At 37.9% G+C, this 66,828-nt stretch overlaps 1 protein-coding gene across 1 annotated transcript; it reads right to left on the bottom strand.

The window, feature by feature from the left end:
- Window positions 1-6,136: 6,136 nt before the first annotated feature.
- Window positions 6,137-40,126, bottom strand: Ccdc80 (coiled-coil domain containing 80). The gene is given in 13 exon segments (XM_047563759.1): window positions 6,137-6,778; window positions 6,780-6,799; window positions 7,814-7,894; window position 9,655; window positions 10,617-10,720; window positions 16,482-16,626; window positions 18,167-18,220; window positions 18,222-18,281; window positions 18,283-18,305; window positions 29,480-29,636; window positions 37,228-37,295; window positions 37,298-39,124; window positions 39,531-40,126. Coding segments are annotated over 12 exon segments (2,856 nt in total). The 5' UTR covers window positions 39,114-39,124; window positions 39,531-40,126; the 3' UTR covers window positions 6,137-6,451.
- Window positions 40,127-66,828: the final 26,702 nt, after the last annotated feature.

Raw genomic sequence — 66,828 nt, 5'->3', positions numbered from 1 at the left:
ATATCAATAGACTTAAAATCAAGAATCACATGATTATTTTGATAGATGCAGAAAAAGCATTTGATAAAATACAGCACCCCTTCATGCTCAAAACACTAGAAAAAATAGGGATAGTGGGAACATTCCTTAACATTGTAAAGGCCATCTACGCTAAACCCATGGCTAATATCATTCTAAATGGTGAAAAACTGAAAGCATTCCCTCTAAAAACTGGAACAAGGCAGGGATGCCCTCTTTCACCACTTCTATTCAATATCATCCTTGAAACTCTAGCCAGAGCAATTAGACAGACCAAAGAAATTAAAGGGATACGAATAGGAAAGAAGAACTCAAACTATCCCGATTTGCTGATGATATGATGGTATACTTAGAGGAACCAGGAAATTCCACCAGAAAACTTTTAGATCTCATAAGTGAATTCAGTAAAGTAGCAGGATATAAGATCAATGCACATAAATCTAAGGCATTTTTATACATAAGCGATGAATCTTCAGAAAGAGAAATTAGGAAAACTACCCCATTCACAATAGCTTCGAAAAAAATAAAGTATTTGGGAATCAATCTCACAAAAGAGGTGAAAGACCTCTACAATGAGAACTACAGAACACTAAAGAAAGAAATTAAAGAAAACCTTAGAAGATGGAAAGATCTCCCATGTTCTTGGATAGGAAGAATTAATATTGTCAAAATGGCCATACTACCAAAAGTGCTATACAGATTCAATGCAATTCCAATTAAAATCCCAATGATGTACCTTACAGAAATAGAGCAAGAAATTATGAAATTCATCTGGAAGAATAAAAAACCCAGAATATCTAAAGCAATCCTTGGCAGAAAGAGTGAAGCAGGGGGTATCACAATACCAGATCTTCAACTCTACTACAAAGCCATAGTAACAAAAACAGCATGGTATTGGTACCAAAATAGAAAGGTGGATCAATGGTACAGAATAGAGGACACGGACACAAACCCAAATAAATACAATTTTTTCATACTAGACAAAGGGGCCAAAAATATGCAATGGAGAAAAGATAGCCTCTTCAACAAATGGTGCTGGGAGAATTGGAAATCCATATGCAACAGAATGAAACTAAACCCATATCTCTCACCATGCACGAAACTAAACTCAAATGGATTAAGGATCTCGGAATCAGACCAGAGACCTTGCATCTTATAGAAGAAAAAGTAGGTCCAGATCTTCAACATGTCGGCTTAGGACCAGACTTCCTCAACAGGACTCCCATAGCACAAGAAATAAAAGCAAGAATTAATAACTGGGATAGATTCAAACTAAAAAGCTTTCTCTCAGCAAAGGAAACTATCAGCAATGCGAAGAAAGAGCCTACAGAGTGGGAGAAAATCTTTGCCAATCATACTTCAGATAGAGCGCTAATCTCCAGAATGTATAAAGAACTCAAAAAACTCTACACCAAGAATGTAAATAATCCAATTGACAAATGGGCTAAGGAAATGAATAGACACTTCACAGAAGAAGACCTACAAGCAATCAACAAACATATGAAAAAATGTTCAACATCTCTAGTAATAAGAGAAATGCAAATCAAAACCACCCTAAGATTCCATCTCACCCCAATTAGAATGGCGATTATCAAGAATACAAGCAACAACAGGTGTTGGCGAGGATGTGGGGAGAAAGGTACACTCTTACATTGCTGGTGGGGCTGCAAATTAGTGCAGCCACTCTGGAAAGCAGTGTGGAGACTCCTTAGAAAACTTGGAATGGAACCACCATTTGACCCAGCTATCCCACTCCTTGGCCTATACCCAAAGGACTTAAAATCAGCATATTACAGAGATATAGCCACATCAATGTTCATAGCTGCTCAGTTCACAATAGCCAGATTGTGGAACCAACCTAGATGTCCTTCAATTGATGAATGGATAAAGAAAATGTGGTATATATATACAATAGAATATTACTCAGCCATAAAGAATGATAAAATTATGGCATTTGCAGGCAAATGGATGAAACTGGAGAATATCATGCTAAGTGAGATAAGCCAATCTCAAAAAACCAAAGGAAGAATGATATTGCTAATAAGTGGATGATGACACATAATGGGGGGTGGGAAGGGTTAGTGTTGGGGTTGGAGTTGGGTTTAGGGAGGGGGGCAGGAATGGAGGAAGGAAGGACTGTATAGATGGAGGGGAAGGGTGGGAGGGGAGGGGGGGAAGGGAAAAATGGCAGAATGAATCAAACAGCATTACCCTATGTAAATTTATGATTACACAAATGGTATGCCTTTACGCCATGTACAGACAGAGAAACAACATGTATCCCATTTGTTTACAATAAAAAAAAAATAGAATTAATACTAGTGCCATCATCGTTCATGGACATCCAACTTCTTAAAGTTGAGAAAGGTAAGAAATTCCCAGGAGAATCTGTGCCTGCACTCTGAGTATTCAAAAACCATTGACCATGGTGATTTCATGGTGTAGCCAATATGAGGTTCTTGCTCAAGTCATGTGGAGGCTAAGGGAAGAAAATTTAATAATTCTAGTCTCCAAATGATTACAGAACTATCGTTACTCATCATCCCTCCCTGTCTCTTCCTCCTACCTTCCTCTACCTCGTAGAGAGACCCATAATTGAATATACATATGGTCTTATAATTAACTCTGTATACCAGGCACAGTGGCATATGCCTGTAGTCCCATCAACTTGGAATGCTAAGGCAGGAGAATCTCAAGTTAGAGGCCATCGTAGACAATTTATGGAGACCCTGCCTCAAAAATAAAAGAGATTTGGGGTGTAGCTCAAAATAAAGCATCCCTGGATTCAATCCCCAGTACCCAGGGAAAAACAACAACAACAACAAAAAACCTATGTACATGACTATTTTCTACTAGTCTGAGCTTCTGTGTAGGAAAGGTCTTTTCCAGTTTTATATTCCTGGTCTCTAATGGAGCACATGGAAATAGTATAAATACAATTAATGTTTGATTCATCACATAACTTGAGTCTAAACTTCAAGTTTGTATTCTGGGTTAAGACCTGGACTAACCAGATGGTTTTTCATAGACCACGGCTTCTAGCTATTCCTAACTGGGTCTTCCCAAATTTGAGCATATTTCTAGAACAGGGCCTACCCTTGTTCTAATGTGCCTCTCTAGGGACAATTGTGAGAAGAAGCAAGCCGAAGATTAAAATGAGGGCTGAAGGAGACAAGTTGAATGGTGGAGAAACTTATAAGAGAAATTTATACTTTCTCTATTCTGGGGGGCCAGGGAGGCAGAAGAAAGACTTGCTTTCATCAGGGATGGACAATCTCCCAGAAATCAATTGCCAAGTTATTCCTTACCCCCTCCTCTTCATGAATCTCCTTTTGTATTACAGATATCCTTGGAAAGGTGACACCTTTAGCATATTAGTTACATCAAATCAACTGTAGCTCTCTGAGAGCCAGATGAATCATGGAAAGAGGAAAAGGGCTGAGAGAGAGGAAGAGGGGAGGAGGAAAGCCAAAGAGTTTTCAGTCTCACTTATCTAAAATCACCCCATTCCTTTGCCTAGCTCCCTTGGCCCACGCATTGGGAGATAGAATACTCTTCCTTTGCTTTGTAGAAGTGCTACTACTTAAGTTCTCTACAGTAGGTTCAGGAGGCTGTACAGTTGTCTAAACTTTAGGATGTCAGAAGGGTGATGCATTTGCATACGCAAATCAGGAAACTCTTAAAGAACAAGTATGTGCCTTATAAGGAGGACTCTCAATGTTCAGGATGCTCACAGTCCTTACCAACCTGAATGCCTTAGAATCTCCTGTCTGGCAGTGAAGAGATGAGGGGTTATGTGTGTAGAGGTAGTGACCCCATTGGGCTTCAACCATAGCAGTATACTATGCTGGAAAGAATTCAGTGAAGTCATTTAATACTTTTCTTCATTCCCATAAAAATAAGAACTAGATTCTGAGCTATCAAATCTGGGTTTTCTGAGAATTTGAACATAGATTCAATCGCTGGAGTCTCTGAACTTAGCACTGTACCCCCTAACTGCCAAAAAGATCCATAAGTGTCAAAGAGACCAGAACTTAAATATCTATTCTCACTCTCTCAAGGACCTGACTTAGTATTCAACTCAGATCCCTGGGAGATCTCTGATAAAGAACAGTTCTTGAAGATTTGTAACAGGAAATGGTGACAACCAATGATTTTGGCAAGGTCTTGTCCTCAGATTTCCTCAATTCTACTGAGCGCTTTTCTTTCTAAATACCATAATTCCATAATCTTTCTTAAACCTGTATTTTGTTTTTTCTTAGTTTTTTTTTTTTATTTTTATCTCTTTTTTTTTCCTGCTTAAAAGGAAATGCTTTTACAGAAAAGTGATACCTTGATTTTAAACTACCTAATTTGTACCACCAGAAGACAAAGATACAGGTCACCAAGTTCTTTAATCTTCCCCTTTTCTGAAATATACTTTGTATCTTCCAGATTATATAATTTAAGGACATTGACCAATAGCATCTTCCTCTCTATGTTAGTCCCTTTGCTAAGTTGTGGCTTATTCTACAGCATTCCAAATGATGACCCATGAGTTTTCAACATGTTTAGAAGAAGGAAAGTTCAAATGCATTGCTTATTAGTACCAGTGATACCAGAGGAAATCTCTTTAAAAAAAGAAATCTCAAGTTATGAAAAAGTGGTGTCTTTCTTTGGTTGAAGGAGTGAGAACTTTATCAATATGATTTTGTAAGTAAAGTTTTAAATATTCCTCTCTAACTCATCTCCTTAGGAGATGAAACTCCATCATTATTATATTTCCTGAAGTTCAGAGTATTTGGGTTCCTTACTTAGTCCCTACACAATTTCCCAAGAAATGGTAAAGAAATCCATTTTATTGGCAATTTTGAACTGTGTTTCGCCTTGAGAGCAAATTTGAGAGCAAAGCCCATCAACCCGCTTTCCACCTGTGCCCCTCAAGCAGCTGGTACAGATTGTCTGAGAAAAAGCAGAGGACAGCTCTCCACCATGGGAGAGGCATGAGGTGAGATCATAATTTACACACTGAAAGAACTGTTTCTAATGACACTTAAACTTTCTGGGCCTCTATTGCCTGTAAAACAAGTCAGAATTAATGGTCTTTATGGAGAATTGAGGAATAGAACAAGTGATTTATCAAGTTCATTGAGCTACAAATTCCACTATTACTATCATTTATTTATAACAAAGTACAGATGATATAAAGATAAATTTGTGTATGTAATATATTGGCACATGTAAGCAAATAGCAAATATTCACGTGTGGCTTGAATACATCTATTAATATATGTGATCATTATAGTTAAAAACCAATACCAGATGATTGGGAAATTAGTTCTTAGTAACAGAGTCAAACAATAAGCATCCCCGTAATTAACAGAGGATGGTGCCATCAGAATGCTAGATGCCTGGGAATCTGACTGCCTGACGGAGGGCAAGCTCATAAATATTGCCAGGTAATAATACTTGGTAAATATTTATTGAAATAAAGAAAAGTAGAAAAAAAGCAAGGAAAGAAGGAAAAGAGGGAGGAGAGGAGAGAGAAAATTTACTTTGGCATGCTATATGTAAAAAAAAAAAAAAAAATGTTCTTTTCAGAGAAAGAATTAGACCCTTTTTGCAGTCCCTCTGCACTTTTGTCCACTATAACTTGGTAATAATTACTTTTAAAAATAAAAGAACACTAGGATACAATATCCTTCCTTTAAGTTTTCTTTAAAGATCCAGTATGGTAATAGAACCATTAGCAAGTTAAGTACAAGGTACCTAGATATTCCATGTTCTAAATTCCATGGCAACCTGCTAAGAACTCTTAGTATCATCTTTGGCCAGATTCTGGTGAGGATTCTCCTGTTCCCTGATATCTCTCTGAAAAGACACAAAAAATATCAGAAACAAGGCAGGAAGTAGCTATGATAACAAAGGTAGGTTTGGTTCTTTTCTAGCCTTTGGTATCAAGCTTCATGAAACTCACATAGAGCCTAACCTATTATATTTTTAGGCTGACATTTCAAAAAATACTATCTGTTCTTTGTTCTGTCCAAATGTTTCCTGAAAACATTTGTGCTGTGATGTTTACTTTTCTTTAACAATCATGGTTTTCACTTAATTAATAGGAAAAATAAAGGAGACAGGGTATAAACACTTATTTTATAGACTTTTGCATAGCAAATAATTTTCATTATGTGAGAAGAGGGAAATAATATCCTCTTGCATTATTTAGCACCACATGCCCTCCAGTTACAGAAACAAACAATTCTTTTAAATTTCTCTTATTTAAAGCTTCATAACAACTCATGAGTAGGTGAAAGTTTTGCTATTTATTTAGTCTTGGAAGAACACTGAAAGAAAAAGACAAGGAATGTGACAGTGTGGAAGAATTCCTTAGGTTGCTGACCATGTGTGTCTTATCAACTTTAGGGGAACTAGGGCTAATGTTACACATTTCTGTTCAGTAAGGGTATCCATGGTGGTAACTTTCATGATGACGGTAGTCATCCTGGTAACCATCCTGGTACCCTTGGTGGTAACTATGGTAACCATAGCCTGCATACTCATCTTCTGGACACCGCATTCCCAGTGACTGCTGAATGGCCATCTCCTGTCTCCGAAGTTGCATTGAATCAATTAAATCATACACGATGACCATAGACCACATTGGAGAAGGGTACCAGGATTTGACATTTCCATCTTTTCCAACTAGAAGCATGGAGAAATACTCTGGGCTCACTTGAAAATAGTTACGTATGTCTTTCACCAAATGGGCAGGGACGTCTTCCTCGCTCAACAACAGAGCTCCCTAGAACAGCATTGGAATAGTTGTTAGTGCATTAAAGAGTCAGAGCTCATAAAAACATCAAAGTGATTGGAAATCACTGTGAGAATAGAGAGAGAGCCCAATAGCCTATTCCCTTTAGCTCAAAATCCAAATAAGTTCTCTGGGGATTTTTCCCCACTACTAGAAATTAAGTATTCCTAATGTTCTGCCACATTGTTAATGTCAAACTTTGGGGCATGTGACACCTCTTGTAGGAATGTCTAAAAGTATCTCTTATTTCAACTTCTCAAGATCCAACTTTTTAAAAATTTGTCACTAACAAAGATACTGTGTTTGTTTCTAAGTCTACTTCCAATTAGTGACTTCTTTGCAATACCATTTTTCTTTTGATGTTTATCTTTATAATAAATAGCTTACTTCATTGAAAAATACCCATTATGTTATGATCTGGATGAATTTAGTTAAACTATTGTGATGAGTGAAAAGAGTAAAGGACTAATATTTTCTAGGGATCTGCTCTATGTGGCACTGTGCGAGGTGTATACACATATCTCATTTAAAGACTTGTTGGTCTTTAAAAGAAGGATTAGAAGGATTGGATTTGCTTTCTGAAACCTTCAGTCAGTCAGTCATTTTCTTTCAGCTTCTGTGAGCCTTTCATTTCCTTTTCTGTTGAAAGGGAAGCAAGGAAATATGACCTATGTGCCTCATAAAACTATTTGAGAAATAAGTAACACAAAAAGAAAATGCTTTGTAAACCATAAAGCCCTATACAGGCCAAAAAAATGTTGTTTTAGTTGAGAAATGGGTATTTTTACTTTTAATCTGAAGAATTTATATTAGAAATAATATTTGTCCTTGCATTCCACCCCCTTTCCCTACACACATCCTGTGCATACACCGATGCTTGCACACGTGCACGCACACGCACAAGAAACTTTGTTCATCTTTGAGGTATATCTACTGCTTGCATTTAACTTAATATTATTAACTGAACTTAACATTCATTCATACTATTTTAAAATACCATATTACCATTAATCGGGAATAGTTCTAAAACTCCACCAACTTCCTCTCCAACACCCAGAAGCTTTAGAATAGTTATGTGGCGCAGACCTGAGAGAAAAAAGAAAGACACAAAATTAGAGGAAAGAATTCTAAGACATCTTTACTTCCAAGGACTTGATAGCTAACAACAGAAAATCTCTTAAATTAAAAGAATATAAAAATACAACCAAGTGGAATAATCTATTTTAATTTTATCCATAAGAAAGGAGTATTTTAAAACCTTGAAAAAATACCAACTGCAGATTTTAGGAGTAAGAAGAATCAGATTGGGGTGTGTAGATTGAAATAGAAGAATCTACTCTATAACTGTCATTCTCACTATTAAATGAAAAAAAAATGAACAGTGAAACATTGAAGTATCTGAAATGATCTAAGTTGACTGATCTTCTGAAAAAAGTTGAACCTAAAGTGATAAAATAGCTTTATAGATAACTTTCTCTGGGAAAAGACTGCAGATTTCATATATCAGAATGGTTAAAAAACTAGTCCTGCTTCATCCCACAATAGCTTAACTTGCAAGCTTAACTTGTAAGTTCTTATCACTTATTTGAAAGATGCAAAGGGAGCTTTCACATCCTTAGGTGAAGTTTCAGAGACAGAGGGAAGGTCAGGTTTTGGTAGCTTATTGGAATACTTTTGAAGACGAAGTGCACGTGAAGGGATTCAGAGGAAAGAAAATGGGAAGATGAGCCAGGCATGGTGGTGCATACCTGTAATCCCAGTGACTCGGAGGCTGAGGCAAGAGGATTGCAAGTTCAAAGCCAGCCTCAGCAACTTAAGGCCCTGAGCAACCTAGGAAGATCCTGTCTCAAAATAAGGGTCCTAGGGTTCAATCCTTGGTACAATTTAAAAAAAGGGTGGGGGGCAAAAAAAGAAAATGGGAAGACGAAAAGGCTATCAAGTTCTCATGTCAAGATTTAGGGTTTTAGACAAAATCACAGCCTAGTCAGGGTGATACCTTGGAGCTAATAATAAGATTATTGATGGTGTTTATTGTTGGGGGGAGAAAATGCAAAGCTACCCTGGGAGGGCTTTTTCAAGGAGGAGCTAAAATCAAGGCAAAATGCTATTATTCACATTTTTTTGTTTTTCTTTTCACCTTTACCCTTTCCCCAGAGAAGTAAAGCATTCTACTCCAAATATTGGTGAGTCATATTGCAAAAGGGAAGATCATGAATTTAATTATTTCTGGAAAACATGACTTGTTCATATTTCTTGGATATTACAAAGGGTTTGATATGGGACAGGCTTTGTGCACAGAGATTAAAAATAAAATAAATACCACCTAAAAGCATCTTTAGAAAGTTAGCAAACCATGATTTTATTTATATGCTTACTGTGGTGGGTCATTAACTATTCTAAGAACTTCTGTCTTACCTAGCACCATTAAAGATTATAATTTTAAATATACTTAAGAATACTGGCACAACCAAATTTCTATATGCTGATGTAAAGTTTTAAATTATGAAACTGGATAATAGGATCATAAATAAAAATTCATGAATTTTTCTTACCATTTGAGCTAGTTTTCTGTTTTCTTTTGAGTTAATTCACATCTTAAAGTTGAAAGGTACTTATAATTTTAGGTACAAGGTTATACCAAGGAACCAGGTCCTGATAATGCTTCACAAAAACACACCCTTTTTAAAAAGTAAGTAATTTTATGTGAACTAAGGATTCTTCATCCTAATAGAAGCACCAAAATAAAGCCAAGAATGACAGCACATGGCTGTGATCCCAGCTACTGGGGAGGTTGAGGCAGGGGGATTGTGAATTTTGAGGTCAGTTTCAGAAATTTAGCAAGATACCCTGTCTCAAAATAAAACTTAAAGGGCTGAGGATGTGACTTAGTGGCAGAGTACTTGCCTGGCAGCCACAAGGCCCTAGATTTGATCCCCAGTACTGCAAAAAATAGAAGTACCAAATAATGCCGATTCATATATGTTCTAGTTAGGAACTTTTTGATCTGTGACCCATAACTACTTCCCTTTTTCCCCTATGTCCTTGGTAACTCCAAATTTCCCCTCTGCAGATGCATAGCTCATATGTGACTTCCATTTTTGAAATTGCTATTATCTTCTAAGTTCACCACTGAAACTTAATACTAAACTATATGTGTTGTGCTTTTTACTATCTATATGACTATATTCAGCCCACTAGAATACTAATGTTTGGTAAATAATGTTCTCTTTGTTTTCAAAATACCGAGCCAATTTACTACAAATGAACCATAAACTATGTTTCTCTCTGACCTGCTTGGTTTATATAACAGATCTTCTTGCTGCCCAGGTATAGATCAAAATTCTTTTTAAGGGAAAGGTAATATAGTCTGCTTCAATTAATATATATATATTCACAAAGTCATTCCTATCTTACAACAGATGTTAATTTGTGAAAAAGCATTCAATAATGGTGCCTAAGTAAATACCCAAATATTTCCAAAGTAAGTGATGACACCTAAGTTTTACCATCTAGACATGTTTAAAAAAAATAATCAGAAGACAAGTACGGAGATTATCAAAAGTAAAGAAATAGATATTTTCAAACACTTCAATGAAGAACATAAAAGAGAAGAATATTGAAAAAATCTATAGTTGACTAAAGTGTCAGTCTGAAAGCAACTTTATATTCAATATATAGAGCATGTGTCTGGGAATCTGCAGTCTGGACTGAGGAATATTTGGATGATCTAAGTGTCTGTGTTCCTTTTCAGAATTGACCAGAAAGAGAGTGGTAAGGGAAAGCAGAAATGAGGTGACTCCCCACTCACCAAATTGCATGCCTGACCACTGAGGGCAGAGAGCTGCTGTGAATAGGCCCAGTCTTCATCATTGGGAGCAGAGATCACCAGCAAACGCCTCCTCCATCGGAAACCTGGAAAAGAAGCACAAGGCCAGGGCCACCGCTTAAAACAATAGAGACCAGTGTAAGAATGCAACGTAACACTAGCTGTTAGTTTTTTCCATGCCCAGAATAGAAATCATTGACTGGCAAAACTGTCCCAGGAATTCTCAAATTAAGTGCATTACCACATTCTTGTACTTTTTCTGTCATATCTCCACAGTCTGCCAACTTTGATGTTTGTAAGATGTGTCACACATGAATCAGTGGTCACCTTGTCTGATGAAGTCACTTGGGGACAATGAAGCTCTCAGATGCAATGAAAAACTGGCCAAAACTGTATGTTAAACTGTAGCCTCAGAAGTAAGGAACATTGAAGAGCACTCAAGTCCTGGCCCAGTTCCTTCAAAGGCTTGGAAGGGGTTAAGAAATAAAATACATGGACAAGAAATAGAGTTCAGAAGGACAACTGAATTTAAGGAGATGATAGTGACAGAAAACAGTGAAATGGAAGTCACTCAAAGGGTCAAAGAGGGTCCTAGAAAAACAAAACACCAAGTACCTTACTCAGTAGCCAGTGGTTCTTCAGGGGCAAATGCAGGTCTAGAATTTACTTTCTTATCATTAGTAAGAGCCAACACAGAGTAATTCTATGAAATGGAAAGGTACTAAGCCTTGAGCCAGAAGATTTAGGATATATGATAGTAAACTTGACTTCTACACTTACAGCTCTAATGTGGTAGGAGAGGAAAAAGAGTTTTTGTCTTGAAGCTGGGAAACCTGAGTTCAAGTTTTGGCACTACTATTTTTGGTTTTCCTTAAGTATGTCACACAATTCACTTAGGTCTCCATTTTCCTTATCCATAGAATTTAAAATATCAGTGTCTACTTCAAAGGGATGTTATGGGAATTAAACCTCTGAAACCTACCAGTGTGACTTACCTACATGATGACATGGTTGTAGAAGATCATATCATAATTTGCAGGCTTCTGATTATAGAATTTTGTCTACTGACAGACCCTGGGTCATTATCTATTGCAAAGCCATGTGAAAACTATTCAATTCTTATGTTTGTAAAGCATTTGATAGCTCACTTTCACCACACAGTAAGTTCTTCACCAGGACTCCAAGACAGCACAGTTTATTTTCTTCATTTTACAGAGGACAAAATGAGGCTTAATGAACTGAGTAACTTTCCCAACTAGTAAATTCTAAGGTGGTACCAAAAACACAGACTTCTCTGCTGCCTGGTCCAGTGGTTTCCCTAGTCTGCCACCCACCAAGATGGTGATGGTTGACAAGCACTGTCAAGGTCCCCAGTGAGGTATGAAAATGGACAGTGCCTTCTGCCTTCAGTGCAAGTGACCACAGGGTGTTAGGCATTTCACCAAGCTGGAGGCCAGATGATTTTATTCACAGCTTCTCTCCCTGCCCTTCTAGTTTCAGAGTGAACATGAGAATTTTCAACCCTGAAGAAAATGGCCTCTTGGGGGAACAGTGGTTTGGGAGAATGAGAGAAAATGATAGTCTGACGAAATACAACCTCTGAATGGACGGCTATGGAAAGGCTCGCCAAGAATTGCTTGCTGTGACATTACATTTGCTTCCTCTGCTTGTTTTTCTTCAAAGGGAAAGAAAACTAAAATCTCCGCTGAGGATAAAGAGATGAATGTTTTTGCACAGAGGAAAGGAAAGGAGTATCTGAGACTGTCCCAAGTTTCCTGGAAAGGGAACAGTGATGACTGTCGGGTCACAAACACGGTCTCCTGTACTTCCCTGCTTCCTTAGGAGTCATGCCAGACCAGCACTGGTCCCCAGCCAGAATCCCAACCAGGCCAGCCTTCCTGGCCTCACGCAGTGCTGTAGGGTGTCCTGGAGGGAGCTATTTTGGGTGAAGTCTATTTTGCTTGTTTACCTGTGTGCACCACTGAGTGCAGTCCTGATGGAGAGGAATGGGAGCTGAGATTCCCTGTCCCAGACACAACTGACAAAAGTCATTTCCCCTAGGTAATGATTCTCTTCCCACAGACCTTCACATTAGGATACAAGGCCCCACACATAACACTGAAGGAACTAACTTCAACACATGCAACCAGAGACATGAACAGGATCCAAATCCTTATTTTGGACAAATTGTTTTTCTGTCACTTTAGCTTCTTGGTAAAATAAAAATCCTACAAGCTATGCATGTATTCATTTCTCTTAACTGGCATTCCCAATTTAGTGTGCATATGCCCACTCTTGGGGCTTCTGTCTCAGGAAAAGGTAATTATATCCTGAACCAAATGGAGGATTGCTAAGACCAGACTGGCTTCAGGGTCTGGTCAGCTGAAACCAGGCTGTGCAGACCCACCAACAACTCAGCACATTTGAAGGAAAATTCCCATTTGGATACTGGTTTATTCACAGAACCACTTTGTTTGTTTCATTTCTCGTGGCCTGATTCAATTCTCAAGTACGTACTGAATCTCTCTCACTTTCCTTTAATGACAAAGTTCTCTAATAGGAGCCGAATTAGCCAACCCTAGTACCACTACGAGCTAGCACTTATTGAATGCTTACTTTGTGCTGGGTCCTAGGCCATCATTACCTTTAACATTGAATTGACCCATCACAAAAATCTTAAGAATAGTTTAAACTTTTGCAAAAGCCCAGAATATTTAATTAGCCCAAGGTCACACACAGTGAATGAGTGGAAAAAACAGGATTCCAATTCAGAGATGTCTTGCTCACATCTTTAGTAATATGCTATCCCATTTAATTTTTAAGATCAATGATAATTATCAGAATAATTTCATGAGTTGTGACCACCAATCAGGCACAGCCATGGGACATCTAAATTGTAATCAAATGCCACCTTGAATATCCATAGTAGGCAAATGTTCCTGAAACAGTAATGGCAATAGGAGTCCTTAAGGCTCTTATATTAGATGGAAAATACATTGACATATCTTAGGACTGCATCTATGTTAAAAGACTTTAGATGTAAATATTTGTACATGTCTTAAGAATCGAAGAAAGGCCAAATTCAAGCCAATGATCAATCTGTATAGTACTGCAAGCATGTGTAAGTAAACAAAATTAAGATAATGTTAGCATTCCTTTAAATTTTGAAATCCATGACATAGTGATTATTAAAAAAAAAAAAAGAGAGACTATCCTTGAGAAGGGTGAAAAGAATCCCATAAGATGCCTGTAGGTGCAGGTCTTAAAACTGGCCCAAATCTCTGATTTTAAGTAATATCAATGAATTAGATGGTAGGTGTCTTTTTTAGAGTGTAAGCAACCTGAGTTACTGGAAGGTTTGCGTTTCAATAGGCTTGTTTTACTCCTAGGAAATTCAAAATTAAAAGAAAAAGTTGCAAAGAATCAAAATCATAGTAATCATATATTATATGATATTGGAGATATGTATTTACATATATAGATACACTTTATCAATATATATTTAAGAAGGGCTTTTTTACATATACAATTTAGGTTCTTGTAAAACTTAAACAAAATTTGACCTAATAAAATGATCCTTAAAACTCAAATTAGAAAGTGTATCTGAATAATTGATTGAGAAGTGTAGGTAATTTGAAATTTACTAACTATATATAGTTTTGGAACATCTGAGAAAACTTTAGATTATAAGATTAATTTATTAAAGTTAAATATCATTTAATACTCAGAGGTTGGTTTAGTTCAAATAAAAGGAAATATATAATGGTTGTGTGAAACGAAGTTGTACTGGGTTTATAAGCAACAACAAACATTATTCAAAGTCCTCTTAATGTGTTAGCCAACATGTACGGGGTTATAAATAAAAATAAATTTTATCAGCCTGATTTTAAAAGTTAAAGCAAGAACTAAGGTCTTTAATTTATAACGTGGATATATTTAACACTTATTGTTAAAGTCAAATGCAAACCTTTAAAAATCTTTTCTACCTTAAATAAAGAAAAAAGACACATACCTCAAGGGTACAAAAAATGTCTTATCAATCTTCTGTGTCATTGTCATCTGTAAGAATAACCCTGGATCAGAAGTTTGTGTTTCAGTGCCCAGAACTTAATGAAGAGTCATCTGTCCAATGGAACCCAGAACACTTTCTCAGCGTTCTCTAGGGTGTATGAAGGTTGGGTTGGACTTAAGTCTTTATGAGGCACACACCTTCCATTTCCCTGCACTGAGCATATGGATTAAGGAAATCTCAGGTTCCTTTCAGTTCTGAAATCCTATGATTTTAGAAGTGTCTTCCTTCAACTCTGGGCCTCTGGATTCAGAACTAAAAATAATTCACGTTATATTTTCAAAAGGAGCATAAGATAAGAAGGTAGACTTTGGGAATCAGATTGTCCTGGAGCAACTAACTCCTGTAACTCACGCTAGCTCTGGGATTAGAGAAAGTTATTTATCTTCACTAACTTCAGTTGCAACATAAGGATTGTTATGGATCATGGGGATTATCCTGAGGATTAAACTAGGAAATGAAAAGTGAAATGCTTGGCACAGAGATGAGCACCCAAAAAATGAGCACAGGGAGAAATGCTGGGAGCAATTCTGGCCAAATTATATTGTTACATTGTGTGCATGTACAGATATATAATAAAAAATTCCACCATTATATACAACTATAATGCACCATAAAAAATGCGGAGGGACAAATGATCAAAGCGATCCTGGGATGGAGACAACTATTGCAACCATTATTTCATCTTATGAATTAGAGATTGTTAAAGTAGCTTAATTGAGAAGCACAGAGTCAACATAGCTAATAAGTTACAGACCCAAAACTTGGATGAATGATAAATCCTATGTTCTTTATATATCATGATGTTAAGTCTTAAGAGACCAAGTCTCCTGAACCTCTAGGAATTTAGATTATCCACTAATCATCTAATTCTTGATTATCTGACTCACATGGGAAAATGTGCTTTTAGACTTGAGTAAAGATTCTGCCTAAGTGATACACATTCAACATGAACCTCTTGGCAAAGCTGGCTTCATTTCTGGAACCCCCAGCCACATAGTACAGTTGGGTGGTGTTTATTAGTGAGGTCTCTGGGAGCTTATTATTGTTGGTGGATTTTGGCAGTTTGCACTTTCTAGGACCAAAGTTCCTGTAGAATTTTCATCCAGCATTGGGAAGAAATTGAGAAAGAAGGAAATTGGGAATTTTTTTAACACTTTTTCTGGGTATGCTCTTCCCACTGATACGGGGGTTGCTGTAAAGAGTTTTTTCATAACAACATTCCCGGAGAGTCGGGATCTGGGGTCAAGGAGATTTCTCCTTCTGAGTCTTAGTGAGGCTTTTGTTGGTTGCTGGGCATTGTAAGGAAGCAGAAAATCAAGCACAGTTTGCCAAATCCTATTTGGAACCAGAAGGGCCTAACAAATAAATATAAAATTTTTTAAAAAATATATGAAATATAAAATTAAAATGCTATATACAGAGCTCTCTAATTAACTGCTGAATAAAATTAATCTTCACAGTTCAGAATTCATATTCTGTACCGAAAAGGAACAGAAAAGAGAAGAACCTATCCGAAACTGCGAAAATCGATGTTCACGCTTGGAGCTGAACCCAGCCAGCCTTGCAACCAGAGCCACTTCTAACAGGAATACTAAGCCCAACAGCCATCCCACTGTAGGACAGACAGACCTCTCTCCAAGGAGGAAACTTGGAGACTCCAGAGTGGAGTCTCTCCACTCTGGAAACACGAGTGGCCCTGTGTTTCTTTGGCATTTTCATTAGTTCATTTAGAACAATCTGTGCCTGCCTTTTCCAAGACTTGGAAGGTGATTTACCTGGATAGAAGTTCTCCAGAGACTGCTTCTTGTCCTCCTTGCAAACAATGCCTCCTTCTTCTGCTTCTCCAATCTTTGATTCGGGACTGGAAAGTGCGATCAGATCAAACACAGACTTCATTGCTATCGGCACCTCATAGTATTGCTGTTTAGAAGAACAGAGTGCATGGAATGTGTATGTGCTTTTCTTCCCTCTGTTCAATTGATAGAGAAGTGGAGTATTCAGGGGAGTCCTATGGAATCCTTTAAATTAGACCTGGAGGGCTCAATGATCTGTAAATGTTCTCTTGCAATGTACCCTCTGCTGATGTTTTGAGATTCAGAGTCCATGAAACAACAGTCACTTTACAAGGAATCTTAACTGCATTCCTCCCTCCCCACACAAATCCTGGGTTTGCTTTCCTGCTCCTGGGACCAAGCTGGTTCCTATTCAATAGACAAGTAGGAAAGTGAGAAGCACTGCACTACACCTAACACAGGAAACCAAATGGAATGATATGTTGGGAGTATGTGTACTTGTTCCCACCAAGGCCTGTCCTGTGATCCCAGGGGTTGTTTTAATTGGTTGAGCAACACTTAATATTAGGCCATGGGTGCTTATGTATTCTCAAAAATGAGATGTGATCCAATTTAAAGACAATGAAATTCAGTTTCCTGGATCACAGCTGTCCTGACTTACAAAAGCAACCTGAGATGGATTCAGGACCTGGCTAAGCATCACCAGCTTAAACTGGAGAGTAGTCTGGATGTGGTTTGGAGCCATACCCCCAGTGGGAATTCACCATGAAGACCACCTCATTCAACCTCTCATTTTAGAGATGGGGCAACATGTATACAGAATGAATTGATAAAGTGATTTCTCTCTCCACATTCAGAAAAATCCCACAAATCTAATCAGTAATTCTGATAGCCTAGACAACTATTTTTCTCTAAAAGCATACTATACTGTCAATCTACTAGAGTGATTAAGATGGTGGGCTCTGGAACTAGCCTCTGGCATCAGGTCCAACACTGAGTACAACTGGCAGGTTATTTATCCATCCTGGGCCTGTTTGTTTCTTTGTGAAACAATGCTAGTATTTATCTTAGAAGTTTGAGATGAGGATTGCAAAGCATTGAGCATACTGCCTGCCATAAGAACAGTACTTGAAAAAGTTAGCAATGTTGTTGTTATTATTATGGCTACATAGCACAGGTTTTCATGGTTCTGAAACTTTGTCCCTCAGCTCAGAAGAAAGTAGGTGTGAAATCCTACAGTCTTGTCCAAGTTGGATCAAGAGGCAAACTTCCAGATCCTTCCAAAAGAAGTCTATGTTAAAATAGGGTTTGTTGAAGGCAGAAACCACTTTTCACCTTTTATCCCCAGGGCTTGGAACACCACAGCTGTTCAACAAGTGTCTGATGAATGCACAACATTGATGCTAGAGAAGAATTTAGTCTGAGTCAACTAGTTGAGCCTTTGGAGGTCACTTCAACCAGTCTTTCCAGAAGGAACATTTCTGAATGCAAATTCATGGGGCAACAAAATAATTGGGGCATTTCAAAACTTTTCCATCTAAGAAATAATTTGTGCTTACTCATACATCAAATGGACTCATTGACCAAAAATAAGGAAAAAAAAAAAAAAAACCCTCCTTGTTATTCTAAGGAGTGGAATCAACATCATACACAACGAGAACCTGTACCTTGACTCTCAGATCTACATCTGTCAGCACCATGAAGAAGTCATTGTAGGTCAGTTCCATATTCTTTCCTCAGCTCACCAATGAGATGTTGATCTACCAGGTCTTCATCGTCCACCCACACGCATGGGTTTCTCATTATCTTAAAGCAATGAAATGTGAATAAATGTGGGTGTGGTCAGGCAGGAAGAGAATGGTGGAGCCTCTGGGCCTCCATCCAGCTCTCATCAGACCAGCAGTGGTTCGTTTTAGATCTTCAACTCACATTGTATATGAATGAAGGTTCCAGGGTGAAAATAATACATAGAAAAAAGCAAATGAGTAAATAAACTAGTTTGGAAGCCACTCCTCAAAGAGGGTAAAGCCTTGTCTCTGTCCACCCTGTTCACAGGGAATCACAAGGGGAAAGCAAGAGAGAAGCCCGCAGAGTCAGCTCCCCCAAGGAATAAGTGTTCACCCTAGATCACCAGGGAACTAGATCCACGCACTTCTGATAGTTTTATTCCATTAAACATAATTCTGAGTCTGGAATCCATGTGCATGTCCCTCTTTTTCAGTACAGAATTAACTCTAGGACTCAGTAAACATATCATAGCTTTAGGAGAAAATAAAAATGTTATTTTCAAACTCAGTCACAAGTTCATCTTGGCTCCAAAAGAAGTCAAGTTACTCATAATACGAATTGTGTAAGTTAATATAATTTTAAGCAAAATATAACTGACTTTATGAAGTCTTTAATCATTCTGTATTTTCTTAATCATCAACCTTAGGAATAAATCATTATAATTCAGAATGGATCCTGAAGGTGTCACTGGGCTAATGGAAATCATGGCAATCGGAGTACTCATAATTTATGTGGAAATTCTTTGTCTGGAAGGCATTTTAACATTTCTAAGTACAGGGTGACTTTACAGACGTTCCCAATTTACAATGATTTGACTTAATGACTTTTCAACTTTATGATGGTGTTAAAAGGGGAATGCATTCAGTAGAAAACATACTTTGAAGTTTGAATTTTGATATCTTTTTCCAATACTCGTTCATGATACTGGGCAGCAGAGCAAGCCACAGCTCCCAGTCAGCCATGCAATTATGAGGGAAAACGACAGACACTGCAGCATACTATGTTGTTGAGCTATATGCCATAGCTTAGATTTTTGGTAGTTAGGTTTATGAAATGCATTTCTGACTCAGAATATTTTCAACTTACAATGGGTGTATCAGGATGGAACTCCATCATAAGTTGAAGAGCATCTGTATTTACTTCTTCCCTCTCAAAGAAGTCACAGTGTTTCCCTTAATCCTACCTAAATTTTTATCTGAAAAATAATTCTCTATTATTAAAAGCAAATGTGAAAAAAATCAGCAAACATGTGATAACAGGAATATTAACAAAGACAGTCTGTTACCAACACTGATATCCAGTGAACAGTATTACAGTACTGTACTACAGCAGAAACAAACACAATTTAGCAGACAGGAGGTTGTGTCAACTGTATGAAGGCTTATTTCTTATTGTGCTCAACATACATTATACATTACTCTTTCTGATAAAAAGAAGTCAATTACAATTTGACTATTACTTTGATTTGTTTGATTAGGAAAGTTGAAAGAATATAATAAATAAGAACCTGGATTTCTCCAACAAAATATCAAAATGAGGGGGAAAAGAATCTGTTTTCCTCCCCAAAGTTATGAGAGTGCTTCCTGGAGGGAATCCACAGGGATAGGAACTGAGAGCCCATACCAGCATCCAGCACTGACTGCAACATGCAAAATGACATGCCTCAGCCATATAAACTATTTTCCAATTGTACATTTTTGTCACCATCAACTAAATATAAATTAATGTTTAAAAACTGTTAGATTTATGTTGTGTTTTTGTTTATTTTTAGCATGTCTTGTTCAGTATAAAAAGCAAGTTGCAGAATAAAAACATGGTGTGATTGTTCTTGGTTAAAAAGAAGTAAATAAAAAAAAAAAATACAGTCAAATTATAATATACACAGCAAGAGTTCCAGGCAGACATGTAGCCGATAACAGTGGTTGCCTTGGGAGTAAAATGGAAATGGGGAGAGATGAAGTGGAAAGGGCATGTTTTTCTTTGTGAATAATAACAATAAAGAAAATCATTTAAAAAATGGATTCTTAAAAATGTCCTTAACAATTGATATTCTGATGCTGACTTTAGAAACAAGATTTTCTTTTGCCCCTAAGAAAAACAATTTTACATTCTGAATATATATTCATTTTACTTTTATTCATTCAGCATATTTACTCAACACTAGTGTTTTGAATTGATTCTGTGCAGAGTGCTATTCAGAGATTAGGATTTGGACAGAGTTCAAGTTCCTAATTAGAACCCAAATTAGACCACTTTTAGCATCAAACAGATGAAGTCCAAAAAACATTGAATGGCTGAGATGGAAGGAAATTAGATACGTAATAGATTTTTCAAATGGCCCCAATTTCCCAACCCTCCCTAAACCTATACCCTTGCTTAGTAATTGCACTTCCTGTTTTAGCAATGGGTCGAGGCTTCTTGCCCCTGAGTTCACCCATACTGGTTACTTTGGCCAATGGAATGTTAGCACAAGTGACACTGTAGAAGATAGAAATAAGATGGCATATTTGAATGGTTTTGCCTCTGCCACTGCCAAGAGAATGGGTCCACATCAGGCTGCTGGAGGATAAATCAAGGTGACTTACTTTGATCTCGTCCCAGCCAAGGCTATCCAGAGCTGACTGCCAGGTGACTCCCAACACACATATGTAAGCCCAGGGAATATCAGCAGACCCACCTAGCCACCTACAGCTGGCAGCAGATGTGAAAGCACACCTAACCTCGCCCAGCCAAGGTCAGCTGAACCCTACAGATTTGTGACTAAATGAATTTTGTTATTATCTGCCACTAAGGGCTATCTGTCTTTGCTATATACCCTGATTGTGGTAACAGGTAACTGGTACAGGCACTATCTAGCCCATTCAATCACATTACTGAGGATGAAACTAAGAAACCACAGTGGAAGCTATGGCATACTGATCCCATCTTCCTACCTTCAGAAGTGAATTTGCTAGGAATAGTCATAGTTGGATCCCTGCCTAAAAACTGTTTTCCTTAGAAGAGAACGGCCTTTCCCCAGTTACATCCCTACCAGGGTATAGCTCAAATTTAATGGTGAATGCAGTGGGTAGAAGGGATAGATATGAAAGCTGTCCCTCTTGCCTCAAAGGGAACAAGCCTGAAGGGCCCAAACTGCATTGCAGCCCAATTCCCCATCAATTTTTCATCACCCATTCCTCATCGATATTAAGAATATACCCCATTAACCTCCTGCATGTGAAACTTAGAGTCTCAAAGTCTGTTTCTCAGAAAGCCCAATTTATCACAAATCCTGAGAAGTGACTTGCTCAAGTTCACATTGCTAGTTAATAACAGAGTGAAGGTTAGGGCTCAGATAACATGACTCACCCTAATCCACTGCTCTTTCTACTATAACCCAAAGACATACAAGGGCACAGAGAACACAAGAGCAAGAATTAAGTCGTACTTTGTTCCAGTGTATGGCAAGAAACTGATTTCAGAGTCTGGTTTCTCCTTTCAACCAAAATGTTTTCAGAAGTATTTCCATCAAACGTTAAAAATAAAACATTTTGCACTCCAAGACTACCGAAGTATCTACATATTGTGGCAAGTAAGAGAATATACCAGAGAAAAACAATGAAAGCTTCAACTGACACTGGATCCAACTAGGATGGGGCATCTCAACAGCAGGACAGAATCTATTCCAAATCACTTTGGAGGAAGGTGCATGTGAGGCCAGCTCCTGCTGCCTGCGCAGGCCACAGATCTCCATCATGTTCTGCATTCTGTATAAATCAGGGTAGGTAAACAAGAGGTTCTTTTCCATCTGGAAAGCAACATTGAGTTAGCAATTTCTTGTGAAGTTAATTCAAATTCTTCCTAAGTGCTTTAGTCCCGTCAAGTGTTGCAGGACTTAGAAGCAAAAATTCTCTAGGAAACGTCTTATCAAGTGTGCACATGCTCCTAATCCAACTAAAATTATTCACAGATCCAAGTCCATTTGGTGAGATTTGGATTTAAAATCATTGAGGAGAAGGATGACCAGGGAGGATGAATTCTGTCATTGCTGGCAAGGACTGGCAGTAGAAGTGAAATATTTCCTCATGATTTCAGAGCCTTAATCAGGAGAGTGGTAAAATTCAGGTGGTAGTATATTTCTTCATTTATTTTATTTTCCATGACTGATTACAGACAGCAATGACACGATAGAAAATTTAGGTTCAATTTTAAGCAATTGAACAACAGTGCATCAGGTATTGTTTTCAGAGTTTCTATACGGGACAGCTTCTTCTCTGTGACATCCATGGTTTCTCCTTCCTTCCCCTGTTTTCCCTAAGTTCAAGCCATGTCACCAGTGCCTAGACCACTTCAGCCTCTCCCTTTTCTTCATTAGTTCCCTATCTTCCCTAGCAATTTTTCAAAGTGTGATCCACTATCCACCTTCATCACAACCATCTGGAGAACTTGTTAAAATCACAGTACTCGGATTCAGACCAAATGAATGAAAATTATTGGTAGTGAGACCCAGGGATCTGCATTTTAATAAGTTTCCTGACTGATTGCAATGCATTCTGAGGACAGAGTTACTGTCTCACAGGATAAAATTCAAATTATTGTCATAGCACAAAAAGCCACTAGTAATAAGGACTCAACCAGTCTTAACTAACTTATCTATTATCTCTTCCTCCATACACGGTGCTCCAAGCCTTAATTTTTAGTTACTAGTATCATGTCCTTTCTTCCTGGGATGCAAAATTACCTGCACGACTTCTCTGTACCTCCCCTGTGCACTTGTAACATTTTTACATTCTTTTGTAATAATGATTATCACCTTGCATGGCAACTAACTATTAACATGTCTATCTTTCCTCTAGATATGAACAACTAGACAACAGGGTCATCTTTTATATTCTTTTAGCTTGGCATAGTTCCTGGAACATAAATAGACATTAAGTAAGATTTTACAATCAAGAAAACTCCTTTCTAAGAAAACAGCATATGAAAAGAGAGGATGGCAAGTGACAAAGAGGTGAGCAACTTCAAGTCTGGGCAGAAAAACCCACCACAGAACCCACATATTTTCCTTTGCTGTTGTAAGCCTGCAACACAGCTAGTAAGATTTAAGAAATCACAGTCATATACATTTATTTTCCAAATTTTCATGTATTTGATATTTTAAGTAAGACATATTTGTAAGAAATTTAAAATATAACTAACATATTGAAGAAGTCAATGGAGGCCAAAAAGTTCTTGGTTGTGTTCTGGATAAATTTGGAGGCAGTCTCCAGCAGCTTAATTAATTTTTTAAAAAAATCTATTTATGTATTTTTATTGGTGAATTATAATTATACATAATATTAGGTTTCATTATGCCGTATTCATACATGTAACACCATTTGATCAAGCTTCATTGAATTTAATCTCAAGAATACTTCCAAGATTTCTGAGCAGTCTGTAAGATTCTATTTCATTTAGGACAACCTTGTTCTTTAGGTCCTCTAGGATCTACTTCCTTTTGATTGGAATCATAAAAATTTAAATGGCAGTTAATTTGCTTGCTATGCTCTATGAATGGGTCATTTTCCCACCTATACCCACTGTGGGATAAATGAGTGGGTAGAATTGATGGGCGGGACAAACCCATCCATTCCTGATCAAACTGCTACTCACACTTGGTCTCTAGAAAGACCAACTTGTCCTATCAATGAAAAATGTGTCCTATCCAGTTTTTTGGTCTTTCATTCTGACTTCACTAAACCTGAAAAGTTATTTAAAATTTATTTGAAAAATATAATCAGAAATCTTTAGCATCTTCACATGGTTTGCCAAATAAAGCTTGAATCCTTTGTCCTGGTATTTGAAATCTGCTGAGATCAGATGCCAAACCACAGTTTTAGTTCTTGATTCTCCTCCCTTCCTACATCCAACCTTGTGCTCTATAGACCAAACCTAACTGCAAATCAGAATCACCTGAGCAACATTTCAAAAATATAAGATGCCTGGGCCCTGTCCCTAAACTAATGAGTCACTGGAATGGGGAGAGGAGCCAGAATTCTAAATTTTTGTTCTTATTTTTAGAGTGTCTACACATTGAGATGAAGAAGACCAATAACCCAATGGGAAAATGGGCAGAGGAAAAACAAAAAGTTCCCTAAACATATGAAAAGATGTTTAAACATATTCATAAAAAGAGAACTGCAAATACTTTCCTCAACTGATACAATTTTCCACATAGCACATTGCTCAAAATATCCAAAAGTTTGAATACACACTTAATTGGAGTGGTTTGGGAAACGGGTGCTCCTAATCATTGCTGATGGTATTAAAAAATAATACAACTTGCAGAGAGAAAAATCTAGCAGTACCACCAAAACTAGATATATTTGCTGTTTAGTTCTATAATTCTATTTCTTAGATTCTATTAAAAAGATACATCAAAAATTTCATGATTAATAACCTTGGAGATATATCACTGTATGTATATATCATATAGGTATAATAGCAAAATGCTAAAAACAACCCAAGTGTCCAAGGACAAACTGGTAAAATAAGCCATGGTAGAATCTGGCTAAATAAAGAATGGGGAAGACCTCTATACATTGTAAGGAAAGATCTCCAGAACATATTTTTAAGTTAAAAAAGCAAGTAGTAAAATAGCCTATATGCTATGCCATATTTTGTTTAAAAGAAAGGGAATACAGGTATTTCTACTTACTTGTATTTGCATAAAGAAGCACTAAATGAATAAACAAGGAATCAAATATGATGACCTAAAGGGGACAGGAAATAACAGGGTAAAGGCATCAGGAGTAGATTTAAGACTAGTCTGTGTATACCTTTTTTTTTTTTTTTTTTTTTTTTTGTGATGTGGGGTATTGAATTCAGGACTCTTTACCACTGAGCTAAAGAACTACATGCCAAGTCCTTCCTATTTTTTATTTCAAGATAGGGTCTAAGTTGCTTAGGTTCTTGCTGAGTTGTTGAGGCTGACTTCAAACTTGAGATCCTCCTGCCTCAGCCTCCTGAGTCACTGGAATCGTAGGTGTGTGCCAACACACCCTGCCTGTGTATACCTTTCATATACCTTTGACTTTAGAATGCAGATAATGTATTATTTCTTTAAAAAGTTAAATAAAAACAAAAATACCCTGATAGAATCATCACCTATTCAAAAAAGCTATTCATTTTTCAAGGTTCCTGCATTAAATCAACCCACTGTTCAAAATTTTCTGACATTCATAAAATCTTCTCTCATGACTGCAGTCAAACACCTAATCCCTCCAGCACATTCTTCAAACACTCACTTTGTACGTTTGACCTTGTATGTTTGACCTTGCTTGCCAGGACTGGATCTTAACTGATAACACCTGATGTCAGAGGAAGCAAGAGCCATGGGTCTGGTTCAGACCAGATGACTGACCAGGTTAGGAGAGAGGCTTTCCACCCTGGGGCACTGAGGGACTGATAATCAAAAACTGAATAACACAGGGCAGACACCAGCCAGGGTATGGCAATCTGAGAACTCATCAGCTTTCCTCCCACCTCAGGGTGGCAGGTCTCGTTGGGAAGGCAGCTGCCAGGCTCTGTCATCACTGATGAAAGGCGGGGTTGGGGGCCAAGCATCAGTCTTTTAGGACTTCCTCAGAGGGAAAGCAGTACTTGTGGATTATTATAAATCCTGCTAATTGTGAGACTGTCCCATAAAGAATAATTCTTTCCAACAGGATCAAAGACAGAAGAATATTTTAGTCTGGAATGACTTCTACCATTCCTATTTATAATTTTTTTAAATTCATCTATGAATTCCTTGCTAATATAAGTAAGGAATCAACACTTTGGCTCTTCTTGTTATCATATTCTACCTTCATCAACTTATCACCTCTTTTTTTCATCAATTACCCTCAAACTCTCCTTTCTTCAGAAAAAGCTATGAAAAATTTCCTTTTGCCCATAAAATGTCTTGTGTTAAAATCCTTAAAATTTGGTGATCAAATATCAATATTCAAATATTTTTCTTCTTTATATTTTGCTAGGAAAAACTCACTTGCTGTGTTGCTACTGCCCACTTCAATTCTTCAATAAAGTACTTTTAGCCAGCACCTTCTTTCTATCTGATGCATTTGTCTATGATATACCCATTTAACATACACTCCAATATTTCAATCCTAGACTGACATTTTAAATACCACTAATGATAAAGAATGCCTTTATGTGGTAGGTCATTTTAAGCTGTCGTGCATAATATACTCCATGCTGGCAAAACTAGATGGTCATTGGAATTTGCTCAAGCATAAATAGCTTTCTTTAGAGAAAAGCAGAAATCTTAAGGTAAGTTTCCTGATGTTTATAGGTCCAGTATCAATAGTACAAATAGGTTTAGCAAGACAGACCAGCTGGTGAGTACAGCCTATGCTGTAGTTGGATGTGGGCATCTGCTTAAAAGGCTCAGTAAAAGTATAGAAAAGTAGGGAGTGCTTGATTTATTTTTAAGGAAAAGTAAGGCCACTGGATAGATTTCCAGCTGAAAGTCGGACAAGGCTGGGGTTCGGTTCACAGAGACCAGGGCTCATGCCAATTCTTATTTTCCCATGGCTGACTCCCAGTCTTGGCTGCAAGTGCTGCAGACTTTCCCATAAGGGTAACCTGGGACACAACATGAGGAGAGAAAGGCCTTCCAGGAATTAGATGAGGAACAAAGTAAAGCCCCTGCCCACTCCAGATCAAGTCCAGGCTGCCATTCAGTGAGGCAAATACCCAAGTCACAACACCTGCATTCCAATAAGACAGAAAAGAAAACCTCAGCCCCCCTGCAGTTCATATTCAATCCAGATGTCTAGAAAACAGCAGGATTATGCTAAAACTTTGCCAAGGCAGCACCAGATGCTTATACAAGGACCATACAGCAGCTAAAGTGGAAGATATGATGACTTTTCCAAACTCTGAAATAAGGAATGGGAACACTTTGTTGAAGATTTGGTGGGTAGCACATTTGACACTGGGAACACCTGGTTGGAGAAGACTTTCATCACCAGCCAGCACCAGAATCTGTACTGGATAGAATTCTCACTTCCTCTCTACATATCTGGACTCTATCTAAGCCCACTGGCTCATGCCACTATGTGAACACCAGGAAACAAATGGTTGAATTCATGTTAATAACTAAATATGTAACTTTACAGTAATAGTCTCTTCGGCCTCACTTTTATCACCAAGAGTACTAATGTAGTCTCACCTGAAAGAGCAGTTGTAAGGATTCATGTGTCAACATTCTATAATTAGTAGAAAACAATCACAATTTTTTTTTCAATTATAAGTGCTGTAGTGACAACTATGACAGTTCACTGGTCTTCAGCCAACTGACGTTTATTACTGAACAAGTTTTGTATACATTTTCCTATTTAGTATTCACCATAGCCTGTGAAATAGATATTGTCTCCTAAGCTAAGAAAGGAAGTAACTTGCCCAAGGTCACACAACAAGTAAGTTGTGACTCTCAATTTGATTCTATTTGCCTTTAGAACCACTTCTTTTGCATCTTTGTTTATATGATTATGGTTGTTAATGTTGTTTTGATTAAGGACAATCTTTTTTTATTTTTTATTTTGGCTTCTCTTCCAAAACATATACACTAAACAGGGATAAATATCCACTAATCAATCACTAACCCATGATGATTTATTATGAGACTCTGGAAAAGATGCTATTCATTCTTTAGTCATCTCAGGGGAAAGTTAGGTAATGAAAGTAGAGAATTAATAACTGAAAATTAATGCCTGTATAAGTTCTAGATATCTGCTGTACAAGATTGTGCCTATAGATAACAATATAATATTCTGCACTTAAAAACTTGTTAAGGGGTTGGAGTTGTATCTCAGTGGTAGAGCGCTTGCCTAGCATGTGTGAGGCACTGGGTTTGATCTCCAGTACCACATAAAAATAAATAAAATAGAGGTCCAGCAACAACAACAACAACAATTTAGAAAAAAAGAATTTGGGACTGTGGTTGTGGCTCAGTGGTAGAGCACTTGCCTAGCATGTGTGAGGCACTGGGTTCAATTCTCAGCACCACATATAAATAAATGAATAAAAATAAAGGTCTATCAACATCTAAAAGAATTTTTAAAAAGAATTTTAAAAAATCGTTAAGGGAGTAGATATGTGAAGCGTTATTACTACAATAAAATGTATAATTTTGAAAACTAGAACCATATTCAAATAAAATTGACATTATCTTGACATAATATGACTGATATATAGTCATTTTTACCAAGATCATATTTCAGACTAATCTGTGAGATAATGTGTTATATGTATTAAATTTAAATGTTAACAGGGAAAATATTTTATATTTCAGATGAAATATTTTATGAAAAATATGCAGAATATGTAAGTAATATGAAAGATTACTCTGAAAGATTTCCATTGTAGTCAAAAAACAATAAAAAACAAAAGTAGAAAACAAATGTAAAAACAGTTTCTAAAAAAAAGTTTTAGAGATACAGCAATTGTTAAGAGAAACTGGGTGGGTCAGATTTTGGCCTTCTGACTGTGAGGCTTAACTAATCACAGTCAGTCTTGCAACATCCTCATGAGAACTGCAGAGAGTCAGTTCTGAGCTGCCCAAAGTTGAGCTGTACACCTCCAGAGTCTCACATGCATCATTAATATGAAAAATTGTGAAAACTCTAAATTCAGCCAAATTCTTCTGGTCTCCAAAAGGACTTGGGTACAGTTCAGTCCATATTTTTGGTGACTTTTCATTTAGCTTAACAGCATCTCTTGTCTCTGGTTAATTCCTTCCTCAGACTTGCCAGAGTCAAGTACTTCCAGGGGTCTGGCAGGTCCCCATCTGTGATGAGTCACCCACAGCATAAAGCCTGTAGGCAGATCAAATAAGATGGTGCCGCTCAGGGGCAAGAAGTCTCAGAATGCAGGGGATGGGGTTCAGTACTTCTTTGATCCTTTCCATACTGTATTACCTTTCTCATTTTCTTCCACCTTACTGACTGTCAGATAATGATAGAGTGCTTGTATGTTTTTCGTTTTAAAGCACTGAAAACTTACGCCAGACCCTCCTGGAGTGATTATGTGGACAGACCTGTGTTACTGCAATCAAAGGGCCCTCCAGACATCTAAATGTTCCTTTTGATCCCCAAGGACCTCTCCCACAATGTTTGTCCCACCTTAAATATGAGAAAAAACAATAATACAATTAAAATGTCTAAGAGAACCTAGCTGGAAATGGTCGATTTTCATGGTGCTGTTGTTGACAGGGCCGAAGATGGTGATGACAGAAATCTTCCTGGTGGCCATCTTGCAGAAACTCTCCAGGTACTCATCGCGCTGCTGCACGTACATGCTGTTCTCAGCCTTGGGAGCAGTGATCAGCTGGAGGTGGGTGAGGACAAGCACACACTGAGTCAAAACCTGAAGAGAAGATTTGGAATAGCTGGCAGATAATGACTGACACCTAAACTATAGTCTATTCTGTTGGACACTCAGCATAATTAAGGCCAAATGAGGCCATTGGGTAGGCCTCTTTTATTATTATTTTTTTAATGACTCCAGACAGCTTAGAGTTTTCTGTGCACTTCCGTTAGTTACTTTCATTCCTCCTTGTGCCTCTGTTTTCTCATTTGTGAACTCTGCACAGAAATACTTATTTTGCAAGGCTGTTGTATAACGTGAACATTTGGCATGCAGTAATTGTTCAACCAGTGTTATCTTCCCTCCCTCATTTTGATTCTCATTATCCTAATTGGTTAATCAGACATGGGTTATTTCAGAGGTTACGTGTTTTCACATTCCACAGGGCTGAGAGAGTTTGATAATCAGGCCTTTGCTATAGGAACATTCTATGGTTTAGAATTTTTTATTAGGTAACCTTGCAGAATGTTTTTATGATGACCTTTTGGCCTACATTTTGTCTCACACATCGTATTTATTGTCACTTTGGCCTGCGTAGAGTTCATGGTGAATTTATTTTGATATTGGAGTCTCCCAATAGCAGGGCTTTAACTCTTTTAGTTTAGCCTTCTCTATAATTTAGACCTGAGATTTTTTTTTGAACTAGCCCCCTGTCTTTCCCCATTTTGTGGCCCTTACTTGTTTAGGGAGAAAACGGGAAAGAAAGAGCCATCAGAAGAGACACTATAGTCATTAGCAATCTGAGGAGCTGTCTTTCATTATTTTGATTCAGATGAGGATACCTCTATTTTTTTTAAGGTCCTCTTGAACCCTGTAAGAAAGTCTCAATGTTTTCATCTAACTTAACATAAAATCTCTCTACTTCCTTATTTTAATTGCCTTTTATGAGCATTAACCAGTTTTACCAGATTTTTCTGAGCTGAAACCAGAACCATTTTCCACGCTCCCTGAGTGAGCAGGCATGATGCTATTCAACCTGGAGGTGGAAGGATGTGAAATTTTATTCTGATGATGACCTAGTCCTTGTTGATCTTCTTGACCCCAAATAGCTCATCAGGTTAATATCTGCAATGAACACCATCTATTCACTCTTTGTTGACTCATCACCTAGTTCAGAGGTAAACCTCTATAATTTTTTTTCTGTAAACAATTTCTTGCATTTGACCACATTCAAATTTTTCATCCACTTTCCTATTTACCCACCTAACCTTACAAACTATTTCTGAAGTTTGTGGCTATTTGCTTTGCATTTTTCATAGGAGAAGTCACTACGTTGTTAACCACTCCAAATATTTTATCAAAAGTGGTCAATAAACTTTGTCCAAAACTTGATCTTGCTATTTATTTTTCTCAGTCATATGTGTTTATTGCTGCCTGCAAGCTTTCTCTGGTATAACTTCTTTATGCCTGACATAAATATTCTCCCTCAAGGAAATTAAAATGTGTTCAATAGCCTTTGAGTGGAACCTTAACAAATGTTTTCTGGATCAAGTTTTTGACTTTTTTTTTCTTTCTCAGATTATTATTTATTTTAAATCGACATGATGATGTTCATGTTTGATTTTGTGATTATATGCCTGTTCAGATGGACATGATAGCTAGAAAATATTTGTCTTAGAAAGGTAATCTCCCAAGGGGAAAAATAATAACATTTCTCCCAAATTATTCATTGATTCACACTCAGCCTAAAAGAAAAACAAACATACAGACGAAACAACACCACCAACAAAAATATTTAGGGTGGCTCTAAAAAGATGTGGTGCTGGTATTTTTGGTTGGTTTGTTTTTAATTAACTACATGGGATTGTGATGACAGTCCTCTCTTGGAGTTCTGTTTTAACTTGATGAATTTTAAGTTTTCCTTTCTGGCTCATTGCTCATTCGACACACTATTTTGAAGTGACGAGAGTGAATGGTTAAGTAATAACATCAAACAATGAATATGAAGGTAAGAGAAAGAGATTTCTGTTAATGATTTTTGGATCCCCTATTCTTAACTAAGGATAAGCCCACACTTGGAATATGTTTAGAGGAGTTCCTGGGCACAACTGGCCAGATGCTAGGTGACTGATGATTACTTGCTTTTTTAACTTCAAATCCACACTTTATTTCATTGTCTCAAACTTCACCATGGATGGACCGTGGCAACCCACAGACAGACCATGAGATGACAGGATTTTAAGAGTTCTCGAAGCCTCCTCCAGTCTCTCCTACCACTGGGTGTGTATAATTAAGAATTTCAGATGATATATAATCATAGAGAACCTCCTCCTCCCCTGCGTGGCAGCTTCTCCCAGAGCTTTACACACAGTAGCATTAGGCCTTGGATATCCAGTGGGAATCTCAAGTAAATAGAACTTATTTGTACCTTATTTGGCTTATTTGTACCTCAAACCTTTGCCCAAAGATGCCTTCACCTCCCAGTGAGGTGACATTCATTTTGTATGACTCAATTTCTGGTTTGTCCCTTCAGGATTTGGCCCTGGGCTCTTTCTTGGTAATCTTTCTTCAATTGCTCCCTTACATGACCTTTCCCCCACCAAAGATGGACCAGTCTAGACTTTGAAACAAAAGGAGTCTTGGGTAGAGTGGCACAGAAAAGGATGATTGCAGTCAAATTGGAGGGCTGGTGTTTTTGTCCTGGTTCATTCCGCCCCACCCCCACCTCAAGGAGCCTGTAGCCTTAACAACATTTAATCTTATAAATCTTAGCTTTGTCACCTTTATAATGGAACAACATCTGTGCCAACCCATAAGTTGTGAAAATTGAGCAATATATGCTTGTCTGTGGCCTCTAAATATTCAACCGCATTCCTGCCTCTCTTTGTCCCTTGTCACCCCTCTCACTATGTAGGCTGCCCTCAGTACTGTATCTCAGTCACTTTCTCCTCATAATTACTCTTCTGGTTGTCTGCACAGTTCACATGGAATTTTTGCATTTCCTTCATTTACTATTATTTTCTATGTTGGTATTGAGTTCCTCAGGTACTGAACCTCAGACCCTGCTTCTATCCTGCAGATGGAGGGAGTCACCTTGTCCCATGTTCCTCAGACTACAGAGATGACTCCATTTAGAGAAGGGAGAGACTCAGGGACACAGGAGTCTTTGATTATGAATGTCTAGATGCTGCTCACAAACCAACTGGAAAGACCCTTACATTTAATGTGGTCCTCAAATTTGATAGGGAAAATAGAGACAGTTCATCTGACACATTTCAAGGACTTATGAATTAACATCTCCATTACATTCATTATTGAGTTTGGCAGTATTTCAAACAGTATTTGAAATGAAAACCATTTCCAGTCTCCTCTTCCTAAAAAGAGCATCCTAGAATTCCTCAGTAAACATTATTGTCTGTCACTTGGCCTCTTTCCCCTTCAGTGGCAATAATTCAGGGCATGTATCATGAATTTAAAATTGCGTTGTGGTTCTTATTCATGTTTCTGTTCCAACTGGTATGTTGGCTCAAAGAGTCTTGGGGGAGAAAGAAGCTTATTTATGTACATAAAGGGAACAAACAGGAATGGGAAGATGCCAGGAGAAGGTATTTTAAGCCTCAGAATATTCTAAATACTGTGTTAGACTCAAAACACTAAATTTTTACAGGATTTTGAAAAATAACTTGCCGGCTAGTAGTCTGTCTTATAAAGCAGAGCCTTAAATCCTTTTCTAAAATTAAACTAAATAAGCAGGTTGTCATTCCAATATTTGGAAATCTGAAATAAGGTTGAAAATATTAACCCACTTGAATTACAGGATACTCAGTTGCCAAAGAAAGCTTAAGTCTGCATTTGAATTTATGCAGTTCAGCATATTGAAGTCCCTAGTTAACTGATAAGTATGTAGATCTCAGAGTATTGAAAGCTGACTTGTCAGTTGTCTTTCACCTAAGTCCACTGACTTAGTAAGCAGCTAACCTACACTCTGACTATAGTTGATCCCAAACAGACACCAAACAGTCTGAAGGATTAGGTCAACTGGAATTCTGTCTACTATTCTTGACTGACTGCTGGAAAACCAGCATTGAGATGCAGAGAAGTAGCTGCGTATTAAAGACAGAAACTCTGCATTTGTGTTTGGCACAAAATGTCAACCATTTCTATACCTTACCACTTATCTGGGTAACTCAAGTTTCAAAATAAATTTTAAAATGTTCATATTTATTAGTGGGCAGCATCATTCTTTGGTTTCCCCTTCACTCTATGTGATATGAGAAGCTCTCATACTCACTGGAAGACAGAATGGGGGTGATTGGAGTTTGAACTTTAAAATCAAATCTAATTTTGGCTTTGCTACATATTAGCTATACACATTGGGTAACTTAACCTCTCTCAGCTTCTATTTTCTTATCTAAAATGAGACTGATAGATCACTCCTCATGGGGTTGCTGGGAAAATTAAACGACACAGTCTGGGCAAAGCACCCTGCAGGACACACCCTTCTCTGATGACAGGCTGAGAGACAGAAGGTTTGAAGGACTAAACTGTGGCCTAAGCGCAGGACATCTGGTTCCACCTGCAATGCCCTTGAAGTCCTCTGGGATGCCATTACCCATCCACGACCTACACTGTTACCGCCAGTGTTTTTCTAAGTAATTAATAAGGAAGAGTTATGTGATATTTTCACATCTGAAGAGTGAAATACAAAACTCCAGATTTTTACAATAAATTATAGTTAGGCATTAAATTACTGAAAAGTGGAAAAGATGAGCTGAGGGGCCCGAGCTATTTCTTGGAATGCAGACCTGCTTTCTGTTTGAGCACACTGGGTTAAGTTGAGGCCAGTTGGACGTAAGTATTCCCAGTCATACTTGAACTGCTTGAGAGTGCTAAGCCTTAATGAATATTAATTGAATCACCAGCTTCCTGAATAACATCAGCAGAGTTTGATGGAAAAAATGAGTGGAAAAAGGATTAATGGCACTATAATGTTTCATCCAGAAACACTGGTCTCCTCCCTGTCTGGTGAAACTCTCTTCACCCTTTTTTTTTTTTTTTTTTTTTGGTATCGTGTTAATTTCGTCTGGCCTTTTCTAATTCATTGTTACTTCATACATCATTAGCCCTTCAGAAAGTACATTTGTGATATGATCATCAGCTGGGCATATGCAGAGTCAAAAGACTAAAATGCCTCCTGTTGGTATTTTCTTTCTAATAACAAATCTGATTCTCTCACTAGTTCCAAAGAGCCAGTGCTGCCAGGAGCAATTCCAGCTGGTTTCTGTTCTGCTTCACATGACATCAGCAGAAGTTGTCCTTTGAGTTTCATTTGCTAGAAATTTATGACCAAGGATACTGTTAAAAGCAGAAAAGACCCAGCTGGGCTTTCAGATCTCTAACTGGAGGGAAGAAGGGAGAAATCAAGAGCACGACTAGGATCAGGGACACAGTATGAAAACCCCTTTCTTTTGACTCACAACCTAGAGGCAATGGAAGTATTTGCCAGATGGGCGCACAATAACAATCCTGATATTTTACCCATGATTACTTTGTGTTGTTTAAAACCTGACTATGAGGAACACTTTGCCTCCTTGTTGGCTTAGTGGACAGTTGGGTGATGTGCTTTATGGGCTGGACAAAGTCCCAGGTACTCAGGAGGACAGCATGAAACACGCCACTAATGCTTTCCCACGGTCCAGAGAGCAGCTTGCCCCTATCGTCCCCTAACAAACATCCAAGTACCAGATAGAGTCCTACTCTGAAATCAGTGATTCTTTTGATTCTAACTGGAACATTCCCATTTGAGTTTATGGAACTCTGGGATTATTCAAGCAGATGTTTTAACTACTACTGTTTAATATAACCTAACTTTGTTCGTAACTTTAAAACTCTGTTTAAAAAATGTAATAACATACAAAAAGTACATAATAAAACACACACACACACACACACACACACACACACACACTCACAGCCAGCCCTACCCCCCACACCCCTTAGAATCAAAGTTTAGCCTTTGTTCTAATCCATAGTTCCACTATCAATGGAACAGGTAAGAGAATTTGGGACATATTCTACTCAGGATAAATCCCACAAGGACTTCTGCTCTGAATAACATTTCAAATGTGAATTTAAACTTTCTGAAACCACTAAAGATAAATGGGCATCAGAATCCCTCTGCCCAGGTCATTAATCTAAATTTAAGACAGACTGAAAAAATTAAAAAAAAAAAAAAAAAAAAAAACCCTTTGAGAAACCCTTTGGAAGAAAAATGCTTATCACTTTGCAGGGTGAATGAAGTGCGTGGAGTTCAGTAAAAGGGGCACTACCACGATGGCATGGGATGCCTCTCTTACCCAGATGTCTGAGAAAAGCATCCCTTACCCACATTACCCAACATCAGTTTATTTATCTTTTACTCTTAATTAATCGTAGCATACCCTTTTCCTCCTTGTCAACCTGGAATAAAACAATGGCATTAAGAAGCCAAGGGCAAAAATCCTGGGAGGGCACGAAAATCAGGAGACATAAAGAGAAGGAGCCATTTTCACATTGCTGATGAGAACTGCCCTTACACTTAGGATGGGTTCACTCCTGTGAAAGCACTCCTTTTATTTAACTAGATTCTGCTGTCATTCCATGGATAGTGGCAAGTAATGACCAAAAGACAGGGTCACTGAGATGGATCTGTGACTCACTCAACATTAGTGACAGTCATAACTATAGGCAATGCAGAAGTAAGGACTGCTTGTCCCTTTTTTTGCACACATGTGAACATACCTGCATACACGCGCACGCACATACACACACACACACACACACACACACTCTTAATACAGCTTAAGAAAAAACTGACTGATGTCTGTACTATAAATTCAGATGCATCACTAGTGTACTACACAGTGCAGCAATTAACCTAGTCCCCCACATTCCATCCCTGTGGCTCTGAGGGCCGGTCGGGCAGGGATAGAGGATGCAACTTTAATGGGGAGAAGATTTCTGCTAGCTAGTTATAAAAGTATGGGTGAGGGTCCTACCAACCAGGACCCTTCCTTATTCCTAATCAAAGCCACTATCCACACAGGCTGCCTTACCCTCCTGCTTGGAGACTTCCAATGTTGCTACAGACCTAATTAGGGAGAGAAAAGAACTCTGCCTGTTACCTCTGCTTCTATTTCCCAGGTTCTAGCAGAGATAAATGCCTCTCTTAAGTTGTAACTAGAGTCAATGCATTCCCTTTGGGGAACTCCCTCATTCTTCTTTGAACTTGATAAAAGAGAGATGGTCGGAAACATGCTTTGTAAGAAAGCAGGAAGGATGGGGGTACTATCAGTTTGGAAGAACATGACTGCAGTGTTCCCTGGATTCAGGTCTAGGGTTCCCCAGCCATGGAGTCTATATCTTAGGAGAGTGAGCTGTGCAGATAGAGGTTCAGAGAGTATCTGAACCAAAGGGAGCTATTGCCTGGCTGTCCTTTCTTGTCTGAGCTTCCTGACATCATACAGGGTCAGTCACAGTCTGGCATTTAGCAAAGTGACTTTAAAAAATTAACAAGACAAACATGAACGTGCCCTGCCTCAGCCCATAGAACAATGCCAAGGAGATTACTTACAAGGAGCCTTCGTTTGCCTTCAAAGGAACCCAGCAGATCAGTCACTGACTTCTTGGGGCTCTGAGGGGATGTTTCGTGGTGGGTTTCTGATAGCCATCCTGCTCTGTTTTACCTGTTTTCTTCTTCTTACTCTTCTCTTTCTCCTGTTTGCTCTTTTTCTCAGCTTTCTTCATTTGCTTTTCATTCTTGAGTAACTTGTCTTGTTTCTCATTTTTCACCTTTTTTTTTTTCTCCTTCTCAGGTTTCTCAAGTTTTTCATGTTTTCTAGATTCCTTTGAGTTTTGGGAGGGAATATTTCCCACCTGCAGCTCCTCCTCCAGCTGTGAGGCAGTGGGTCGGCCGAGGTCATATTTATCCTCATACTCATTACTAAGGATTTTGTCCTGGGTCTTCTTTTTAGGAGGTTTCGTTTTGCCTGTCTTGTGAGGACCTGGCACCACATTTGGGTCCCGATGGCCATGTTCCCGTCTGTCTGTACGGTTATCTCGGAAACGGCCTGCAGCCTTTGTGTTAGGCTCTGAGATGGTAGTAGGAGGGGCAGTAGTGAAGGTCTCGAAGCTGGTGGCCTTGCTGGGCCTTCTGGTGGTCTGTGGCCTCTCCCTCTGCTGCTCCTTCCTGGGTGGAGGGTAGAGATTCTCTGAGACCGAGGGACCCCTGGCTGTGGTCAACTCAGCTGAGCCAGAGGGTCTTAGAGAGGTTGAGGAGGGGTGCACCCGGGGTGTCCAAGGCCTCTGGGTGGTTGGAAAGGTGGTGGTGGTTGTAGGTCTGGTGGCTACTGTTACTACCCGGGGTGTGGCCCGCGTGGCTGTTGTGGGTGGAACAGGAGGAAGGGTGGTGGCCTTTGGGGTTGGGGGAGGTGGAGGAAGAGCCACCGTGGTGGTGGCCAGCTTTCTCATCACCTTCACCCGAGTATCTCTGGTAGGGGGGACTTGGGCTCTCCTTGAGTCCTCTCTCCTCTTCTCAGTGCCCAGGCTTGGCCTTCCTGCTCCTTCACCACCATTGTTCCCCTCCTCCACCACCTGGCCCTCGATACCAGAAGCCTTACACTTTTGGACAAAACCCTTCTGTCGGATCTTCTCTATTTTGCGGATGGGGCCTTGGTCGATGACCTCATACATGGCCTCCAGCCTGACTGGGTAAGGATAGCGCTCTTCCACCTGCAGGGTCTTCTTCAAGAGCACCATGCCGAACTTGCCTTTCTCCAACTTGAGGAAGCTCATCAGTTTGGGGATGAGGCTGGGGTCCAGGGGCTGCTCCAGGATCTGGCCCTCGCTGGTGATCCTTCGTACCTTGCCCGCTTCCTCACCTGCCTGGTGGAAGAGCACAATCTGCTGAATGTGCCTTTCAGCCAGCTCACAGTACACATCATCCTTCAGGAGGCTCATCATGAGGCGGTAGTAGCCTTCTGAGGCATGAGGGGCCGAGATGACCCACACCCTGTTCTTCCCTGCAAAGCTGGCAAGGACGTTGGGAGAGCTGGACCCAGAGGGGAAACGCAGCATTCGTGACCTGGCAGAGGACCCCTCATCTCGTACCATCTCACCAGGGGAGCCCCTGGCCATGGGTCTCAGCTCAGGTCTCATAGGAGCACCTTTGGTGCCCAAGGGGGCTGGCAGCACTGTTGGGCGAGCTAGTCTCAACACGGGCACAGTCCTTCTTCTTTGGAGAGGCTGAAGGTTTGGCTCTTCAAGGGTGGATCTCTCTGTTCCACGAGACCTCCCTGTGTGCCTCAGAAACCGAGCTGGCCTGTTATTGACTGAGGAAAGCAAAGGCACCTTCCGCCCTCCGTGGGTCCCTCTATTCGTGACAGGGAGGTGAGGTTCTGATCCACACACCAGCCACATTGCCAACAGCATGGTGAATCGGGGTCCCAGTCTCCACGTCATTGTGTAATCCACTTTGGGTTGCAGAGGGGTCATGAGACAGAAAGGGGAGGGGAGGAAAAAGAAAGAAAATCATTTAATTGCAAACAGAGCTGGTCATTATCTCTTTCTCTATCTTGGTCAAGGGGAGGGGAGAGAGGTAGTTAGAGAAGAAAAAGGAGAAAGGTCAGAGAATGGAAGATAGGATGAGATTCTGTTGCTTTTAAGTTCCTGTAATTTATCAGTGCTTAACAGAGACAGTTCTATTAAGCAGGAAACCCAACTTAGTTCCCCAGTCAGCATGCTTGCCATGTTTCCACTAACGGGATGCTCCAGAAAAAAATGCAAAGTGAGCATGTTAATTATGACAACATTCGCATTTCATTTCTTCAAACAAGCAACAAACAAACACACCAAAAACAGAAAAGATCACACACTTACATCGTGGCTCATAGAGATGGAATGCAGAGGGTTTCAAAGGAAAGCTGAAGTTTGGTCCCCAGGACAGTTTCCTAGATGAAATACTTTTCCTCCCCACCCTCTCTCCGCTTGTCGAGGGTGAGCAATACAAAAGGGGTGTGCTGCAGTTCCAGCCTGCAAAGTAGCACCAACGGATCGCAGCCGTCTTCGTCCTAGTCTGGGAGCTGGGCTGACTCCTTTTCTTTCTGGCTGCGTCTTTTTACCTTCTGGATAAGTGGAATGAGGTGAAAGGAGCTGTCCTTGTAAGTCTTTGTATCTCCATTTGCCTGCAGTTTCTCCTTGGTCCTGTGTGTCTGCGAGTGCCAGTCCCTTGTGGCGACACAGGAGGTCCCTTAAAGTGGAGTCTTAGTGATTTCTGAATCTCGCTCCGTCCCTCTTAGAGTTCCGGGATCCTTCTTATCACCCTTTCCCCCATAGTCTGGCTCAGTTCCTTTGTTTCCGGGCGTAAAGCACTGGGATTAATATGTTTTCCAGGCTGAGGGAAAACACAGGAATGCAATGTTGAAAAAGGACTCCCCCATCCCCTTTTTCTATACTTCTCTCCTCCCTTTATTTCTCCCCACCTTTTTTCTTGTCCTCTTTTCCTTCTCCTTCTCTTTCTTCTTCCTCTTGTCTGGATTCAGTCCCGGAAATGTCAGGACGACCTCAGTTTTGCTCCAAACCGAACTCAAACAGCAGCCACTGGAAATCAAGGAAACTTCACTAAGAATTTAACAGATCAGCAAAACACGCCTCCTTTTCATTGCGGCACATCCAGAGTGGACTTGGTGAGAAGGGAGAGGGCTGTACTTCGGGCTGGGGAAAGTTTTGAAACTCTACACATCATCATAAATCACTTTAGAGTAGAATGACTGAGGACTTAACCCCTTCCATACCAAGTAATCAGGATGTCTTCCCTTCCTGTTCTCACGTTGAACTTTGGAAGAGGAAAATTCTCTTATTTCTGCATCTGGTTGCTTGGTTTTCTAAGAGACAGACACCCATTTGGGTCAGGGTTTCTTGCCTGTGCACACACAGGCAGTATATATCTATTTAGAGCTCCAGCATATATTTTTATCTCTTTGTCTCTATGCTTTTAGTTTGAGATTGGAAAAGTTGATGGAAAACATGACTAGGTTGTTTTTATATTATGCTAATTAAGGATTAAGTTACTGTGTTCTTGGTCCTAACTTCTCCTTGGCATGGATGAAAGCTGGTAAAAGGGTAGAAATGCAGGCAACAACCATTGTCCCCTGAGACTGTGGTTGTTATTACACTGGGGAATGGGCATTCTGATCTCCAGCTTCAGAATTCCAGCTAGAGATGGTCGATGAAGGGCTTCCCTGGAAGGCATGAATCAGTGGGCAACAGGTGGGAGGGAGCCTCTTATATGTTTTGCTCTCCAGAGGTTTTAGGTGTTGCAGGCATTTAGGGAAATCCTTAGAAAACATCCTGCGAGGTTCCAAAGGATAGCCTTAGGCTGTTTGGGGCGTCCATCTCTTGGGTCTTGGGTCTTGGATTCTACTTTCAGTGGGGAGGGAAGTTGCCTGAGGTCCTGTGAATATTTCCAGTCTCTCCCAGTATTAACTGCCACCAACAGTGGGGACCCAGGTATTAAGAAGCCTCCTTTTAAGTTAAGTCATGCTAATAGCTTCTCTCAGTGGATAAAACCTTATTTCTAGTTGCTTCCCTTGATCAGCCCCATCACCTCCAGTCATGCTTGCCCTTCCTTCCCATATGCTCCAAGCCTGGAATTGAGAAAGTCCTGTAAGGGGGCTGAGTATAGAGCTGTGGGCCTGAAGTTTGAAGTCAGGGGTAGCAAAGAAGAGGACCCTCCTGTGACTCAGGCATAGACCCTTTGATTATAGTAACAGAGTCAGGAATGGTTACCACCTTCATGGGATTCACCTGTGAAGTTGATCAAATGCCTTTTGCTTAGTTGGACATTCTAAATGTTATTTCCTCTTTCATTATTTTCTAGTATGTTTCACACTGTCCTTTACTGGGCCTCCTCTCTTATTTTTTTTCTTTCCTTTGTCTTCTCCCTATCAATAACAACCATTATCTGTTGAGTATTCTCATGTGAAGCTCTAGGTTCAGTCTTTTAATATATTCTTTTTTAACCTCCATGGCATCCCTAGGAGATAATGGTATGATCCTCACCTTATAGACCAACAGACTGAGACTTGGCGAGAATAAATAAGTTGTCTATTGTCACACAATGGTCCGTAGTAGCTCTGAAATTTGAAACTGGGTTTAGAACTGTCCACAAGTTATGATATCCAGCTTTTTTTTTTTTTTCATTTTCTACTATACCTTCTTTTTCTGTTCCTTCAATTATTTTTTGTGCTTCCCATTTCATAGAAGACCCTCGTTTATTTGCTCAATGCTTTCTGGAGTAGTTATACTTTTTGTAGCTGTACTTTTTGTCTTTCTCCATAGGTCCTTAAAATCTTTCACTCGTTTCCATCAAGCTCCCAACAATGTGCACAACATTCTGAAACCACCCACTGGTAAAACCGAGACCCAACTATGTTAGCCATCTGAGGTTGACCCAAGGGAAAACCACCCCAACCCTGAGGGGCATCAGTCTTCCTGGGACTCCAAGTTTTCTTCCCTGTTGAGCTTCAGTCACTAGATGGCGCGCTAAACACACGGGCGGAACGGGAACAAACCGCTCAGGGCAACACACACACACACACACACACACACACACACACACACACTCACAGAGCGAAGTGGGGCTTCTGTTCATACAGGGTTTTCCCATCTCAATGAGTAATGCCTAAACTTTCACCTGGGACCTCAGAAAACCTCCCCTTTCAATGTCTGGGAAACACATGTCTAATCAGAGTGATTGAGGAACAGGTTCACCTATGCCCTTTTCTGGAGAAGCCAGAAAACCCCTTTATGGCCCGTGAGAATTCTAAATTTTTAGCCCATGACTTAAGAACTCTGTGTTAAAAAGTCCTCTATTTAGATCTTTCCTTTTTTTTGCAGCTTAAGAAACAATCATTGAAGAGAAGTGAAGGGGTAGTGGGAAGGAGAGTAGAGTGAAACAGACATTATTACCTCTTGTACATGTATGACTGCATGACTGATGTGATCCTACAATATGTACAGTCAGAAAGATGAGAAATTATACTCCATTTATGTATGATTTATCAAAATGCATAAATGCAGTCTACTGTCATGTTTAACTAATTGGAACAAATTTAAAAATCTAAAAATATTACAGAAATAATAAAAAAAGAAAGAATCAGTTACTACTGATCTGGGAGCATCTGGAAAAGGAGAGATTAATGTTGAGTTGATGTTCAGTCCAAAAAGGCTAAAATAATAAAATAGAATAAAATAAAATCTTAAAAATTTTAGAAATGCTAATTTGGGGATTCACTGATGGGAAACTACCTAACATTAGTTGCATAGCAATTTTGAGTAAGGGAAGGAAAGGATGTGCAAACCAGAATTGCTTTAGAGAAATGAGGGTCAGGGATGATTATGTGATGAGAGTTGGAGAGAATGTAAGGAGAAATCCAGAAAGGGATGCACCAACTGTTAAACCCACACTAATCAAAGGCTTCCACAGCCTGAGACTCAGACCTAAGGAAGCCCGTGTTCCAGGCACACCAGAGAAACCAGGGTTTCCATCACCTGCTGTAACAGTGAATGTTACAGAATCTAATTAAAAAAACATTGCTCTATTGCCTAAAAACAATCATTTTCTTAAGAGGAAATGAAAAAATAAATAAATAAAGAGAGAGAGGAAAAAACAACTGGGTTCTTCAGTGTAATGGAAGGGAAACCACCTCTCTTGCGCTGTAATACCCGCTAAGCAGGGAAATTAGCCCAGCCATTTTATTGTACCTTTGAAGAGGAGACATAAACAGTATTCACAGTGAGGGCAGTGCTATGTGCTTTTCCTTTTCACTTGCAGATCTTAATCAAATGTTCAGTCTTCAGTCACATTTACTCTCCTCTTTCTCAGTATTCACAGCGTAGGATAAAATAAAAAATACACCCAGGTCTAGGGGACTATGTCTATTAACTCAAGATGCTGGGACAGCCAGTCCAGGGGATTTCTGAGAAAAGGTAACCCTCCACCCCACCCCTGCCCCAAATATTTGATATTGGCCCTGAAAGGTCATCAAGGTCATATGTTTAATCCAAAATTGAAAAAAAATTGCACATTTCTTCAAAAAAGAAAAGTATTACTACCTGATGTAACTTCTAGCGTTCTTTTCAAAAATTTTATATAATTTTTTAGGCTTTAAAGGCACTTTTTCCACATGGAAGTGATTTAGAATTCAGATCTTTGTTGGTTGCTACTCTGTGTGAGATGTATGAACTTATGAGCTATAACTTTAATGCTTGGGAGATTGATGCTGGGGTTAGGGATGGATAACTTCCAAGTCTTATCCATTGGTCATTTAATCCATCCAAAAGGTTTATATCAACAAGTTTGAAGGGGAATATTCTCATTGTGCCTCTCTCCATGCCCTTAGGTATAGCCAAGAAGATGCAGAGGATCCAATTTCTTTTCTCCTGTTTTTAGCTGAGGTCCCAGCTAAAAGTTTAGGCATTAGTCATTAAGATGGGAAAATCCTATACATTTCTAAAATGTTTGCCCAAAGTACAGATTTTGCACCAGTAATAATAGAGAACCAGGTAGTCTCTTCTCCTAGAAGCTCACAGCCCATAAAAGAATATTATACCCACTACAGAGTACTGGCAACTTTCTTTTCATGTAATTCAGTGCCAAATATGACAGTAACCAGTTGTGCAGAGTCCACTTGAGTTGGAGACTTTGCCTCTTTAGTTCTTGGATAAGGCAATCCCCAGCAGCAACTGTGTAGTACCTGGATGGCTTTGCTTGGTATGCTCCCTTGGCTCTAGAGTCCACTAGAAAGCATAGATATTCTGTCTGGCAGGATGTATTGGATTGCCTGATTGTCCTTTCACTCTCATTTTCTGGACACCGCCGTAGTTTTGCTTTCTGCCCCGTCTTTCTAGGCAGGGCTGCCCTGATTGTCTTATTCGTCTCACTGTACTAACCTTGTGCTCCAGGTTTTGATCACATGGACTCAGAATATCATTTTACATCAGAAAGTGTGAGCCAAAACATGGCAGTTCATCCACTGAACAAGTGTCTTCTCAATGCCAGGAACTGTTCTAGTTACTAGAGATAAGGCAATAAGTCCCCTGACCTTAAAGAGCTTACATTTTAGTGGTGACGAAGAAAATAAAAATAGAAGAAACAAATATAGTAGCCTTCCTTATCTGAGCTTCTGCTTTCCATGATTTAAATTACCATGGCAAAAAGTAAATGGAAAATTCCAGATATAAGCAAATCATAAGTTGCAAGCCATTCTGAGTAGTGTGATGAAATCTCAAACCATACTGCTCTGCTCCTCCTGGGAAATGAGTCATCTCCTTGTCCCGCACATCCACAAAGCACACCCCCTGCATATTAGTAACTTAGTAGCCATCTTGGTTATCTGTTTGACAGTGGCCATATTGCAGCCTTGTTTTCAAAAGTAACCAAGGCAGGTCTAGGAGATGTTTTTTAGTAACCCACAGCTTGGACCATGTTACCTCTTGGGCCCTTTCTCAAGTCCTCACTACACTTGTCCATGTTCAGCTCATTCTTTAATGTCCAGGCCCTGGCTTATCTCTCACATGCAGTTTTCCCAGAATCTCTACCTGGACCACTCTCATTTCTTTGAAAAGGGACTCTTTGGAACATCACTCATCTGCTCTACCTGTGTTTCACGTATTGATTCTTCTTCCAAGATGTTTAAGTTCTGAGAACTTCTGAGTATCTTTATATCAGTTTACATCTTTCTTATTGTGGCATATAGTTAAGGTATTAAGATTGTAAATCTATGTCAAACAAATACAGTTTAAAAGAGGGATGACAAAACCCCAGAAGGCAACCCAAGCATGAATGATCATTTTAAAGAAAGAAAGAAGAAGAAAATCTACACAGCTGTTGATCAAAGGGTATAGTTAGCTCTATATATTAAATAATAATGGTGGAAACAGAAGATATAGCACTGCACTGCCAATCATCAAAATTAAAATTTATACTTGCATGAAGTTATGGAATTGTGATATTGAGGCCAAGTATTTCCTATAACTTACTCTAAATCTTCATTTTATTCATTCATCCAAACACTGTTTATGGAGAATCTTTTATGAATTGGACATTTTTCCAGTTGGGAATATAGCAGTAGATGAAATTGATCAAGTCCCTGATGTAGTGGAACTCACATTCTATTGATGAGAGAGACAAATGGATGACAGTAGAGAAAAGCACTTTGCAGAAAGGTAATAGTAAGTGAAAGAAGAAATCTGTTATTTAAAATGGAGTACAAGACATTATTAAGGAATAGCCTTGTCACATTAGTTCTATCTGACATGTAAAAGAATCTTTGGTATATCTTTAATTTTGTCAATTCTTCAACTTTTGAAGTTGGAGTTGAATCTTAGTCATAGTCCAAAATCTCTAGATATTTTATTGAATGAGGTACATGATCAAACTCTTTAGTTTTGATTGGGGTAAAGGTAATAAATGACTATAGAGTAATAAATTTCCTGCATAACTCATTAACTGGCTTTGGAGAAAATATGTAAAAGGAATTTCAAAAGTGCTTTGAGTTTCTGGCATAGAATAAATCTTTCACTAAATGAAACTACATATTTAAATAAATGAATAATCTGAACACCATTGTCTACAGTCTCCAAAAACAAATGCTTTGAAGTTAAAGATATTAATTTGAACTCTGTTGTTGTTTTCTTTAAAAAGTCACATTTGTTTATAATCACATTTCATAAAACTCTGTTTAAAAACTACATTAAGTTTTAAGTGTTCTCAACCAAAGTGTATTGCAAATATATCAGAATACAATATGGTCTTTGAGTTAAAAAGTTTAGTTCAAAATCATCCTGAATATAACAGCTAATACTCCAAAATTTTAAACGTTACTTACTTTAAAAGTTCAGTTTGGAAAATAAAAGCATGTGGTTTCTTTACAAATAATTTGTGATGGTGGCTTTGGCAGAGGTCATGTCATTAACTATTGAGAAAACTCAAAGTCAGCACAAATAAACGTTTTTAGTCAGTTACTACTTCAAAGACAAGTGAAAAAGCTTAAAATGAAAAATATAATTTCTGACTTGAGAATAGTTCCCATATTAGGAGATTACATTCATTCATTGGATGATATTTGTTTTGCATATGAGAAGACAGCACAAAATTGTCAGCTACTCATACTTTAAACTGGAATCCCAGGTTTGCTATTTACTTGTGTGAATTATACAAGTTGGGAGCCTCTTTGAATCTCAATATTTTCATTTACAAAAATGTGAATGGTTATATTTTTACATAAACAATAGAGCTAAATTTTTACAAAACATGATTTAATTGGAGTGCTTCATAAGTCAAATAACAGAAAATCCACATCTAACTCTAGTAAACAATAGAGAATTTGTTGACTCAAAAAATTAAAATATACCAAAGTAGGGCAAGCTTCTGGATTGATTTGCTCCAGAAATTCTCATTATTTTGTTGTAATTGAATATATATGTATATATTCATAAATTCACAAAATTATATATATATATATATAATTATATATATATATATATATATAATTACCATAAAATTTGCCAGTTAAACCATTTTTAAGCATGGAGTCCAGTGACATTAGTACATCTGCATTTTGTGCAAGAGTTGTACATCTCTATAACTTTTCATCATCTCTGTTTTAGTCAGATCTTTTTTGCCACTGTGACCCAAAAGATCTGACAAGAATAATTGGACAAGGACAAGTTTATTTGGAGCTCATGATTTTAAAGATCTCAGTTCATAGAAGGCTGGCTCCATTGTTCCATGCTTGTGGTGAGGCAGAACATCATAGCAGAAGGGTGTGTCAGAGGAAAAGAGTTGGGAACAAGGCAACAGGGAGCAGAGAGAGAGTGACTCCCCTCACCATGGACAAAATATATACCCCAAAGGCATGCCCCCAATGACCCACCTCCTCCAACCATACCCAACCTACCAGTGTACAGTCACCACCCAGCTAATCCTTATCAGAAGATTAATGCACCAATTAAGTTAAGGCTCCCCTAACCCAATCATTTCACTGTTAAGCTTTCTTGCATGGTCTCACACTTGAGCTTTTGGGGAAGACCTCATATCTAAATCATAACGATCCCAAACTGAAACTCTGAACAATAACTCTATTTCCCCCTTTCCTTAGCCTCCCAGTAACCACTATTCTACCTATTGTCTCTCTGAATTCAACAGTGAATGGCTATTTTTTAATGCATGAAATGTGCATACCACATGCTAAAATTCAGTTAAAGGTGGGGAAATACCTGCATGAGAGCAGCCATGGACTTCCAGCCTAAGGCATAAGAATAGCAAAACAACACAGAAAGGAACTCAGGACCAAACACAAAAGAAGTGATTGAAAAATAGAATATTCTTTTATAAGTATTTTAAGTATTTTAGTATTACCATGTCAATTTATCATGAAATCAGAATCCAGAGCAGAGTATATTCTTTTGTGTCTTTGATTAGCTCTTACCTCTATGCTTTTAGTTGTCTTAACAATTGGTCTTCAAGACTCACCCTTAACATCCATCCTCCAAATGGCCATTGCTATATTTTCCCTAAAACATTAATATTTCATTCTTGCTAAAAATTTCTCAACAGTTTCCTTGTTGCCCACTAGTTAAATTTCAGCATGGTAGTAAGGCTCATGAGGCCTTCCATGGTCTATTCTACATGCACTATGTTGACTTCCCCAACCTTTGCATGCCTGATATTCAAACTGTTTTTATCACCATTCCTAGGATGTGACATTTTTATCTCTCATGTCTGGGCATCCATGATTACAATATCCCATCTAGAAAGCCTTTCCCCATTCAATCTGCATCTCATGACTTAATTCTTATTGACCATTTAAGACTAAGCAAATGTTATATCATAACATGGAAGAATATTTTGAGCCCTTCTTATATTAACTGTTCATCACTGTGGCCAAAATTCCTGACAAGAACAACTTTGAGAAGGAAAAGTTTACTTTGGCTCACATTTCAGAGAGCTCAGATCATGGTTGGCTGACTCCACTGATCTGAGCCCAAGGTGAGGCAGAACATCATGGCAGAATGGCATTATGGAGGAGTGTGGCTCTGCTCATGTGACCAGGAAGCAGAGACATGCCCCCTGTGACCTAACTCCCCAAGCCATGCCCCACCTTCCTATGTTACCACCCAGTTAGGCCACTAAAACTAGGATGCACTGATTAGGTTAGAGCTCTCAAAATCTAACCATTTCACCTCTATATCCCTGCAGTAAAACAGGAGCTTTGGGGGGATTATCATATCCAAATCATAACAAGACTGAAACTGGTACCATTTTTTGCACTCCTATAAAAAGACTGTGGGCTCCACTTTTTAGTGTATATCATTTGCAGTGTGTTCTCCTACCCTAAATGCTAAGCGTTTGAAGGCGAAGACTGTCTTTAGTTCTTAGCACAGTAATTAGCAGACAGTAAGCTCTCAGTTAAATTCTGCTAAATGAAAGACCAATAAATAGAATGACATTTTCAGTTGTAAGTCTCTTCAATAGAGTCAACCATGCTGAATGCAGATCTCAGAAGTAGAAGGCAATGTGACTGGCCTTGAACACTCAGAGAGTATTAAAAAAAAGAAATTACCCATGACAAGAATCTATAAGAACTCTGAGACAAAATTAAAAGACCAAATTCAAGAATTGTTGAAATCCAAAAGGGTGTGAGATGTAGGCTTGTGGCACAGATAATCCCTTTAGGGAAATAAAACCAATTTTTCTAAACCTTGGGACATTAGGACAAAGAAGGCATACAGAACCCCAAATAGACTAGATCAAAAAAGAACATTGGGTCACATCTAGAGGTAAGCCAATCAGAGTTATTTCAGATTTCTTAGCATAAACTCTAAAATCCAGGTGGGCTTGGAATGATGTGTACCAAGTCTTGAAAGAAAATAACTGTCATCAAAGGTTGCTTTATCAAACAAAACTATCCTTTGGAATTGAAGAAAAAATAAAAACCTTCCAAGATAAACAGAAACTGAAAGAATTCATGACTACTAAGCTGGCACTACAGAAAATACTTACAGAAATACATCACACAGAAGAAATAAAAAACAAACACCAGAGTTCAAATGGACAAATCTCATCTGAAGAGTAGCTAAGCAAATGAGAAACAGTACTAAATTAAACATTATGAATCAATCAAAATGACAGGAATTAATAAACATTTCTCTATAATAACATTGAATGTACAAGTTCTCAATTCTCCAATTAAAAGACATAGACTGGCCTAATGGATTAGAAAACAAGACCCAACTATATGTTGTTTGTAAAAAAGTTATAGGCAAAGATAGTCATGGGCTGAAAGTGAAAGAATGAAAACTGATATACTATGCAAACGAAGCCTGAAAACAAACAGGAGTCACTATCCACATATCCAACAAAACAGACTTCAAGCCAAAATTAAGCAGAATAGACAAAAAAGGTCACATTATACTTTGAAGGGGGGAATATACAACAAGTATATATAATGATAGTAAATATTTATGCCCCAAATTTTGGTGCACCTGGTTACATAAAACAGACACTACACAACTTAAAGACTCAGCTAGATAGACCCTAGTATAATATACTGGATGATTTCAACACATTTCTCTCACCAATACATAGTTCATCCAGACATAAACTTGGTAGCTCTTCAGATCTTAAAAAAGATTATCCATCAAATGTGTTTAACAGACATCTATAAAATATATCATCCGACAATAGCTGAATTCACTTTCTTCTCAGCTGCTCACAGAACCTTCTCCAAAACAGACCCTATTTTAGGTCACAAGGCAACTCTTAGAAAATACAAAAAAAAAAAAAAATTGAGGGCTGGGGATATAGCTCAGTTGGTAGAGTGCTTGTCTCGCATGCACAAGGCCCTGGGTTCAATCCCCAGCACCACCAAAAAAACAAAACAAATAAAAAAAAATTGATATAATTCCTTGCATCTTATCTAATCATAATAGAATGAAATTAGAAGCCAACACCAAAAAATCCTACAAAAACTACATAAACACACAGATATTGAACAACACACTTATGAATGATGAATACATTAAAAGAAATCAGGGAAGAAATTTAAAAATTCTTAGAATCAAAATGAGAGTGATGCAACATACCAGAACTGCTGGGACCGTATGAAGGCAATTCTAAGGGGAAAGTGTATAGCATTGAATGCCTACATAAGAAAATCAGAAAGATCCTGAGGTCTTTGAAAAATAAAAACGAACCAATCCAAAACTAGCAGAAGCAAGGAAATAATATCAGAGCCAAAATCAATGAAATAGAGAAGAAAATACAATTCAAAGGATCAATGAAACAAAGAGTTGGTTCTTTGAGAAGATAAGCATGGTTGATAAACCCTTAGCCAAACTAACCAAAAGAAAAAAGAGAGAACCCAAATTAATAAAATTAAAGATGAAAAAGAAAAAAATCAACAGACATCACAGAAATTCAGAGGATCATTATGGACTATTTTGAAAACCTATACTACAATAAATTGGAAAACCTAAAAGAAATGGATACACTTCTAGACCCATATGACCTGCCAACATTGAATCAAGAGGACATAGAAAATCTAAACTGACCCATAATTAGCAATGAGATAGAAGCAGTAATGAAAAGCCTTCCGGTGAATAAAAGATGGATTCTCAGCTGAATTCTACCAGATTTTTTTTTAAAAACTAATATGATGCTTTTCAAATTATTCCTTGAAAGTGATTTAAATCTTTCATATTCATTCTGAGAAACCAATATTACCCTCATAGCAAAACCAGAGAAGAACACATCGAAGAAAAAAAACTAAAGAACTATATCCCTGATGAACTTATATGCAAACTTCCTTAATAGAATATTAGCGAATAGTATACAACAGTATATTAAGAAGATTATACATTATGAGCAAACTGATTTTATCTATGGGATGCAATGATCACTTAATATTTGCAAATCAACAAATGTAATTTACCATATAAACAACATTATGAACAAAAATTCCCTAGTTATCTCAGGATGTAGAGAAAGTTTTTGACAAAATCAGCACCTATTCATGACAAGCACTAAGGAAACTAGGGATAGAAGGAGACCACATCAAGATTATAAAGGTCATCTACATCAAACGTAAAGCCAACTTCATAGTAGAAGGGGAAAAACTGAAAGCATTTTCTTTAAAATTTGAAACAAGACAAGGGTGTATATTCTCACCACTCCTATTTGATACAGTACTAAAAATGCTAGCAAGGGTAATTAGGTAAGAGAAGGAAATAAAAAGCATAAAAAATTTGAAAGGAAGAAGTCAAATTGTCATTGTTTGAAGATGAGAGGGTCCTATACTTAAAGGATACGAAAGTCTTCACCAGAAGAATGCTAGAGCTAATAAATTCAGCAAAGTAGCAGGTTACAAAAGCAACATACAAAAAGCAACAGTTTTTCTAAAAACCAATAATGAATCTTCTGAGAAAGAAATCAAGGAAACAATTACATTTACAATTGCATAAAAAAAAAATAAAGTACCTAAGAATAAATCTAACCAAGGAGTGGGGAGACCTCTACAGTGAAAACTATAGAATGTTGAAGAAGGAAATTGAAGAAGACACAAGAAGATGAAAAGATAGCCCACATTCATGGATAGGCAGAGTTAATTTTGCTAAAATGGCCATATTACCAAAAGCAATATACAGATTCAACACAATCACCATTAAAATACCAAAGACATTCTTCACAGAACTGGATAAAACAGTCCTAAAATTCATTTGGAAGACAAAAATCCCCAGAGTAGCCAAAGAAATTTTAAACCAAAAATGCAAATACTGGAGGTATCACAATATCTGACTTGAAACTATATTACAGAGGTATAGCAACAAAATCTTTATGGTCCTGGCATAAAAACACACAAATAGACCAGTGGAACAGAACAGTAGACACAGAGACAACCCATACAGCTAAAGTCATCTGATCCTTGACAAAAATGCCAAAAACATTCATTGGAGCAAAGACAGTCTTTTTAACGAATGGTCCTGGGAAAACTGGTTATCCATATGTAGAAGAATGAGACTAGAACCCTATCTCTCACCCTGCACAGAAATCAACTCGAAAGAATCAAAGACCTAAAAATTATACCAGAAACTCTGCAACGACTAGAAGAAATATAAGATCAACATTACAGCATATAGGCACAGGCAACTTTCTCAATAGAACACCTAACATTTAGGAAATAATGCCAAGAATGAATAAATGGGATGACATCAAGTTTAAAAAGCTTCATCACAGTAAAGGAATCAAGAATGTAAAGAGAGAACCTATAGAATTAGAAAAAATCTTTGATGACTACTTGTCTGACAGGATTAATATCCAGACTATATAAAAATTCAAAAATTTAGCACCAAAACAAAACAAATAACTCAGTAAATTAACAGGTAAATGAACAAGAGGCAGTTCCCTCTCCAAAGGAAAAAAAAAAAAATACAGAATACAGATAGTCAATAAATATATGAAAAAAGATTACTAATTATAGAAATGCAAATCAAAACTATATTGAGATTTCATTTCACTCCAGTTAAAATGACTGCCATTAAGAATACAAACAATAATAAATACTGGAGAGGATATGGAGAAAAGGAAAGCATTTACACTGTTAATGTTACTGTAAATTAGTGCAACCAGTATGGAGATCAGTGTGGGTATTCTTTAAAAGACTAGGCATGGAACCACCATACGACCCAGTTATACCCCTCCTTGGTATTTAACTTAAAGAATTAAAGTCATGATGCTATAGTGATACATGAATACAGTGATATCCATGTTTATAGAAGCACAATTCACAATAGTCAAGTTTTGGAACCAGCCTAGGTGTCCATCAATGAATGAATGGATAAAGAAAGTGTGGTATATGTACAAAATGGAGTTTTATATAGCCATAAAGAAGAATGAAATGTCATTTGCAGAAAAAGGAATAAAACTTGAGAACATTATGTTAAGAGAAATAAACTAAACTCAGAAAATCAAGGGTCATATGTTTTCTCTCTTATGTGTAAGCTAAAAAGGAAGAAGGAAAAAAGTGAGGTGGGAGTGTCTCATAAAAATTGAAGGGCGGGGCTGGGGCTGTAGCTCAGTGGAAGAGTGCTTGCCTAGCATGGGTGAGGCACCTGGTTCAATCCCCAGCACCACCTAAGAATAAATGAATAAAATGAAGTCATTGTGTCAAAACTTGAAGGGAGATCAGTAGAGTAGAGGAAAGGGACCAGTGGGAGGTATGCAGGGAGAGAAAGGGAAACACTGGGGAACTATACTGGCTAATTAAATTGTTGTATCATGTGCACATATGAATACGTAGTAGTGAATCCCCGCATTATGTACAACTGTAATGCACCAATAAATTATGGAAAAAATAATAAAATCAGGAGAATTAGGTAAGAAAATATCTTGCTTCCTCAAATGAACACAGTATTTTGGGGAGAACTCAAGACTTACCTGGCCTAGAAGTAACTGAAAAATATTGATCCTAGCTGTAATAATGGGAACCTCATAATGGTGTGGATTTGCAATAAGTTGAAAGGAGTAATGCCTTGTGTAAAATGTAATAACCGATGGGAGCTTGGCACCCCACAATTTCCTTCTTCGAAAAAGTTTTTGAACCCTAACCACAAGATAAATGTGAACAAGATGCCTTGTAGGAACTCATAGGAAGGTGGGAGAAAACACTGGATAGTTTGACTGTGGGCTTCATAGGTTTACTGATGGTCCCCACGTATAAAGGGGAAATAGAGCCACCAGCACTTCTGCTTCCTATTAAAGAGAAGCTCATTTGCACGATTAGGAAACTGAGAAGTAGCGATTCCATTAAGGGCTTTGACAGTTGGATTATCACAAAGTTTGCCTGAGTCCAAATTTAGAATACAATGGAATGAATTTGTTTAGCATGCTAGAATGAAATTAACCTAGCTATGTATAAAGTTTTTTTTTTTTAAAGGTAGGAAGAAGATTGTAGTTTGGATTTTTATTTTTAAGAACAAAATAATTTATTTTACTTTGAATATATTGTAGCTTTAATTTCATTATGATTTAATGCTGTCTCAAAACAGATGGCCATTAAAAACATGACATGTACACCTCTTCATGATGAACTAGTATATCTGAATTATTGAGATTTCTGTATAATGATAATAAATAGAAATATAGCATACAATGACATATTCTTAATTTAATATCCTGCTATTTTTTTCTTTTTATCCCCTCACCTTTTCTGTCTGTCTATGAGAGCATTATAGTGATATATACTAGTTGGGTTCATCTCAACAGATTAGAACGTGCATGGAATTTGATGTCAGTTCATGTTCCTCCCTTTTCCTTCTCCTCCTCTCTTCCCGCATTCTCCTTCCTCTACTCTATTGATCTTCTTTATACACATCTATTTATGTTTGACTGGTTCTTTCTACTTATACTTAAAAGTTGAATTTTTAGGCATTGAACATGTGATCTTCATTGGAATTGTGCTACGACAGTCCAACTTTGAAGTAATGAACTAGATCAGGTTATTAAGTAATTTTATTGGGAAACTTTTACTCTCTCTCAAATGAAGAGTAACACTTTCATCCTCCTAAGAATTTAGGGCACGTTTGCCATGACAACTCAATTTGTTGACTATACGATAAAATAAATATTTCATATTTTCCCCTCAGATTTCAAGATTAAGTTTCAAACAAAATTCAACCTATTTTCCATATTTAATACCTGTTGAGATGGATTTATCTTAGTGGTCTTCTCTCAGGATTAAATTTCTGTTGATTAGCAAAAATATTCCAGACTTTCAAAGGAAGCTCCTCAAAATAATCTGAAAACAAATATAGTCATTGTATTAGTCATTTTTAAGAAATTACTTAAACTTTTCCACCTTACATAAGCAAGTGTACAGCAACCAAAAGTGGTGAAGTCTAAACATCTTGCATCAGAATCTTCTTAGAAATCTAAGGTAATTCCATTAATAAGCTAAACAAAAACAGTTTAAGAAAGTCAGGAAGTATCTCGTGGGTGCTGGTCATTGACTACAATTATGGGAGACTATGGGTAATTTTTTTTTTTTTTTTTTTTTTTTTACAGTGCTGGAGATTGAACCCAGGGCCTTGTGCTTGCAAGGAAGCTATATCCTCAGCCCTATGGGTGATATTCTTAGGAGACTTAATATACCTAGGCTTGGTTATTTACTTCTGATCTAGGTGTGTCACAGCTCTCCTGTGACCTCTGCTCCTTGAAACCTACCCTGGCCTCTTGATCTCCTTCCAGCATTTTGGAAACCAGTACATCAGTTTGAGGGTTTGAATCTGGTTTTACTCTTGCAATCCTCAACTGTATCATCGAGGATTCTTAAAGTAAGTCTCATTCTACTTGAGACCTCATCTGAAGATGGAGTGAATTAGCCCCCACCTGGCCACCAGGAAAAGTGCCCTAGACATGGACAGGCCATGTTCAATCTCCAACTTACTAGAAGACAATTTCATTTCCTTCCAGGTACAGAATACTGCCCTAGGAAAGAGTAGCATGTGCAGATTCCTGGTACTGAAGTAGAGATTATGCCTTCTCATAATTGAGCTTGGAGGACTTTAGAGGCAGATTCAGGTAGAGTAGAACCATAAATGAGATTTGAGCCCAAAGACAAGCCCTTCAAGACTTTCCCTGCCCTTCACAGAATTCAGAACCTCAAATCTTGGTCATAAACACAGTGACCTTCAGTCAAGGTAGCAAGGCAAAGCTTTTGAAGGTCAGGCCCTAAAGTCCCATTCTCCTCTGTGGGAATTCTAAACTTACTTGCTCATCAACGGGAGAAAGGGTTTCACCTCTGGCTGCCTCTCATAATTACATAATCTCTTCATCCCTGAGGGCCAAACCTGAGGAGTTGGTTGCATATTTGGATAAAAAGAATTTAAAACTTTTGAGTTTTGAACTTTTTTTTTAAAGCTTATCTGAATGGTTTAGTACCATTTCCCTCCATGTTGGTAAATTTATGCCAGATGTTTTTATTTAATATCTGATTTTATGTGAGGTAATAGGACACAGTCTTTAGCTACCTATCTTGCTCCTACTTAATTATCCTTGCCTTGGGAATAGGTAGCTATTCCCATGTTTATCCCTGGCTCTAAAATACCTCACCAGCTCTGAGAGTGCTCTGTGGGACATACCAAGACAGTATCTCACACTCTCTGGAGTGCATCATGGAAATGTGATGGAGATTAGAAATATGTAGTTCCTTCTCTCTGGGTTTGTCATCCAGACGCCCTGTGAGGCCTGGCAAAGAGTGTTCTTATTCTCCAAATATTCACTGGCATGTATTTGTGTAGGAAAACTATGTTTGGGGTTTGTAGTTTTTTTTTGTTTTTTTTTTTTTTTATGAACATCTGTTATTCTCTTTTAGTCTAGAAGTTCTGAACACAGATGGGCAGAACAACTTGGCTTTCTCCACAACCTGTGTTGAGTCACCAATGAAGCCTGTCATCTGTCAGATGCTTGTTGGTTGGGTGAGTGGCTGCCACTCGTCTCCCACAGCTGTTTTGGCTCTGTGAGGCTCATGGGTGGGGAGAGGGTCAGGGTCAGTTTGTTCTATGCACTCAGCCCCTGGGAGTTCCAGGGAAACTTCTCTGATCAGCCATTACTGCTGCTAAAGGCCCAGCCCAAAGTGGGTGTGAAGCAGGCTGAGGGTCTGCTATGTACCTTTTAGGATTGTGAATCATAGAAGCTTAATTTCTAGAGATATTGTTTTTTTATTTCTAGCTCTCTCTCTTCCTTATTTCCATAATATGAGACTATACATAATGTGACCTGTGCTGAGGCAAATGTAGTTACAAGCAGTGCTTAATTTTCACCAAAGAAATATGCTCTTTGGATCCATTGTTTGAGTTCCGTATTACTCATATGAGGGAATCTGTTTTTTACAGGACTCAGTACCACTAAGGATGAAAATATTTCAAGTTTCCTAAGTCACTCTAACTTTGACAGCTTCCGAACCCTAGATTTCAGTAGGCCAAAACACAAGATGAAAAGATCTCTCATCGGACCCAAAATTCTATCACTAGCCACAACAGTCCACCCCAGACGCAGTTGTCGATTTCTCCTCCTGACTCACAGTTGTAGTTGTGTTATTATGTTGCTCAATTTCCTTCCAAGACGCCCAGCTGTCGAAAACAACTCACACTCTTTAGCCTAGCCTTGAGGTCCTCTATGGTCTGATTCCAAACCACTTGTCCAAATCTTATTGCTGACAGCTGCCATTGACACTTTTTTCAATCTAAATGAAATGTGCTATGTACTGTTTTTTGTTGCTCCTTATTCACCAGCATCTGTGCTTTTACTTATTCTGTTCCGTGATCTCAAGTCAAAATGCCTCTGATTATTTTGACACAACAGTTCAAATGCATCTGCTCAATAAAGTCTTCCCTGAATCCTCTCAATGGAATCAAATCTCTTTCCTCTAAACATCCAATCACTATCCCCATCCCTGTCTTCAAGCACCAATAAGTATTTTCTGCCTGGAAGAGTATCTCACAATGTCCAGTTGTCCTTACCTTTCCTCAAACAGGACAGGCATTGTCTGTCTAGTTAATCTTTCTACTTTCTCTCAGACCTTGAAAATAGCACGGGCTTGTATTTTATTACGAATATGAAAATGAATATTTTTAGAGAGCTTTGGATTTCAAAGTGGATCCGTATTTATTACTTCACTTAATTCTCAGAAGTGGAAGTACAAATAACATGTGTTCTCTCTATTACCAATAAGGTTCTCCTTATCTTTTGATAAAGAGAATTAACTCTTGTTTATTAAACTATTACTTGCCTCATTATTCTGCCACATGGTTAAGCTCTATAAAAGGCTTTTTCCTGCCATACATAATGTAAAAACTCATTAAACACATGTAAAGTAAATAAATGAGTGAATACCAAGTCAGGGAGTGGCTGAATGTACTATATGCACTATTTTGATCTTGCATCAGAATTTCACAACTGACAGTACTTTAGAGTGTAGCTGGAATGGAAACCCTGATCTCATGGTTATAAGCAATATGTGCTTTTCCATCATACCATCAGCCTCCTCTGAGTTGCCTTTAAATTGTCTTTCTTTTTATTGTCATTTTTACTCTGAATTGCCATAAATCTATAAAAAGCACAAAAGAAAACTTCAACAGTTACCTTAGCTCAACTTAAGCTTTTGTCTCTGATCATAAGACACCAGGGTTACAGAACAGTGAATGGTGTGTTAATCACTATTACCAAGGCACATGGTATTGTGTTCTGCAGGTAGACAGGGGTGCACTTTTGGAAGGGCAGGGATGATTTTTCAATTTCTCTACTTCTCTCCACTGTAGTTTGGTTTTCTCTAAAAGAAAGAACTGTTTTGGTCTAAGAGTAAATGACAATTAAATTTCCTCCCAATTCATTTTGTTCCAAAAGAATATTCATAATTACATTTTAAGGATTCTTTTTGAAGAGAGGAAACAAAGGTGTGCTGAGAAACCTCATTAACCAGGACTTCATTGAGATGCAAAATTTGGTGCCCGATGACATAGGTAATATTATTACCTCATTTTAAAAATGAGGACATTCCTTCTTCCATTTCTAAGCATTCTTCTTTTAATTTCTTTCAAATTTCAACTGACAATTTAATTCGCCATTGAAGTGTCCAAATCTTTTGCTTTGTCTTTATTTGAATTTGGGAAAGGGCATTTTTCTTCTGCTTTAACATTCTTCAAAAGCGGAAGTTTTCACTTTGTACTTTTAGGAGTCTATTTCTGTAGTGTTTTCTCAGTGTGGTTGGTGATCAAATCAATGGCCTTGAAATTTTGTGTTTGGTTAATACAACATGCAAAGGTGAGAGTTTAGTGTTTATTGTCTGAATTACTATTATTATTTATCATATGTATTTGCTTTCTTCTTGTCATGCTGGCAATATATTTCTTTAACTTCTTCACCTCAACTTGCATTTGGGGACCAAGTCTAAAGCTACTTCCTTTGAAAGGCAGCATGTTTCCACAAGAATTAGAAGTGCAAGTCCAGTTTGTTTATGTTGAGAAGTTTACCTTAATCTACCTTTACTACCAACTATCTAATTTGAATCTTTGGTATTTATTATGACTGTAGTCATGAGGGGTTTTCCTTTTTCTTTCTTTTTTAAATTTTTATTTGTTCTTTTTAGTTACACATGACAGTAGAATCCATTTTGATATATTTATGCAAACACAGAATTTATTTTATTCTAATAAGGATCCTGGTCTTATGGATGTACACAATGTTGAGATTCACTGCGTTGTATTCATATATATATACATAGAAAATATGTCAGATTCATTCCTCTGTCTTCCCTATTCCTATCCTCTCTTCCTCCCCTTTATTCTTCTTTGTCTTATTCACTGAACTTCTTTTCTTCCTTTCTCCATGCCCCTTGTTGTGAGTTAGCATCAACATATAAGAGGGAACATTCAACCTTTGGCTTTTGGGGATTGCCTTATTTCATTTAACATAATAGTCTCCAGATCTATCCATTTACTGGCAAATGTCATAAAAATTATTTTTTATGAATGAGTAATATTCCATTGTGTGTGTGTGTCACATTTTCTTTATCCATTCATCTATTGAATGAATAAAGCTTAGCTATTGTGAATTGTGCCTCGATAAACATTGACATTGCTGTGTCACTGTAGTATGTTGATTTTAAATCCTTTGGATACCTACCAACTGGGTCAAATAGTGATTCCATTCCTAGTTTTCTGAGAAATCTCCATACTGCTTTCCATAGTAGTTGCACCAGTTTGCAGTCCCATCAGGAATGTATGAATGTACCCTTTCCCCCCCACATTTTCACCAACATTTATTGTTGCTTGTATTCTTGATTTTTGCCATTCTGACTGTAGTGAGGTGAGATCTCAGTGTAGTTTTAATTTACACCTTTTCTAATTGCTAGAGATGTTGAATTTTTTTGATATTTGCTAACTGTTTGTAATTTGTCTTTTGAGAAGTATCTGTTTAGTTCCTTTGCCCATTTGTTGATTGTGGTTTTTTGGTTTTGGTTTTTAAATTTTTTTATTTTTTATTTTTTGGTGTCAAGTTTTTTGAGTTCTTTGTACATCCTGGAAATTAACACCTTAGCTGAGGTGTGGTTGGCAAAGATTTTCTCCCCTTCTGAAGACTCTTTCTTCACACTCTAGATTGTTTCCTTTGTGGTGAAGAAGATTTTTAGTTTAATACCATCCCATTTACTGATTTTTTAAAAATTTTATTTCTTGCACTTCAGGAGTCTTTCTGAGGAAGTCGGTTCCTCAGCTGACATATTGGAGTGTTAGGCCTACATTTTCTTCTGGTAGGTACATGGTTTCTGGTCTAATACCTAGATTCTTGATCCACTTTGAGTAGAGTTTTGTGCAGGATGAGTGAAAGGGGATAAATTTCATTCTACTACATATGGATTTCCAGTTTTTCCAGCACCATCTGTTGAAGAGGCTATCTTCTCCAATTTATGTTTTTGGTGGTTTATTGAGTATGAGATAACTGTATTTATGAAGGTTTGTCTCTGTGTCTTCTATTTCATTGCTCTTTGTGTTTGTTTGTTTTTGTTTTTTTGGTTTTTTGTTTTGTTTTGTTTTGTTTTTGTTACGTAGCTCTGTAGTATAAATTAAGGATCTAGTATTATTATGCCTCCTTCTTTACTTTTTTTGTTAAGAATTTCTTTGGCTATTCTTGGTCTCTTATTTTCCAAAATGAGTTTAATGACTGCTTCTACTATTTCTATGAAGAATGTCATTGGAATTTTAATTGGAATTATATTAAATCTGCATAGCACTTTTGGTAGTATGGCTCTTTTGACGGTGTTAATTCTGCTTATCCAAAAACATGGGAGATCTTTCTATCTTCTAAAGTCTTCTTTGATTTCTTTCTTTAGAGTTCTGTAGTTCTCATTGTAGAGGTCTTTTACCTTTTTTTGTTAGGTTAATTCCCAAGTATTTTATTTTATTTGAGGCTATTTATTGTAAATGGGATAGTTTTCCTAATGTCTCTTTTAGGTGATTCATCATTGGTGTACAGTAATACAATTGATTTATGGGTGTTAATTTTGTATCCTACTACTTTGTTGAATTTGTTTATGAGTTATAGAAGTTTTCTGGTGGAGTTTTTTTTTTTTTTTGGTGGGGAGGGTCATCTAAGTGTAGGATCACGTGGTTGGCAAATAGGGATAGTTTGAGCTCTTCTTTTACCACTTTTATAACTTTTATCTCATTCTTTTGCCTAATTGCTCTGGCTAGAGATTAAAGGACTAAGTTGAATAGAATTGGTGAAAGAGGGCATCCTTGTCTTGTTCCAGTTTTTAGAGGGAATGCTTTCCATTTTTCTCCATTTAGAATGATGTTGGCCTTGGGTTTAGCATATATGACTTTTACAATACTGAGTTATGTTCGTACTATCTCTAGTTTTTCTATTGTTTTAAACAGGAATGGATGATGTATTTTGTCAAATGCTTTTTTCTGCATCTATAATGGTTAATTTGAATTGCCAACTTGATTGGATTAAGAGATGCCAATGATTAAGAGGCTTCTGGGTGTGTCAATGAGGGCATATCTAGGAAAGATTGGAATGTGGGATAGTAAACTGAAGTGGAGCCTCTCCCTAAGCTTGGGCAGCACTGTCCAACAGGGTGGAATAAAAGCTGCAAGAACAAGGAAGCAGATGCAGATGCAAGTTTGGCTCTTGATCACTGCTTCAATTGTCTGATGATATCAGACTCTCTCTTCTTCACTCTTCCAAAGCAGATTCTGCCAGTGATTCTCCAGGTAGTTTCCAGAAGCCTTGGTCTCGGTCTAGGGTAGCACTGTTATCTTTCTTGTTCTGGGGCTTCTGTGTCTTGGGCTGTGCAGCTGCTGGTTCTTCCAGCTCTCCAGCTGTAGGTGGCCATTTTGGACTATCCAGCTTCTGGTCATGTAAGCCAATCTAATAAATCCCCTTTTATAATCATACTTCAGGTTGTTTCTGTTCCTCTAGTGTTGCCGCCTGCAGCAATGATCCCGCAGGAAAGAATCGGAGGCAGACTGGGAATGAACTACTTCTTTATCTTTTTTGTGCTGCTTCCTTGCTTGCTTTCTTGCTTGCTTGCTTGCTCACTAGTTTATAGAGGAAGAGAGGTTTTCTTGCTTTTAGAGGTGTTACGCTTTCAGAGAGGCTACGCTTTCAGAGAGGCTACTTCTTAGAGGTCTGCTGCTTCTTAGAGGTCTGCTGTTCTCAGAGGTGCATCCTCCTCCCAGGTGAAGAGAATGTTTTATATACACTAAGGCAGTCAATCAGTTTAGGATTAAGTAGCATGATTGGAGCACACACCACGGTACCAATCAAGAAAGAATGAGGAACATCTGTTGACCACGAGCGCGGAAGAGACATCAACCAATCAGGCAAAAGGTCATGAGAGATCATGCCATGTTAACACTAATTATGCATCACCTCTTGGCCCAACACCAGTTGCCATCTTAGAGCTACTTCCTCAAACAGCTGTAAGCGTGTCTCTACACTCTAGAGAGTCCCGACTAATACAGTATCTATTGATATAATCATATGATTCTTGTCTTTAAGTCTATTTATGTGGCAAAGTACATTTATTGATGTCTATATGTTGAACCAATCTTTCATCCCATTTGATCATGATGCACTATTTTTTTAAAGTGTTTTTGTATGTTATTTTGCTAGTATTTTATAAAGAATTTTTGCATCTATGTTCATAAGGGGTATTGATATAAAGTTTTCTTTCTTTGATGTGTCTTTGTCTACTCTGGGTATCAGGGTGAAACTAGCATCATAGAATGAGTTTGGAAGGGTTTTCTATTTCATGTAATAATTTAAGGAGTATTGGCATTATTTCTTATTTAAAGGTCTGGTAGAACTCAGCTGAGAACCCATCTGGTACTGGGCTTTTCTTGATTGGTAAGCTGTGGGTGGTGTCTTTGATTTCATTACTAGAAATTAATCTGTTTTAAGTTTTCTGTTTCCTCCTAGTTCAATTTGGGTGGGTCTCTAAAAATTTGTCCATGTCTTCAAGATTTTCCATTTATTGGAGTATACATTTTTAAAATACTTTCTATTATCCTCTATCTGTGGTGATATTTCCATTTTCATCACAAATTTTTAAATATTGTTTTAGTTGTAGATGGACACACTACCTTTATTTATTTTTATGTGTTGCTGAGGATCAAACCCAGTGCCCCACACATGTGAGGCAAGTGCTGTACCACTGAGCTACAACCCCAGCCCCTCATCATGAATTTAATAATTTGGGGTTTTTTTCCTCTTTCTTTTGGTTAGCTTGGCTAAAGGTTTATCAATTTTGTTTATCTTTTCAAAGAAGTAAGTTTTTGTTTCATTGATTTTTTTGAAAATTTTTTCAATTTCATTGATGTTGGCTCTGATTTTAATTATTTCCTGCCTTCTGCTAATTTTGATATTGATTTGTTCTTTTGCTAGTGCCTTGAGATATTAGATTCTTTATTTGATGTATTTCTATTCTTTTAATGAGTGAGTTCAATGCTATGAACTTTCCTCTTAGAACTGCCTAGTGTCCCAGAGATTTCGATATGTTGTATCACTAGCCTAATTTACACCTAAGTATTTTTTGTTTCACCCCTGATTTCTTCTTCTATCTATTCACCATCCAATACTAAATTATTTAGTCTCTTGTTAGAGTAACTCCTAATTTTTACCTTATCGTTAAGTTCTAATTTCATTCCTCTGTGATCTAATAGAATACAAGGTTTTATCTCTACTTTTTTAAATTTATTAATAGTTGCTTTGTGGCCTATGATATGATCTCTTTTAGAAAATGATCCATGTGCTACTAGGAGAAAGTGTATTCAGTCATTGATGGGTGAAATATTCTATATGTGTCTGGTAAGCCTAAATTATTAATTTTATTTTTTAGTTTTATAGTTTCTTTATTTAGTTTTTATTTGGAGGATCTATACAGTGATAAAAGAGATGTGTTAAAGTCAGCCAGTATTATTGTGTTGTAGTCTGTTTGATTCAATATTGAGGATTTTTTGATGTACATAGATGCTCCATTATTTGGGGCATACATATATTTGCAATTGTTATTTCTTGTTGTATACTTCCCTTAAGCAGTATGAAATGACCTTCTTTGTCTCATCTAATTAACTTTGGCTTGAAGTTCACTTTATCTGATATGAGGATAGAATTCCTTGCTCATTTATAAAAGTGATGTGTTTTTTTCCCATCCTTCCACCTTCAGTCTGTGAATGTTTTTAGTATGAGGTGAATCTCTTGAAGACAGCATATTTTTGAGTCTTGTTTTTTAAATTCAATCTGCCAGCCTGTTTTTTTTTTAAATTTATTTTTATTGTAAAAAAATGGGATACACATTGTTTCTCTGTTTGTACATGGAGTAACAGCATACCATTTGCGTAATCATACATTTACATAGGGTAATGATGTTTGATTCATTCCGTTATTTTTTCCTTCCCCCCACCCCTCCCACCTCTCTTTTCCCTCTATACAGTCCCTCCTTCCTCCATTCTTGCCCCCCCTCCCACACCCCATTATGTGTCATCATCCACTTATCAGTGAGATCATTAGTCTTTTGGATTTTTGAGATTGGCTTATCTCACTTAGCATGTTATTCTCCAATTTCATCCATTTGCCTGCAAATGCCATAATTTTATTATTCTTTATAGCTGAGTAATATTCCATTGTATATATATACTACAGTTTCTTTATCCATTCATCAATTGAAGGACATTTAGGTTGGTTCCACAGTCTGGCTATTGTGAATTGAGCAGCTATGAACATTGATGTGGCTATATCTCTGTAATATGCTGATTTTAAGTCCTTTGGGTATAGGCCAAGGAGTGGGATAACTGGGTCAAATGGTGGTTCCATTCCAAGTTTTCTAAGGAATCTCCACACTGCTTTCCAGAGTGGCTGCACTAATTTGCAGCCCCACCAGCAATGTATGAGTGTACCTTTTTCCAACATCCTCTCCAACATCTATTATTGCTTGTATTCTTGATAATCGCCATTCTAATTGGGGTGAGATGGAATCTTAGGGTAGTTTTGATTTGCATTTCTCTTATAACTAAAGATGGTGAACATTTTTTCATATGTTTGTTGATTGCTTGTAGATCTTCTTCTGAGAAGCGTCTGTTCATATCCTTAGCCCATTTGTTGACTGGGTTATTTGTATCCTATGTGTAGAGTTTTTTGAGTTCTTCATATATTCTGGAAATTAGTGCTCTATCTGAAGTATGAGTGAAAGATATTCTCCCACTCTGTAGGCTCTCTCTTCGCATTGCTGATAGTTTCCTTTACTGAGAGAAAGCTATTTAGTTTGAATCTATTCCAGTTATTGATTCTTGCTTTTATTTCTTGTGCTATGGGAGTCCTGTTAAGGAAGTCTGATCCTAAGCCAACAAGTTGAAGATTTGGACCTACTTTTTCTTCTATAAGATGCAGGGTCTCTGGTCTGATTTCAAGGTCCTTGATCCATTGTGAGTTGATTTTTGTGCAGGGTGAGAGATAGGGGTTTAGTTTCATTCTGTTGCATATGGAGTTCCAGTTTTCCCAGCACCATTTGTTGAAGAGGCTATCCTTTCTCCATTGCATATTTTTGGCACCTTTGTCTAGTATGAGAAAATTGTATTTATTTGGGTTTGTGTCCATGTCCTCTATTCTGTACCATTGATCTACCTGTCTATTTTGGTGCCAATACCATGCTGTTTTTGTTACTATGGCTTTGTAGTATAGTTGAAGTTCTGGTATTGCAATACCCCCTGTTTCATTCTTCCTGCTAAGGATTGCTTTAGCTATTCTGGGTTTCTTATTCTTCCAGATGAATTTCATGATTGCTTGCTCTATTTCTTTAAGGTACATCATTGGGATTTTAATTGGAATTGCATTGAATCTGTATAGCACTTTTGGTAGGATGGCCATTTTGACAATATTAATTCTGCCTATCCAAGAACATGGGAGATCTTTCCATCTTCTAAGGTCCTCCTCAATTTCTTTCTTCAATGTTTTGTAGTTTTCATTGTAGAGATCTTTTACCTCTTTAATTAGGTTGATTCCCAAGTATTTTTTTTTTGAGGCTATTGCAAATGGAGTTGTTTTCCTTATTTCCCTTTCAGC

The sequence above is a fragment of the Sciurus carolinensis genome, chromosome 9 (genome assembly GCF_902686445.1).
Source record: "Sciurus carolinensis chromosome 9, mSciCar1.2, whole genome shotgun sequence".
In the NCBI taxonomy this organism is placed as follows: domain Eukaryota; kingdom Metazoa; phylum Chordata; class Mammalia; order Rodentia; family Sciuridae; genus Sciurus; species Sciurus carolinensis.
This window is presented reverse-complemented; position numbering and strand designations above follow the sequence as displayed.